Below are 64851 nucleotides of genomic sequence, written 5' to 3' on the forward strand. Positions count from 1 at the left end.
CCACTAGGCGGTCTACAGGATCCCCATTTGTTTAAAAATATATATCTACTATAAGACGTTCTTAAGTATCCCCTGTTGTTTATTTTTCATTTATATACTATAGGGCGTTCTACAGGATCCCCTGTTTTCTCAACATAATATATCTACTATAAGACGTTCTATAGGATCCCCTATTGTTTGTTAATCATGTATATACTAAAGGGCGTTCTACAGGATCCCTTGGGCGGTCTACAGGATGCCCTGTTGATTGTTTTGATGTTTATACTATAGGGCGTTCTACATGATCCCCATTTGTTTAAAAATATATATCTACTATAAGACGTTCTAAAGTATCCCCTATTGTTTGCTAATGCAATTATTTTGTATCAATGATTCTGATTGGATGACAGTTAGCGTAAAATTCTCTATCTCCTTGTCTGTAACTAAGGAAGCCGACATTGTGAATTGCTGAATGTATTGACATGTAATTTCTACAATAATAAGCCAAAAAACTCACATGTTGCACCTAAAAATCTTCTTTTTATCAAACTTTACTACATTCTGAAGCGGCACAGAAGCCAGAAAACGCCCGGTGTTTATGTTTGACGCCGTAAGCATACCTATGACGTCACCTAGTGAAGGGACCAAAGAAGATAAATCTTTTCGCGGAATTTTCTTTAATGAAGATTTTACACTGAAATAATGATTGAAATTTATCTATGAACTTGTTTTGCATTAGAATAGAGATAACTGTATTGTATTTGAAGCTTTTGCGGACGTCCATCGGTAGTTTTACTGTCGCAAATACCCGTTTACCTGTCTCCGCTCCGCGTCGCCAGGTAAACTAAATTTGCGACAGTAAAACTACCGATGGACGTCCTTAAAGCTTCAAATACAATACAGTTATCTCTTAAATATACTAAAGGGCGTTCTACAGGATCCCTTGGGCGGTCTACAGAATACCCTGTTGTCTTTACATTATATATGTACTATAGGACGTTCTATAAGACCCCCTGTTGATTGTTTTTCATGTTTATACTATAGGGCGTTCTAAAGGATCACCTGTTTTCTCAACATTATTTATCTACTATAAGACGTTATATAGGATCCCATGCTGTTTGTTTATCATTTATATACTAAAGGGCGTTCAATATGATCCCCATGGCAGTCTACAGGATCCCTTTTTGTCTGAACATTATATATCTACTATAGGACGTTCTATAGGATCCCCTTTATTGTTTTTTTTTTTATTATTTATATACTAAAGGGCGTTCTACCGGATCCCCTGGGCGGTCTACAGGATGCACTGTTGATTGGGTTTTTTTTTATGTTTATACTACTAGTATCGGGCGTTCTACAGGATACCCTGGGCGGTCTACAGAATCCCCTTTTGTTAAAAAGATATGCATCTGAGATAGGAAATTCAATAGGTTCCCCTGTTCTTTGTTTATTATGTATATATTATAGGGCGTTTATGATCCCTTGGGCGGTCGGCAGGATCCCCTGTTGTCCGGCTCAACATTATATATCTATCATAGGACGTTCTATAGGATCCCCTGTTGATTGTTTTTCATGTTTATACTATAGGGCGTTCTACAGGATCTCCTGTTGTCTGAGCATTATATATTCTTCAGGATCCCCTGTTTGATTTGTATGCATCTAGGATAGGACCTTCTATAGGTTCCTCTGGGTTTTTTTAAACATGTATCTACTTTACGTATATACTAGAGGGCGTTTTATAGGATCCCCTGTTGTTTAATAGTCGTGTATCTGCATGCTGGATCCCCTGTTGGTTGTTCATTATGTATCTATAATAGGGCGTTCTATAGGATTCCCTGGGTGGTCTATATTATCCCGTATTGTTTAATAATAGTGCATCTGCTATAGGGCGTTCTTTAAGATCCCCTGGTCGGTCCATAAAATCTCTAGGTCGGTCTATAGGAGCCCTGTTGTTTGTTCATAATGTATCTATTGGAGGGCATTCTACAGGATCCCCTGGGCGGTCTTAAGGATTCCCTGTGGTTTAATAATTGTGTATCTGCTATAGGGTGTTCTATAGGATCCCGTTGTTTGGTAATCACGTATCTACAAGGGAGCGTTCTATGGGATCCCCTGTTGGGTCTATAGGATCACCTGTTGTGTAATATTTGTGTATATGCTATAGGGCGTTCTATAGGATTCCCAGGGAGGTCTATATGATCCCCTGTTCGTTGTTCATGTATCTATAACAGGGTGTTCTATACGATACCCTGGGCGGTTTATAGGATCCCCGGGTCGGTCTTAGGATCCCCTCTTGTTTAATAATCGTGCATCTGCTATAGGACGTTCTTTGTTATCCCTTTCAAAGGGGGCATATTGTTATTGTTCGTTTCTTTTTTTTTTCATTTCGTTTATAATATATCTTCTTAAGTGTATAATATATCTTATTGAATTAATAAGATACCTTATAAAGTATATAAGCTATCTTTTAAAGTTGATAAGATATCTTATGTATTAAGAGTTAATTATATAAAATATCTTATATATTATATATTATATGAGATATCTTGTATAGTATATTAGATATCTCATATATTATATATGAGAGAGAGATTTTATATATCATTTGAAATATCTGATATATTATATGAGCTATCTTGAAGTTAGAATAAATAGTAAAACGGCTTGCCATATATACTCATTGAATCTATTATCATTTATAGACAGTACATCATCAATATATCGGAAAAGGATATTAAAAGACGGGTCAATTTCTTTTCTCCTGTCTGTACAAATCCATAAGAATACGAAAACAAATAGAATTGGCATTGCGAGCAAAGGCGGATGTCATACTGTTGTCAAGTTTCCAGAAGACCTTGCCATTGCTAGGTTACCGTCAGCAATTTTGAAATAAAATTTATACTAAAAAAACTACCTACTGCTAGGTACATGTATTTCTGAGGATCATACAAATTGTTGACACCTACTTTGTATATTGAATATCATGGTTCTATGCTCAAGAATACTATAATTATATACAAAAAACATTAAAAAAAAAACTGTTGACCAGTGTTTATAGTAATCGAGACCATCTTGGACCATCCCCTTATTAAAAAGCACAACTTTATATAATGGTTTACATTATGCCATAATTCCATAAAGATGAATGTGTCTATCCTTTTCCGAGAACTTGTCGGGACAATAAAATTATGGGGGAAAAGAAAAAAAAAGAAAAAAAAGACAACCAATAAAAATATGCCCCCTCGACCTTTGAAAGGGATAACATAGAACGCCCTATAGCAGATGCAAGGTTATTAAACAATAGGGGATCATATAGACAGACCAGGGGGTCTTATAGAACGCACTATAGAATATGCACGATTATTAAACAAAAGGGGATCATATAGACCGCCAAGGTATAAACAATAGGGGATCCTATAGACAGACCCGGAGATCCTATAGAACGCACTATAGAATATGCGCGATTATTAAACAAAAGGGGCTCCTATAGACCGCCCAGGGGATCGTATAGAACAACCTGTTATAGATACATGATGAACAACCAACAGGGGATCATATAGACCGCCCAGGGGATCGTATAGAACAACCTGTTATAGATACATTATGAACAAACAACAGGGGATCATATAGACCGCCCCGGGGATCCTTAAGAACACCCTATAGATAAAGGCAACAGTAGTATACCGCTGTTCAAAACTCATAAATCCATGGACAAAAAACAAAATCGGGGTAACAAACTAAAACCGAGGGAAACGCATTAAATATAAGAGGAGAACAACGACACAACACCGAAAAGCAACACACAAAACACCACGAGAATAACAAATATAACATCAAAACCAAATACAAGAATTTGGGATAGATAAGTACCGTGCCACGTCTTATCTAAAAAATAAGAGAAAACACAAACGACTCAACGTTAAAATGCAACACACAAAGAAACGAACAATATTATAACAATGGCCATCTTCTGTATAGCAGATACACAATTATTAAACCACAAGGGATCATAAAGAACGCATATAGGAGCATATATATAACGCCCTCTAATAGATACATGATGAAACTACAGTGCTCCTATAGACCGACCCTGGGCTTTTATGGAACACCCTCTAGAAGAAACATGTTGAACAAACAACAGGGATCATATTCACCGACCGTGGGATCCTATAGAACAACCTGTTATAGATACATGATGCACAACCAACAGGGGATCCTATAGACCGCCCCGGAGAACCTATAGAACGCCCTATAGCAGACACGATTATAACACAACAGGTGATTCTAAAGACCCAACAGGGGATTCCATAGAACGCTCTTTAGTAGATTAATCTAGTGAATACATGATAACCAAAACATGGGATCCTATAGAACGCCCTATACAGATAAACAACTATTAAACCACAGGGGATCATATCGACCGCCCATGGGAGCATATATATAACGCCCTCTAATATATGCATGAAAAACAAACAACAGTCTAACCTATAGAACGTCCCATAGTAGATATATAATATTCAAACAACAGGGGATCCTGTACAGCGTCCTTTAGTAGATATATATAGTCGAACTACAGGGGATCCTGTAGACCGCCCAGGGGATCCTGTAGAACGCCCCTTAGTATATACACGATAAACAAACAATAGGGGATCATAGAGAACGTTATACAGTAGATATATAATGTTCAGACTAAAGTGGATCCTGTAGAACGCCCTTTAGTATATACATAATAAACAAACAATATATGGGATTCTATAAAACGTTCTATAGTAGATATATAATGCTCAGACAAAAGATGATACTGTAGAACGCCCTTTAAAATAAACACTAACAACACCAACAGGGGACCCTATAGAACGTCCTATTTTAGATATATAACGTTGAGAAAACAGGAGATCCTGCAGACCGCCCAAGGGATCATAAAAGCCTTATAGTATATACATGAAAAACAAACTACAGGGAGACCTATAGAATTTCCTTTCTCAGATGCATAATTTTTAACAAAAAAGGATTCTGTACACCGCCCTGGGGATCCTGTAGAACGACCTATAGTATAAACATGAAAAACAATCAATTGAGGGTCTTATAGAATGTCCTTATAGTATATATATAATGTTCAGACAACAGGGGATCGTGTAGACCGCCCAGTGAATGAACAACAAACAACAGGGGATCCTATAGAACGTCTTATAGTAGATATATAATTTTGAGAAAACAGGGGATCCTGTAGACCGCCTAGGGGATCCTGTAGAACGCCCTACAGTATACACTTGAAAAACAATCAACATGGGGTCCTATTAACGTCTTATAGTAGATATATGATGTTAAGACAACAGGGGATCCTGTAGAACGCCCTATAGTATATACTTGAAAAATAAACAACAGGGGATCCTATAGAACGTCTTAAAGTAGATAAATAATGTTGAGAAAACAGGGGATCCTGCAGACCGCCCAGGGGATACTGTAGAACGCCCTATAATATAAACATGAACAACAAACAACAGGGGACCCTATAGAACGTCCTTAGTAGATATATCATGTTGAGAAAACAGGGATCCTGTAGAACGCCCTATAGTATACACTTGAAAAACAAACAACAGGGGATCCTGTAGAACGTCTTATAGTAAATAAATAATGTTGCGAAAACTGGGGATCCCGCGGACCGCTCAGGGGATACTGTAGAACGCCCTATAGTATAAACATGAAAAACAAACAACAGGGGGCCCTGTAGAACGCCCTATAGTATACACTTGAAAAACAAACAACAGGGGATTCTATAGAACGTCTTACAGTAGATAAATAATGTTGAGAAAACAGGGGATCCTGCAGACCGCCCAGGGGATACTGGAGAACGCCCTATAGTATAAACCTGAAAAACAAACAACAGGGGATCATTTAGAACGTCTTATAGTAGATATATAATGTTGAGAAAACAGGGGATCCTGCAGACCGCCCAGGGGATACTGTAGAACGCCCTATAGTATAAACCTGAAAAACAAACAACAGGGGATCATTTAGAACGTCTTATAGTAGATATATAATGTTGAGAAAACAGGGGATCCTGCAGACCGCCCAGGGGATACTGTAGAACGCCCTATAATATAAACATGAACAACAAACAACAGGGGACCCTATAGAACGTCCTTAGTAGATATATCATGTTGAGAAAACAGGGATCCTGTAGAACGCCCTATAGTATACACTTGAAAAACAAACAACAGGGGATCCTGTAGAACGTCTTATAGTAAATAAATAATGTTGAGAAAACTGGGGATCCCGCAGACTGCTCAGGGGATACTGTAGAACGCCCTATAGTATAAACATGAAAAACAAACAACAGGGGGCCCTGTAGAACGCCCTATAGTATACACTTGAAAAACAAACAACAGGGGATTCTATAGAACGTCTTACAGTAGATAAATAATGTTGAGAAAACAGGGGATCCTGTAGACCGCCCAGGGGATACTGTAGAACGCCCTATAGTATAAACCTGAAAAACAAACAACAGGGGATCATTTAGAACGTCTTTTAGTAGATATATAATGTTGAGAAAACAGGGGATCCTGCAGACCGCCCAGGGGATACTGTAGAACGCCCTATAGTATAAACCTGAACAACAAACAACAGGGGATCATATAGAACGTCTTATAGTAGATATATAATGTTGAGAAAACATGGGGATCCTGCAGACCGCCCAGGGGATACTGTAGAAAGACCTATAGTATAAACCTGAACAACAAACAACAGGGGATCATATAGAACGTCTTATAGTAGATATATAATGTTGAGAAAACAGGGGATCCTGCAGACCAACCAAGTGATCCTATAGAAAGCCTTATAGTATATACATGATAAATAAACAACAGGGAACATTTAGAAGGTCCTATCTTAAATGCATAATTTTCATAAACAACAGGGGACCCTGTAGACTGTCCAGGGGATCATGTAGAACGCCCTATAGTATAGACTTGAATAAAAATCAACTGGGGGTCATATGAACGTCCTATAGTAGATATATGATGTTAAGACAACAGGGGATCCTGTAGAACTCCCTATAGAATATACTTGAAAAATAAACAACAGGGGATCCTGTAGAACGTCATATAGTAGATAAATAATGTTGAGAAAACAGGGGATCCTGCAGACCACCCAGTGGGATACTGTAGAACGACCTATATAAAATAAACATGAACTACAAACGACAGAGGGCCCTAGAGAACGTCATATAGTAGATATATCATGTGGAGAAAACAGGGGATCCTGTAGAACGCCCTACAGTATACACTTGAAAAACAAACAACAGGGGATCCTGTAGAACGTCTTATAGTTAATAAATAATGTTGAGAAAACTGGGGATCCCGCAGACCGCTCAGGGGATACTGTAGAATGCCCTATAGTATAAACATGAACAACAAACAACAGGGGGCCTGTAGGACGCCCTATAGTATACACTTGAAAAACAAACAACAGGGGATCCTATAGAACGTCTTACAGTAGATAAATAATGTTGAGAAAACAGGGGATCCTGCAGACCGCCCAGGGGATAGTGTAGAACGCCCTATAGTATAAACCTGAACAACAAACAACAGGGGATCATATAGAACGTCTTATAGTAGATATATAATGTTGAGAAAACATGGGATCCTGCAGACAGCCCAGGGGATACTGTAGAACGCCCTTTAGTATAAACCTGAACAACAAACAACAGGGGATCATATAGAACGTCTTATAGTAGATATATAATGTTGAGAAAACAGGGGATCCTGCAGACCGCCGAAGGGGGATACTGTAGAACGACCTATATCATGTATATAGTATAAACATGAACAACAAACAACAGGGGGGCCCTATAGAACGTCATATAGTAGATATATAATGTTGAGAAAACATGGGATCCTGCAGAACGCCCAGGATAATGTAGAACGCCCTATAGTATAAACCTGAACAACAAACAACAGGGTATCATATAGAACGTCTTATAGTAGATATATAATGTTGAGAAAACAGGGGATCCTGCAGACCAACCAAGTGATCCTATAGAAAGCCTTATAGTATATACATGATAAATAAACAACAGGGGAACATTTAGAAGGTCTTATCTTAAATGCATAATTTTCATAAACAACAGGGCACCCTGTAGATCGTCCAGGGGATCATGTAGAACGCCCTATAGTATAGACTTGAAAAAAAATCAACTGGGGGTCATATGAACGTCCTATAGTAGATATATGATGTTAAGACAACAGAGGATCCTGTAGAACTCCCTATAGTATACACTTGAAAAATAAACAACAGGGGATCCTGTAGAACGTCATATAGTAGATAAATAATGTTGAGAAAACAGGGGATCCTGCAGACCGCCGAAGGGGGATACTGTAGAACGACCTATATAGTATAAACATGAACAACAAACAACAGGGGGCCCTATAGAACGACATATAGTATATATATATAATGTTGAGAAAACAGGTGATCCTGTAGACCGCCTAGGGGATCCTGTAGAACGCAATATTGTATGAACTTGAAAAAGAAACAACAGGGGATCCTATAGAACGTCTTACAGTAGATAAATAATGTTGAGAAAACAGGGGATCCTGCAGACCGCCCAGGGGATACTGTAGAACGCCCTATAGTATAAACATGAACAACAAACAACAGGGGGCCCTATAGCACGTCCTATAGTAGATATATAATGTTGAGAAAACACGGGATCCTGTAGACCGCCTAGGGGATCCTGTAGAACGCCCTATAGTATACACTTAAAAAACAAACAACAGGGGATCCTATAGAACGTCCTATAGTAGATATATAATGTTGAGAAAACAGGGGATCCTGCTGACCACCCAGGGGATACTGTAGAACGCCCTATAGTATAAAAATGAACAACAAACAACAGGGGGGCCCTATAGAACGTCATATAGTAGATATATAATGTTGAAAAAACAGGGGATCCTGTAGACCGCCTAGGGGATCCTGTAGAACGCCATACAGTATACACTTGAAAAAAAACTAACAGGAGATCCTATAGAACGTCCTATAGTAGATATATAATGTTGAGAAAACAGGGGATCCTGCAGATCGCCCAGGGGATCCTGCAGACCGCCCAGGGGGATACTGTAGAACGACCTATATAGTATAAACATGAACAACAAACAACAGGGGACCCTATAGAACGTCATATAGTAGATATATATTGTTGAGAAAACAGGGGATCCTGTAGACCGCCTAGGGGATCATGTAGAACGCCATATAGTATACACTTGAAAAACAAACAACAAGGGATCCTATAGAACGTCTTACAGTAGATAAATCATGTTGAGAAAACAGGGGATCCTGCAGAACGCCCTATAGTACTAGTATAAACCTGAACAACAAACAACAGGGGATCCTATAGAATGTCTTATAGTAGATATATAATGTTGAGAAAACAGGAGATCCTGTAGACCGCCTAGGTGATCCTGTAGAACGCCCTATAGTATACACTTGAAATACAAACAACAGGGGATCCTATAGAACGTCTTACAGTAGATAAATAATGTTGAGAAAACAGGGGATCCTGCAGACCGCCCAGGGGATACTGTAGAACGCCCTATATTATAAACCTGAACACCAAACAACAGGGGATCATATAGAACGTCTTATAAAATTGAAAATGAAAATGGGGAATGTGCCAAAGAGACAACAACCCGACCATAGAAAAAACAACAGCAGAAGGTCACCAACAGGTCTTCAATGTAGCGAGAAATTCCCGCACCGGGAGGCGTCCTTCAACTGGCCCCTAAACAAATATATACTAGTTCAGTGATAATGAACGCCATACTAATTTCCAAATTGTACATAAGAAACTAAAATTAAAATAATACAAGACTAACAAAGGCCAGATGCTCCTGACTTGGGACAGGCGCAAACATGCGGCGGGGTTAAACATGTTTGTGAGATCTCAACCCTCCCCTATACCTCTAGCCAATGTAGAAAAGTAAACGACGCATAACAATACGCACATTAAAATTCAGTTCAAGAGAAGTCCGAGTTTGATGTCAGAAGATGTAACCAAAGAAAATAAACAAAATGACAATAATACATAAATAACAACAGACTACTAGCAGTTAACTGACATGCCAGCTCCAGACTTCAATTAAACTGACTGAAAGATTATGATTTCATCATATGAACATCAGGCACAATCCTTCCCGTTAGGGGTTTAGTATCATACCATCATAAAATATATGAGAAGAACATAACCCGTGTCATGCCAACAACTGGTTTTTGAATAAATGTGTTTAGTTCCGATGCAAAGACCCTATAAGTGAATCAATATTAACGCCAAAATATGCAATCTTTAATGACCTGACAACAGTATCGTAACTATATCCTTCTTAATAAGTCTATTCAAAGGTTTTGTTTATAGTAGATATATAATGTTGAGAAAACAGGGGATTCTGCAGACCGCCCAGGGGATACTGTAGAACGCCCTATAGTATAAACATGAAAAACAAACACTAGGGTCCCTACAATCTAATTGAAAACCGATCTCTCATGCTCCCGTTTTCTGATATGTCGCGCGACATATCAGAAAACGGGAGCATGAGAGATCGGTTTTTAATTAGATTGGGGTCCCTATAGAACGTCATATAGTAGATATATAATGTTGAGAAAACAGGGGATCCTGCAGACCGCCCAGGGGATACTGTAGAACGCCTATAGTATAAACCTGAACAACAAATAAGAGGAGATCATATAGAACGTCTTATAGTCGATAAATAATGTTGAGAAAACAGGGGATCCTGCAGACCAACCAAGTGATCCTATAGAAAGCCTTATAGTATATACATGATAAATAAACAACAGGGGAACATTTAGAAGGTCCTATCTTAAATGCATAATTTTCATAAACAACAGGGGACCCTGTAGACCGTCCAGGGGATCATGTAGAACGCCCTATAGTAAAGACTTGAAAAACAATCAACTGGGAATCATATGAACGTCCTATAGTAGATATATGATGTTAAGACAACAGGGGATCCTATAGAACTCCCTATAGTATATACTTGAAAAATAAACAACAGGGGATCCTGTAGAACGTCTTATAGTAGATAAAAAATGTTGAGAAAACAGGGGATCCTGCAGACCGCCCAGGGGGATACTGTAGAACGACCTATATAGTATAATCATGAACAACAAACAACAGGGGCCCTATAGAACGTCATATAGTAGATATATAATGTTGAGAAAACAGGGGATCCTGTAGAACGCCATATAGTATACACTTGAAAAACAAACAACAGGGGATCCTATAGAACGTCTTATAGTAGATAAATAATGTTGAGAAAACAGGGGATCCTGCAGACCGCCCAGGGGATACTGTAGAACGACCTATATAGTATAATCATGAACAAAAAACAACAGGGGGCCCTATAGAACGTCATATAGTAGATATATTATGTTGAGAAAACAGGGGATCCTGTAGAACGCCATATAGTATACACTTGAAAAACAAACAACAGGGGATCCTATAGAACGTCTTATAGTAGATAAATAATGTTGAGAAAACAGGGGATCCTGCAGACCGCCCAGGGGATACTGTAGAACGCCCTTTAGTATAAACATGAACAACAAACAACAGGGGGCCCTATATAGAACGTCCTATAGTAGATATATAATGTTGAGATAACAGGGGATCCTGTAGACCGCCTAGGGGATCCTGTAGAACGTCCTATAGTATACACTTGAAAAACAAACAACAGGGGATCCTATAGAACGTCCTATAGTAGATGTAAGATTTGAAATATTCAAATTTTAAATATAAGTTTATTATTTATTCACTGTTTAACTAACGTATTCATTTATTTTTGTAAGAATACGAAACTCAGTTTTTACTATTTATTTATGAAAGCGCTAATGTAACGTTGCGCTCTTTTGAACAACACATTTTCCCGTTTCTGTTTTATGACGTTACGCCTTTGACGTGCGCTTCGTCGTCTATACTTTATTTGATTACATACGGATGCACATTGTTTTTTATTAGACAGATTATAGTTGGTAAGAAACTTTTTATGTATACTATCTTTTTATTACATCAAAACTTATTTAAAGAGAGAAAACATTGTATACTATTTATTAGAAATATGCGTAACTTTTAATTATTATTTTAAACGTGATTTAACTTATGAGAGAACTTATGATACATGAATGAAATGGTTTTTATTGTTTGTTTAGTTAATGTGAACACTTAAACATGTATCTGATTATAATTTATGTATTTTTACTTATGTGAAATTATTCTTTATTTGTAGAGAATCGATTGTTAGCGACCATATGATTTTATGAATATATAATGTTGAGAAAACAGGGGATCCTGATGACCGCCCAGGGGATACTGTAGAACGCCCTATAGTATAAACATGAACAACAAACAACAGGGGACCCTATAGAACGTCTTATAGTAGATAAATAATGTTGAGAAAAGAGAAGATCCTGTAGACCAACCAAGGGATCCTATAGAAAGCTTTATAGTATATACATGATAAACAAACAACAGGGGAACCTATTGAAAGTATTATCTTAAATGCATAATTTTTATAAACAGGGTATCCTGTAGATCGCTCAAGTATTCTGTAGAACGCCCTATAGTATATACTTGAAAAACAAACAACATGGGATCCTGTAGAACGTCTTATAGTAAACAATAATGTTGAGAAAACAGGGGATCCACCAGACCGACCAAGGGATCCCGTAGAAAGTCTTATTGTATTTACTTGATAAACAAACAACAGGGGAACCTATAGAACGTCTTATAGTAGATATATAATGTTGAGAAAACAGGGGATCCTGTAGACCGCCTAGGGGATCCTGTAGAACGCCCTATAGTATATACTTGAAAAACAAACAACAGGGGATACTGTAGACCGCCTATGGGATCCTGTAGAACGCCCTATAGTATACACTTGAAAAACAAACAACAGGGGATCCTGTAGAACGTTCTCTTAGCCTATTAGATACATCAAAAACAACCAATAGGGTATCCTATAGAACGTTCTATAGTTTATATATAATTTTGAGGAAACAGGGGATCCCACAGACCAACCAAGGGATCCAGTAGAGAGTCCTCTAGTATAAACATGATAAACAAACAACAGGGGATTCTATAGAACGTTCTCTTAGCCTAGTAGATACATCAGAAACAAACAATAGGGTATCCCAAAGAACGTTCTATAGTTAATATATTATGTTCAGACAACAGGGGATCTGGAGAACACGCCCTTTATTATATTCATGATAAACAAACAATATGGGACCCTAATATATTTTTTCCAAAAATTACAGGGCCCATAAAGGGCATAGAATCAGATACAATTGATTTACATAATTGGTAACAACAACAATAATAGAGGCATATACATATATATTTGGAATATAAGCATTGGTCAGAATCAAGCCAAAAACCACATATATATTGTGAATAAAAGAATAATAAAATTACATTATATATGTATTTATTTTCAAATTGTTTACTTGACTTAGTGTCAGTGTTCATATCTGATCTCCTTAATTAAAAAAAAGTCACCAATATAACAGCCCAGTTTTTCCATAAGAGTAACATTTTCTTGGGTCAAGAGCCATAAAATTTAGAAGATTTATTTAATTTTTTTAAAATTATAACAATTGTTAGAAATGTCTTGGAAACAATCGTCCCTTTGAATATCATAAAGAGGGCATTCTAATAAAAAATGAAGCTCATCTTCAACTTTACCGAGTGAGCAGTTAGATCAAAGACGCTCAGATCTTTCTACATGTTTTTTTGAATTTCTGTTTGTCTCAATTTTTAAAGAGTGAGCGCTTATTCTTAATTTACAAATTGACTGTCTTTTTTTAAGTCCTGTAATTCTAAATATTTTTCTTTTTTAAAACAATGTTTTCCCTTTTTCGGAGTTAATTGTTTGATACTTCATGCAGTTTATTCCAAAATGTGAAATAACTCTTACATAGTTTATTTTTAACATACTGACATAAAGAACCAATTGATTGGTCAAAATTTGGTAATTCAAACTCTCTGAATATAATCTATACTAGAATACCATGTATTTACATTAGAACTATGTAACTGTATGTTTACAACATATAAATGCATCAAATAATAATCCTTTTTTCAAACGTTCCAGTCTATGACAATATTTTAACATTGATAAAATTATAGTAAAATACATAGGAAATCTACCAATCTCTGACATAATTACAGCTATATTACTTGACTTTCTGTTTACACCAAGAATATATTTCATAAATTTGGTATGAGCTTTTTCAGAAGAATCCTGACCAAAAACTTGTTCCTATAGAACGTTCTATACTATATACTATATAGTAGATATATATATATAATATTCAGACAACAAGGAATCCTGTAGACTGCCCAGGGGGATCCTGTAGAACGTCCTTTAGTGTATACATGATAAACAAACAATATAAGGGATCCTATAGAACGTTTTGTAGTAGATATATAAGGTTCAGACAACAGGGGATCATGTAGAACGACCAGGGAATCCTGTAGAACGCCCTAACAGTAGCTTTATTGTAAACAAGTAAGAATGGTTCCTATAGAACGGCCAGCTATAGTAGAATGGTCAGACAACAGGGGGTCAAATTACAGATTCGTTTCTTTAAACGCAGACCAGTTTAAACACCCTCTCACACTCCTGTAAAGCCTTAGTACGTGTAACATGTTAAACATGTGTAAGCTACATCTTTTTTCAATTTGCCTACATAAAAATACTCTTTTAAACGGATAATAAAAATATTATTAACTCCATAGTATATCCAAAGCCATGGGACCACGTGCATGTGGCATTTGCAGGTCTTTACAACATAATTAAGGCACTAAGTACTACTGTTTATCATATCTATATGAAATGTATCATGTGTATTTTAAAAAGGAATCTGTCTATCTGTCTATATATTTGTACTATGATATATGCTACTGTAATGCGGTACATTTTCCTTTTTTTCATGTGATAAAAAAATAAATAAAGCAAATTCACCGTGTTACATGAAAGTTAATGATTTTGAATCGGGTTTTTTTTAATAGTTGTACATGTTGAGAATATTCTATTTTTAGAATCGTTTATAAATAGCCTATAAATAGAATATGCATAAGTTCATGAATCGTGACGTAGGGCGGTCTACGGGATCCCTTCTTCCGCTTACCCGTTAAAATCTACTAAACAGGCAAATAGTTTACTCCCCCGCCCCCCCCCCCCCTTTTTTTTACTAATATATTTATCAATAATGGTTTTTAAAACAAAAACATGATCAGATGGTCTACATTTTTTTGAAAATCCAATTTGACATGGATTAATCACTGATTCTTTTACTGACCAAAAAATTATCCCAGTATGTTGTTCAAAACAGAGTTAAACAATTTACCAACACAGAGGAGGATTTAGAGGAGGGCCCAGGGGGCCCGGGCCCCCCCCCCCCCCCTTTTTGGGAAAAAAATTGGTTGCTTATATAGGGAATCACTGAAGCGTGACTGGAGCGGGCCCCCTCTTAGCGTAGTCAGTGGGCCCCCACTTATAAAAATTTCTAGATCCGCCAGTGAGGCCACGATAATTATCTAAGTAAGTAAGTAAAACTTTATTTGGATTCGGCATATTGACAAACAATACAAACATAAGCTCTAATGAGCTTTTCACCGAATATCTGTTTTACTTGGACTTGTTTCACCAGACTTTAAAACAGCAGATGAATAAACTGATGACCACTGCATTGGATATATATATACCAGATGAAAATACATCATGGTTAACATGGTTAAACAGTTTCTGAATTAAAGAATTCAGAACTAAACTTCCTGCCTTCTAGTATCTCATTAGGTATACCATCCAGACCTGAGGCTTTACCGCTTTTGAGTTTAGATATTGATTCAAATATTTCTTTAGTAGAGAATCTATAATCTAATTCACAGTAAGTTTTATTTTTTTTCCATATTTTCTATTTTAGAATTAATTTCAATACTTTGTCTAGTGGCAAGACTGACCCATATCCATTCCGTAATTGTTTTTATAAACTTTCTATATTTAGATTAGGTACTTTTTATCTAACCCATACTATATTTCGAGTAGCAAGACGTGGAGACTTTGAGAGAAAAAAATAACTAGAGTGTGATTGAATGGTGTTTTTTTGGGCACTTTAGACAAATCGATAATTACACCTGACTTGTTCTTTTTGCAAGCTACAGGACTAGAATTTAGCAGTTTAGCAGAAATGTAGAAAAGGCATGTATATAAATCTTAATTTTTAGGGTAAAACTAGTCCAAATAATTATGACGTCTGGCAAGGCTATTTTTTTTTTTTTTTCTGGGACGCCTTCCAGACGTCCTAGGAAGGCGTCCCAGAAAAAAATTAAAAAAGCCTTGCCAGACATCATAATTATTTGGACTAGGGTAAAACTTGATATTCTTTTGTGGCTTAATCAGATAAATTGTTCCGGATACAAAATCTCAAAAGGGATTAATGCATTAATGTGTAAAGTCTCTTTGTTTTAATTATATATTTTTTTAAATCATGTTATATTACCTAAAAAGATTGGATGTGAAATACCTGAACATATAAGTCTATAGCTATATGTTGATTTATATTCACGAATGATGTTCTTGTAGCAATGATAAAATTTACTAGTTTGTTGTATCGAAATACCCTGGTGTAATAATTGTTCAGTAATGCTATTGTTAAAATCTAATATGTTGTTACAAACACGAGCGAATCAAACAAGTTGAGATATATAAACACCATAAGATGGTGACAAGGGAACGTTACCATCTAAAAATGAATTATTAACAATAGGAAATGAAAAGTATTCAAGTCCAAGCAGTAGCTACAAAATGTACATCTATATAAGTCATTTTTTTTTAAGTCTAAATATTAATTTCATTAACATTTTCATGATTTTGAAATCTGAATTGTTTTTTTATACAGGTAAAATGGATAAAAGAATACTCTGTCTTTTTAATTTTGTGGTCTTAATCTTTGCTAAAGGTAAGTTTGAAAATTTATGTATAAGGATATTTGTGAATTAATTGAAAACACTTCAATGACCAAAAAATTAAGATTGTTTTATGTTATTTAAAGAAAAGCCTGTGAATCAGTCATCAATTAAATAATCCACATGATTCAACCCTAAGGCTAATTGTTGATTTTTATACGTTTGTATAATGCTATGATGTCCTCCTCTTTTGTGTCGTCGTCATCAGAAGACACATTTGGCTCCTGGACAATAACTTAAGTGTAAAAGAATCGAAATTTTACTAAAAGTTCAATGCCACAAAAGGAAGTTAATTTGGGATTGATTTGGGGGTCATGGTACCAACAGTTTAGGAATATGGGGCCAAAAAGAAGCAAATTTGTAGGTTCTGGACCAAAAAATGTGTGAAAGTGTATTATATCTCTCTGAAATTGTATCAAAAGGTTCCAACTTCCATACCACAAAGGGAAGGCTGTTATTGAGTTTGGGGGTAATTACCTCCAACATGATCTTTGACCACATTTATTGAGTGTGAGAAACCTATATTAAGTCAAAGTTTGATCACAATCCAAATTCAGACAGTATCAAGCTTGAATATTGTGTCTTAATTTGCCCCAACTGTTCAGTGTTCGACCTCTTGTAACTATAATATTAGTCTGCGCTCAGCAAAGCATTTTTTTTTAATGATCTTTCCAAAAAAAGTTTGGTACTGCCAATCAGTCTCATTCTGTCTGTCAATAATTTTGTAACAAACATTAGGTTACAGTATGATTACTTGAGTATCATTTTCTTGATTGAACCATATGTAGGTAAACATTACAGGGAAGGAATAAAGCTTTTGAATTTTGGGTCAATAGGTCAATAGATCAAAAGTTCAAGGCTGTTTTTAAAAATAATTTTTTTTAGAAAAATATTTTTGAATTTGAGATTTAAGTTTTTTCCATTGATTTTGTCACTGTTTCATGTGTACTATATTAGATATATTTTATTTTGATGGTTTTGTGGGTGATGGTCACATTATTTATTAGCTCATAAATCTGGCCAAATCTTCATGTGAGGTTTGTTTAACAACATCGAAAAATGTGCTTCACATAGTTATATCATTATATAACTTCTTCCATTAAAAACAAACACACATATTTTTTGTAAATCCTGCCTTTCATGGCTTTTGACATTTTTTTATGCCCCCACCATAGCCGAGGGGGCATTGAGGGTTACCCTTGTCCGTCTGTACGTATGTCCCAAAGTTGGTTTCCATTCTCTAACTTTAGTTTGAGACTAAGACTCAACCAAATGTTATGAAACTTATACTCAATGCTAATTAACCCTTAATACAGATTATGTTTGGATTTTTGGGGTGTTTTTCGTTTCAGTTCTCTAACTTAAGTTTGCCTCAACCAAATTTTATGAAGCTTATTACCACAACATACAGATCAAGTTTAAATGTTGGTGCCGTCACAACTACTGTTCTAGAGTTATGCCCTTTTCAAATGGAAAAATTGCTGAAAAATTTCAAAAATATCAATCATTAAGTAATTTTTTTTTAAATTGGAGTTATCTTCCTTTGTCTATGATTATAGTTGAATCAACTACAATCAATGCTTTTTAAAATATTCTTTGAAAATTGGAGTTATCTTTTTTTGTCCAGAATGGTAGTTGAATCAACTAAAACCAATGCTTTATACAATGCCATATTCAATTTTACTACCAACTTATAGATTAAAGCAATCTTTACCATTCAGTGCTTACAAGCACTTTGATTACCATTCTGGGGTTATCAGCTGGTTATGCCTCTTAACAAATGAAAAAATTGCTGAATTTTTTTTTTTCTGTTCTCTTTACCTAAGTTTGTCTGAATTTGATTTAATGAAATGTATATATAACGCTTATTAAAAATGTACCGCTTAACTCAGTTGAAGTTCAAATTTTGTCAGCTTCACTTTTACAGTTCTTGAGTTATGTCCCTTTATATGCTATATGCTTTTATATGCTAGCGGGGGCATCATCTGTATCCCTATGGACACATTCCCCATTCATTTTATATATGTTTTGTTTTCTTAATACATGTACATGTGAATTCATGACAAGCCCTGGCAATTTGCTTATTTTAGTGGAATGGAAAGTTGATAAAAGAATATCAGCATACGGAGAAAACTTAAGACTGTTTTGTACCACTGAAGAGTATTCAATTGATGGAGGAAAGATTAAAAGATGGGAAGGAGGACCTAAGCAGAAAATGCTGACATTAAATGGTGCTCCTGATCAAGAGGATGTTATGAAATATAAGATGTCCATGCTAGAAAATGGCTTTGATTTGGTCATTAATAAGGTGACAATAGCTGATTTGAATGTGACTTATGAATGTACTTATGGATTTCAAACATCAGGAAAAGTTCTATTGAAAAAAGAAGATGCTTTTGAAGGTTTGTTGAAATCATTTAGTTGTATTGCCTCTCAATCAATTGGAAAAAAAATGTGTATTCATTGCAGCCATTTTCCTTGACATTGTATTTTAAGTAAAAGATTTAATAAACACAAATTGTAATAAAGCTCATTGGTTGTAAAGTAACATGAATTCAATCTACTTAACAAAAAATATTTATAACAAACTGGTAAACTGTAACTGCATGTTAAAGTACCATTCTGACAGCATCTAGATCTTTCTGATTTTGTTTACAAGAATATTTTAACAGGTCATCAATACAGCCATTAATGGTATTTCCCAAGATGTTCAGAAATTATTTATTGCTATGTTTTTATTATTGCGAAAAATGCGACTGGGTTAAAATAGAAATCATTTTAACTCGCATATTGAAATTTTTTATATGAATTAGACAGGATTTTTCACAATATCGCAAAAAATAAATTCGCAATAATAGGTGAACACAATAATTTCTGAATTTACAGTAATATTTTCTAAGTCTCATCATAATTATACTGAAATACTGAAAGTGGTTGTAAAAGATTATTAAGGAGATGATCTAGGATAAGACTCTATTTCAGTACTTATATACAATGTACAAATATAACTTAAACTAGTGAATTTTCTGATTTACTTCTTTTTCTCAGTACTGGTAAGACAGACTGTGAAGCCTAGTAAAGGAGAAAGAGAGGGAACTAACACTTCAAAAGTGTAAGTCAAAATTAAGGGAAAACCTTTTTAATCATTTGTTGAAATACCTGAGTTTTTTGTAAATTAAAAAGTTAATTTTAAAATATCATAGTGCTGCAAATTAATTATTAGAGAAAAGATATCCCATCTATCATGTTATGTTGATATCTTTATAAAATATAAGATACAAAGTTACCCAATTCATTACTTAGATTGTTTTTTAAAGATTATGATAGTGTTATGAGAGATCAACTGATTGATGACCATTCAACACAATAAAATACAAAAACGCAAACAGAATTTTTTTAAAGATATATATGATATATATGTTATTGTATTGTGTACAAATGTTGCTACATGAATTTCCTTTATTTTTTTTCAGTTATGTTATCCCATTATCAGTGTTGGCTGTTGTTGCTGTAATTGTCATCCTGTTAATAATTTTACACCGTAAAGGAAAACTTAAAGGACTGAAAGGCAAATTATGTGGTATCACGAGAAATACAGAAAACAGAAGTTTGTGTTTTAATGGATTTTTTTGTATTACTTATAAACAGCAATTAATGTTACATTAATCATATTTGCCATTATCATGATTATATACTTGTTATATGAATAACACATACTGTAAATTTAGACATTATTGTGGTGATTTTATTATTGCCAAAAATGCAATAGGGCTATCATCACATTAATTTAAACTCGCATTTTGATTATTTCTTTTATGAATTAAACAGGATTTTTCTCAATACCGGTATTGCAAAAATTAAAATCATATTTTAGTCTAAAATGACAAATTTGCAATAATAAATGCTTGCAATAATTTCTGAATTTACAGTAAGCTAAGAGGGGGATTGAGAACATTGTCAATTCCTATCAAAGCTAATTTGACAATTTTGTTGTTAGGAAAACAATTTATTCAATCACCATAGTATGGCACGCCGTTATTATATTTATTCAATTTCGAGATATCGTATTTAGTTAAATAAGATATCTTATAAACTAATTGAGATATCTTAATAACAAAATGAGATATCTTATATATTAATTGAGATATCTGATTTATTTAATAAGATATCTTATATATTAAATAAGATATCTTATTAAAATGTTTATAAAGATATCTCTATTAATTTATAAGATATCTTATTAACTATATAAGATATCTTTTATATAGTTTATAATAGAGATATCTTATTTACTTAATAAGATATCTCCATAAGTTAATAAGATATCTCTATTAGTTTATAAGATATCTCTATTAATTAATAAGATATCTCTATTAGTTTATAAGATATCTCTATTAATTAATAAGATATCTCTATTAGTTTATAAGATATCTCTATTAATTAATAAGATATCTTATAAAGTATGTATTTAAAAAATATCTTTATAAAGAAGTAAGATATCTTATATACTTTATAAGATATCTTATTAATTAATATAGATATCTTATTAACTTATAGATATATCTTATAAACTAATAGAGATATCTTATAAACTAATAGAGATATCTTATAAACTTTTAGAGATATCTTATTGACTTAAAGAGATATCTTATTTAATTGGTTATAAAGATATCTTATTTAATAAAGATAATTAATAGGATATCTTATTAACTTATAGAGATATCTTATAAACTAATAGAGATATCTTATTTACTTTCAAATTAGATAAGATATCTTATAAAAATTAAAGATATCTTAATACTTAATAAGATATCTTGTTAAATAAATAAGATATCTTATAAAAATTAAAGATATCTTAATACTTAATAAGATATCTTGTTAAATAAATAAGATATCTTCAAATTTGAATAAATATAAAAACGGCATGCCATACCATAGGGCCTAGCTCTCAGCTATGTGTTATTTAATTTATTGTTCGGTCATCATTTTAAATTAAAAGTTATTAATACACTACAACTCCATGTACATTAAACGTTACTGTCCATAAAAAGGGAAAAAAGTGAGACAAGATTTTTTTTAATTTTCATTTTTATACGACCGCAAAAAATTTTTTGGTCGTATATTGATATGATGTTGGCGTCGTTGTCGTCATCGTTGTTTTTGTACTCTAACTTTAGTATAACTAAATAGAAATCTATGAAATTTAAACACAAGGTTTATGACCATGAAAGGAAGGTTGGGATTGATTTTGGGAGTTTTGGAATTAGGGTCCAAAAGGGTCCAAAATTAAACTTTGTTTGATTTCATCAAAAATTGAACTATTGGGGTTCTTTGATATGCCGAATCTAACCGTGTATTTAGATTCTTAAATTTTTGGTCCCGTTTTCAAATTGGTCTACATTAAGGTCCAAAGGGTCCAAAATTAAACTTAGTTTTAACAAAAATTTAATTCTTCGGGTACTTTGATATGCTGAATCTAAACATGTTCTTAGTTTTTTTATTATAGGCCCAGTTTTCAAGTTGGTCCAAATCGAGGTCCAAAATTAAACTTTGTTTGATTTCAACAAAAGTTGAATATATGGGGTTCTTTGATATGCTGAATCTAACCATGTATTTAGATTTATGATATTTGGGCCAAGTTATCAAATTGGTCCACAGTGAGGTCTAAAGGGTCCAAAATTGAACTTTATTTGATTTCATCAAAAATTGAATTCTTGAGGTTCTTTGATATGCTGAATCTAACCATGTATTTAGATTTTGGATATTGGAATACCAAAAAGGGATGGTAAGAAGTGTCTTTGGGAGTTATGGCTCAAACTGGGAATAAGGTGCAAAAAAGAGGGGGAAAAGGGTTTCAAGGTTAATGGACAATTACTTAAGTACAAAATAAAACATAATTTAAAAGCAGTGTAAGGTTGGAAATTGAAACTCATTTGAATATCTCACCTAAACTGCTTTTAAAGTATATTGGAAATTTGCCAAAAACTTTATTATTAATAAATTCCATTGGAAATTTGCCAATAACTTAGTTTAATGAACTTCATTGGAAATTTGCCAATATAAAATGTTGCTGATGAAGCTTTTTTGTTTATCTCACCTAAACTGCTTTCAAATTATGTATATTGGAAATTTGCCAATGACTTTTAGTTTAATAAACTCACTGAAAATTTTCCAATATAAAATGTTGCTGATGAAGCATTTTTGTTTATTTTTAGCCATGATTGTTGTAGTTTCAAGACAATAAATTGGAGTTATCTTTATTTGTCCAGAATGGTTGTTGAATCACCTTAAACCAATGCTTTATGAAATATTCTTTGAAAATTGGAGCTATCTTTCTTTGTCCAGAATATTAGTTGAATCAACTCAAATCATTGCTTTATACAATATATACAATGTATGTTAACTTTTACTACGAACTAATAAATTAAAACAATCTTTACCATTCAGTGATTACAAGCACTTTTTTTACATTTTAATATTTTATGATGTATTTAAATGAGTAGTTATTGTTGCAAACTCCATTAGAAATTTGAATTGAGATCGGTTTTGGAGTAAGGGAAAGGGGGATGTGAAAAAAAAATTGGGGGGGGGGGGGGGGGTAGGGGTTCAATTTTTCTTATTTCAGATTTCAGAAATAAAAAGAAAATTTCTTCAAACATTTTTTTGAGAGGATTAATATTCAACAGCATAGTGAATTGCTCAAAGGCAAAAAAAAATTTAAGTTCATTAGACCACATTCATTCTGTGTCAAAAACCTATGCTGTGTCAACTATTTAATCACAATCCAAATTTAGAGCTGAATCTAGCTTGAATGTTGTGTCCATACTTGCCCCAACCGTTCAGGGTTCAACCTCTGCGGTCGTATGAAGCTGTGCCCTACGAAGCATCTGATTACGTATATTCCAAGGCATAAAAGTAGAACTTCAGCATTGTCCCTGTTTTCTTCAAATCATCATATAGAGTAAAAATCTCCCTTGTATAAATTTTTGCATCATAATTATAGAAAATTGGATGTCACAATTAAATAGTGATTGTTGCTTAAAGTTAGAAGGTTATTTAGAGCAGATATTAGGTCATTTAAAGACAAAAAACAGCTAAATACCAAAAGTGTTAATACATTTATAAAAAGAGTTATATTGTAAACATCTATGATACAGCAACCCAAAGACAAAAAATACCAAAAGACATCTTAAGGAAAACATACAGTCTTCAGAAAAAATCAGGTGTCTATACCTATTTATTTAGCTCTGAGTAATCCTGTGACTTGAATAATACAGGGGTATAGTTAGTTTATAGGTAAGTTTTATAGCACTGGTCACACCCAGTTTGTAAGAAGTTTTGTAACCACATTTCTTTTATAACACTTCATGGATTAAAACTGAAATTGTACTTCCACACCATTCACAGTGACCAAAAACCTAATAAATTATGACTTTTTTAGAGTTAGGATTAGAAGAAAAGAAAGAAACAGGCAGTTTTCTTCAACAGCCTAATGGATATGTTAGTCGTCATTCAAATGGAGGTTTGTAACTAGAAAGTTATTATCCTACAACTTTATATTTTGCTCTTTATAACGCCATTCTGAAGAAGAAGGAAAGTTCGTAAATTTAATGTTATTATCATATTATAAAAGAAACATGTTATTAACTCTAAGTATATGATAAATAAATTTATTCTGATACCTGAAATGATGATAATACTTTATAAATTTTGTGCATCCGAAATTCTTTTTTTAGGTTTACATACATTAAAACCCTTCAAGCCCATACATTTGAAAACAAAGGATATATAAACGTAGATTTGCGTGATAAAAGTTAAAAAAAAAACAACCCAGAAATACATTAAAAAAATAGCAATAAAGGTTGTAGTGTTCTATTTTTAGGAACATGTGTTGCTAGGGAAACTGAAGAAGATGCTTTATTAACTTCACAGCAAAATGATGGAAATTTAGGTATGTAATCTTTGCATGTATAAATGAAAAGTATTGTAATTGTCTCTCTTGCAATGGAGTTATGGAATTGGACTTAGACATACTGTTTCCAACATAGTTTTCAGGATTCAGTTGTTTTAAGGGGAACCGCTTTTGATAAGTCATTGATATTTGGTATGCACTTGTATTACCATTGACTTATGTCATTTCCTTGGAGATGAGATGGCCTTTTGAGTTTTGACTTCAGTTATGGAACATCAACCTTTCTGAATTTAATTCTGTTTTTTATTTTTTTTTAAACCAATCATTGCTTATTAGATAGTTCCTTATCAGTACAAACAACATTGGGGTTCTTATTCACATTATATATAAAGTATGCACTGAACCTATAATTGGGTGTCATCTTATATCTTGGATTGTAAAATAGCAGAACACATACAATAGTCTTAAGTTCTTTAATAATAATTGAACACAAAAGGAAGATTGGGATTGATTTTGGGAGTTGAGGTCCAACAATTTAGGAATTAAGGGCCCAAAGGGTCTATAATTAAACTTTGTTTGAATTCATCAAAAATTGAATAATTGGGGTTCTTTGATATGCCAAATCTAACTGTGTATGTAGATTCTTAATTTTTGGTCTCATTTTCAAATTAGTCTACATTAAGGTGAAAAGGGTCCAAAATAAAACTAAGTTTGATTTTAACAAAAATTGAATTCTTGGGGTTCTTTGATATGCTGAATCTAAACATGTACTTAGATTTTTTATTATTGGCCCAGTTTTCAAGTTGGTCCAAATTTGGGTCCACAATTAAACTTTGTTTGATTTCAACAAAAATTGTATATATGGGGTTCTTTGATATATGCTTAATCTGACCATGTATTTAGATTTTTGATGTTTGGGCCTGGTTATCAGATTGGTCAACATTGAGGTATAAAGGGTCCAAAATTGAACTTTATTTGATTTCATCAAAAATTTAATAATTGGGGTTCTTTGATATGCCAAATCTAAACATATATTTAGATTTTTGATTATTGACCCAGTTTTCAAGTTGGTCCAAATTGGGGTCCAAAATTAAACTTTGTTTGATTTCAACAAAAATTGAATTCTTGGGTTTATTTGATATGCTGAATCTAAACATGTACTAAGATTTTTTATTATGGGCCCAGTTTTTAAGTTGGTCCAAATCGTGGTCCACAATTAAACTTTGTTTGATTTCAACAAAAATTAAATTCTTGGGTTTTTTTGATATGCTGAATCTAAACATGTACTAAGATTTTTTATTATGGGCCCAGTTTTCAAGTTGGTCCAAATCGTGGTCCACAATTAAACTTTGTTTGATTTCAACAAAAACTGAATTTTGGGGTTCTTTGATATGCTGAATCTAAACATGTACTTATAATTTTTGTTATGGGCCCAGTTTTCAAGTTGGTCCAAATTGTGGTCTAAAATTAAACTTTGTTTGATTTCAACAAAAATTGTATATATGGGTTTCTTTGATATATTCTTAATCTAACCATGTATTTAGATTTTTGATATTGGACCATAATAGGTAATGTCCAATTTAAAATTTAAAGTTTTTAAGTTTAAGTTCTTAGACCACATTCATTATGTGTCAGAAACCTGTGTTGTGTCAACTATTTAATCACAATCCAAATTCAGAGCTGTATCAAGCTTGAATATTGTGTCCATACTTGCCCCAACTCTGCAATCGTATAAAGTTGGCCCTGCGGAGCATCTGGTTATAACTTCATGCACTTCCGGTGCTTGTTACTCAAAAACGTACATCAACCTAATTTTCGGCGGCAAAATAAGGTTGTTACTTCCTTTAAACGTGATAAAAGTTGTCTCCAGTAAATGTTTATTCCATTTATTGCATTAAAAACGTCATGTTTGTTTCCAAATAGCTTGTCAAAAATCGTTTATTTTTGTAAAATTTTCTTGCATTTGTCCACCATTGACCGTTTCTAACTACAGATCGGAACCGGACCAGCTATGAAAGAAATCCGTATTTTTACAATAATAACTATGGACGCATGGATGGAACAGTTGACAGAAGAATATTGATCCCGCATTCCACACACATTAATAGACTTTTTGTTACTTCTAATTGATTCCATATAATTTATTATATGGATTGTTTCAAAATATTGATTAAAGTTGCTTAACTGAGACTATTATACTAATTCAATTTATTATGGCCCAGCTTAACTTTGTATATATCTTTTGATGAGAAACACAGAATTTCATACACAAGATAGTTTTTAATTAAATTTTAATTGATATATATATATATATCATAATTTTTTACCTTTTTGACATAAAAAAAAAATCTTTTTAGTGCTAGATATTTTATTGGTAGTTTCTCACAAGAACCTAAACTTCACCAACTTTGAATTTGAACAGTTGCTTTAATTGTATACTCAGATATGAATTGAACAATATAAAAAGAACATTCTTTACATATGACCCTTTATACTATAGTAAAATCCAATCATTGTAGGGCAGCCTGCGAAGGAGCACTTCTCTTTCAAATCTCGGCACTTCTCCCTATCAGTTTCAGAAAGAGAAGTCACTTCTCCCTATGATTCTGAAGTAGTGTGAGCCCTGATCTATCTTATTATTTCACCAGTAATAAAAACTGTTTTGTATGATTCATTTTTATACGACCCCAAAATTTGAAAAATTTTTCGTCATATATTGCTATCACGTTGGCGTCGTCATCGTCGTCGTCATCGTCATCGTCGTCGTCGTCATCGTCCGAATACTTATAGTTTTCGCACTCTAACTTTAGTAAAAGTGAATAGAAATCTTTGAAATTTTAACACAAGGTTTATGACCACAAAAGGAAGGTTGGGATTGATTTTGGGAGTTTTGGTCCCAACATTTTAGGAATTAGGGGCCAAAAAGGGCCCAAATAAGCTTTTTCTTGGTTTTCGCACTATAACTTTAGTTTAAGTGGATAGAAATCTATGAAATTTTGACACAAGGTTTATGACCACAAAAGGAAGGTTGGGATTGATTTTGGGAGTTTTGGTTCCAACAGTTTAGGAATTAAAGGCCAAAAAAGGGCCCAAATAAGCATTATTCTTGGTTTTCGCACAATAACTTTAGTATAAGTAAATAGAAATCAATGAAATTTTAACACAAGGTTTATGACCACAAAAGGAAGGTTGGGATTGATTTTTGGAGTTGAGGTCACAACAGTTTATGAATTAGGGGCCAAAAAGGGCCCAAATAAGCATTATTTTTGGTTTTTGCACCATAACTTGAGTATAAGTAAATAGAAATCTATGAAATTTAAACACAAGGTTTATGACCATAAAAGAAAGGTTGGGTTTGATTTTGGGAGTTTTGGTCCCAACAGTTTAGGATTAAGGGGCCCAAAGGGTCCAAAATTGAACTTTGTGTGATTTCATCAAAAATTGAATAATTGGGGTTCTTTGATATGCCGAATCTAACTATGTATGTAGATTCTTAATTTTTGGTCCCGTTTTCAAATTAGTCTACATTAAGGTCCAAAGGGTCCAAAATTAAACTTAGTTAGATTTTAACAAAAATTGAATCCTTGGGTTTTTTGATATGCTGAATTTAAAAATGTACTTAGATTTTTAATTATTGGCCTAGTTTTCAAGTTGGTCCAAATGGGGGTCCAAAATTAAACTTTGTTTGATTTCATCAAAAATTGAATAAATGGGTTCTTTGATATGCCAAATCTAACTGTGTATGTAGATTCTTAATTTTTGGTCCAGTTTTCAAATTGGTCTACATTAAGGTCTAAAGGGTCCAAAATTAAACTAAGTTTGATTTTAACAAAAATTAAATTCTTGGGGTTCTTTGATATGCTTTATCTAAACATGTACTTTGATTTTTGATTATGGGCCCAGTTTTCAAGTTGGTCCAAATCAGGATTCCATATCAAGTATTGTGCAATAGCAAGAAATTTTCAATTGCACAGTATTGCACAATAGCAAGAAATATCTAATTGCACAATATTGTGCAATAGCAATTAATTTTCAATTGGAGTTATCTTTCTTTGTATAGAATATTTGCCAGACATGACTATGATGTCATTTTCTATTTTTATTTGCCAATAACTTTATGTAAATAACTTCATTGGAAATTTGCCAATATAAAATGTTGCTGATGAAGCTTTTTTTCCTTATCTTATCTAAAATGTTTTTAGATAATGTATGTTGGACATTTGCCAGACATGACTATGATGTCATTTTCTATTTTTATTTGCCAATAACTTTATGTAAATAACTTCATTGGAAATTTGCCAATATAAAATGTTGCTGATGAAGTTTTTTTTTATTGTTTTATACAATAAACAATGTATATTCACTTTTACTACCAACCAATCTTTACCATTCAGTGATAACAAGCACTTAATTTTACATTTTAATATTTTATGATGTATTTAAAAGAGTAGTTATTGTTGCAAACTCCATTAGAAAGTTGAATTGATATCAGTTTTGGAAAAAGGGAAATGGGGATGTGAAAAAAATTGGGGGGGGGGGGGGGGGGGTTAAATTTTTATCATTTCAGATTTCATAAATAAAAAGAAAATTTCTTCAAACATTTTTTTGAGAGGATTAATATTCAACAGCATAGTGAATTGCTCAAAGGCAAAAAAAAAATTTAAGTTCATTAGACCACATTCATTCTGTGTCAGAAACCTATGCTGTGTCAACTATTTAATTTTACATTTAAAGGGAAACTTCGCAAAAAAATCAAAAATTGATATTATGTCCATTCTGTATAAAAATGCTCAAATTTATAGATATTAAAGTTTTATTCCGCTAAATAAGAGATCACCATCGATTTTAAATTTTGAGTATCAGTTCTCTACTCTCCGCCATCTTGTCACCTTCTCCGATGAAAAATCCCGATATGTCAATAAACCACAAAGGAACAAAACTACAGTAAACGATGTAGTCGTAATTGCGTGTCGATATCTTGTCAATCGTACGGTTGTTTTATCTGACTGACTAACTTGATACGGAAAATGGTCTTATATTTTTAAATAACCATATAGTCTGTTATTTTTAAACTGATAATATTGTAATTAGTTAAAAAGTCAAAGTTCAAATCATAAAATGATAAATAAGTATTCCGTGGAAATTGTTTTCGAAAATCTAATTCGTTCATAATTCTTTCAAGTAATAAACTTTATTTAAATAAATTCGGATCTTCCCTTATCTGATCACCAGCATGGCTAAAGGTATTACTCCCAAAGGTATTGGAAGGGGTGTAAGGTGACACGTCCAGGTATTCAATCGATTTCCTGTCCGGCGGGCTTGCAAGTTCATGCATCGTTTCACTTCTGTAGGTATTGATCAGTGTACACGACCGTTACTTATAACTTTCCATTTTGAACTATCAGGTGCATGTATAATATACATTTTTGTCTTGCGTGTCCGAAAGTGATATAATATACTAGTCATTACTGAACTCATACGCTTGTTTATAAATAACATTTCTGGTGTAAAGAATATTATTTATAAAAAAAAAATAATACAAAAAAAAATAATTGAAGAAATACAAATCTATTTACATATTTTTCCAAGGGTTAATTTGGGAAAATGTAATATATACTCGTTGTCAATAGTTTAGGACAGATTGGAACATACCAGAATTATTGATCTAAAAAAATGTGCGCACTTGTCGACGATTCGTGTATACATACGCCTGGTAGAAAGTTACGGAACTATAGTCAATAGCGCAATTTAAAATATGTATACATGTATACATTGAACATAAGAAAGAAACATACATTTTGTGTAAATTGTGGTAAAAGTTTTGTAAATAGACTATTCCATGTATGCCAACAGTATGTAATCAACGAATTCGATAGACTATTGTATACCAAAAGAAGAAGAAGAAAAAAAGAAACAATTTGATTTAAATACAGGTCAATTTATAACTTGCTTTGGTTCATCGAAGTTAAGAACATAGTAAACTCACAGATTTATATATCAATTAAATTGTTCTCGAATAAAGGACGAAATTCGTCATCATCACAATTGTTCCAACATTCATGTAAAATATATGCAACTGGACGTACACTAATAATCCCCAAGGAATGTGAATATTTTCTAGGAAAACTATTGAGTATCAATTTCGGGATTTATTTTCTTTCTTGATATTCAATGACAGCAATTTAAAGAATAAACTGCTTGTCGGATATTTGTCCGCTTTAGGGGTATTCTTGCAAGTTGAACAGACTTATAATAACATTCAAAAATAGGGAAAGATAACATTAAATTCGTTGTCTTTTAATTTTAAACATCGTTGATCAAATAGTTATTTAAGTATATATATACGTTGGGAGACGACGATTATTATAGTTGTCTCAGATTTTAATAAGGACGTTCCCCATTATGAATAAATTTGGTTGACATTTATCACACTTGAAAAGAATATCTATTCGCAATTTTTCGATTCCATTACAAAAATATTTTTTTCTTTATTCGCACATATTATATTCCGCTTCGGTAGAGTTATCTTCAGATAGTTTCATATATTAATTAATACATGGCTTTCAAAAGTCTAAATGTAAGTGTTCTCGTACATACCCCTGTGAGATGATAATGAATAATTCATGAATATGCATGAACATTTCATGAACTGTTCATGAACAGATTTCATGAACAGTTCATCATATCTTCATGAACATTTCATGAACAATTCATGAACTGAAAATCGACAGTAATGTTCATGAACTTTAATGTTCATGAACAATTCATGAACAAGAAAGGGTTCATGATCATTTAAATGTTCATGAACCTTTCTTGTTCATGAATTGTTCATGAACATTAAAGTTCATGAACATTACTGTCGATTTTCAGCTCATGAATTGCTCATCAAATGTTCATGAAGATATGATGAACTGTTCATGAAATCTGTTCATGAACAGTTCATGAAATGTTCATGCATATTCATGAATTATTCATTATCATCTCACAGGGGTAAATTACTGTCAAGGAGAGGATTCTGGGGGGGATTGGAACCCACCCTTTTTTAGCAAGATCAATGCATATGAAAGGGTTTATAGTACATAGTTTGAACCCCACACCTTTTTTAAAATGGCTGGATCTGCACCTGTACCCACCCAATATTAAAACTAAAGTAACTATGCGTCAGATATAATAATATAAAAGGATACATGTAAAGTTTCTGCTTCTTTCTGTAATATTTTGTTGTCTCTGTTCTTCCAAGTAGAATCGCTGAATAAATGTAACTAAAATCTCCACGGAATCTGTTTTACTATCAAAACTAGCAGCTCCAGTTTGATATTTAATCATTCAATCCCCTAAAAGTATAAAAAAAAATCCACAAAGAATCAATTGTTCTAGATGTTTTAAAGCAATAAAATTCAATTGAAATGTTGTTGCCTGTTTATACACTACATCTGAAGCTGTTAATGAATCAAATTCATTTCAAAACCCTCCCCCTTTTTATCCCCTGAAGATTAAAAAAACTGGCTACTTATTATTTTCACAAAAGAACAATTCAAACAATTCAAAAACTATAAATTTTAGGTAACTACCAATAATCATATGTGGAAACAATTATTCATTTTGTTTATATAATTAAAAATAAATTTTCAAATATGCTTTCAGACTTTCTGATGTTGCTTTGCTCAAAGAAACCATAAAAAAATTATATTTCCTCAACAAATTATATTTTATAATAATATACACATGTCTGTCATGTTAAATTAAATTTGTAATGCACTTATCTGAAATCTTTCTGACTGGAAATGTCTTTTCCGTGTTTCCATCAGCGTAATCTCCATTTTGGTGACGTATTACCCAAGAGTGCACTTACGCTGACGTTGAGACTGTGACAATCTCGCCCCAGATAATATCGGCCAGAAGTTGATCTGTGCCGTAACGGAAGTATGAAAATAAATCAAGGGTGTCGCAAACAAATATTTATTAATATGCAGTTTTATTAAGTATAATAAAAAAAAATCTTTAGTTTAAACGGCACATGGTGCATGTGAATAAACAAGTGGACTCACTTGGAAGGTATTTTTAGGGCCGAACTGTTCAGTACGATTAAAACCACGAGGTCAAGGTTTGTTTACATTGTACATACGTTGAGAAACGTCTGTCGTTGGGCCTATCTATCATTGATCTGATATTTTTCTAAGTTATTTATATGCCGGACGACAATTAATAGAAAGGCACATATGTGAACTTGGAGAAAATCAGAATTTACATCTTTAGCAGTTTAGGGAAAGGAAGAGTAAAAAAACCTTCTTGCAGCAAACCAGTAACAGCAGTGACAGTCCCACACGCAGTGTTACCAGTTACTAAATCATCTATTATTCATAACACATGCATATGACAGATGAACATTTCAAGAATTTCAATGATCAGCTCGTGATTCATCAAAACTTCATGAACATTCATAAAATACTTTTAATGAACATTTCATGAATTTTTATGAGCAGCTACTGATTCATCAAAACTTCATGAACATTCATAAAATACTTTTAATGAACATTTCATGAATTTTTATGAACATCTAGTGATTCATCAAAACTTCATGAACATTCATAAATACTTTTAATGAACATTTCATGAATTTTTATGAGCAGCTAGTGATTCATCAAAACTTCATGAACATTCATAAAATACTTTTAATGAACAGTTCATGAATTAAATTCATGAACCTTCATTTATGAATTATTTATGAATTTTCATGTACCATTCATGAACATTCACGAACCATTCATGATAGTTCATGAAGTCATGAATTTCTTCTCGCCGGGGATTTTTTCGCCTAATAAAGACAAATAAAAATGATTTAGTAAAGCTATTTCTAATTTCTAAGTCCCCCTTTTTTATGAGACATAAATCAAGGACAAGACTTGTATATCATTTCATTCTGACATATGAATTAAGTTTCCCGTCTTTAACCGAAAATTGTGTATTTCTTAGTAAATTAACTTATTTGAATTCAAATAAATAATAGCACCAAATATAATTAAATAATTCCACGGCGACCAATTTTTATTTGTCACCAACTTGAATATGTATTTTTAATGTGTGTATTAAATGCTACCACTGATCCGAATAGACAGTCACACCTGGCAAGGTGTGCCCTAGAGGCGTGGTTAAATACCGAAGTGCAAATAACAATTTACCTTTCAACAAGCCATCTACGAGTATTGCCACAGAACCGTGAATACACACATCGTATAAACCTAGCCATAGCAGAGATAGTAAAAGGTCAATAATAGTACACCAACATATTGTCTTTACAGATTATTGTACTTTAATTTGTTCACCTTATCAGTCCGAAAATGCATTTATTAAAAACAAATTTATAACTTTTTGTGTTGTCTACAAAAATAATTCGAATATATACGTTTAACATAGATAATTTATCTCACGAATGAGTACAATTGAACGTCTGTGCGTTTTATCTTCTTATTATCGGATGGTTATTAGATAAAGCATAAGTCATTGGCGCGCTTACGATTACGTTAAAATATGATTAAAAACCAAGACTTTTAATGATTGTATTTTAAATCCCGGCATGCAAAAATCAGGAGAAAACGTCACAACCTACAGGAAGTAGTTGATATTTTTTCATTAATTATTGAATTTCTCCTTTATTACTGCACATATAGCGATAAAACTTTGTGAATATATATATTATGTCATAATGAACATATTTAAACCATAAGTAAAAAATCGTGAATTTTCCCTTTAAATAAGTTTGAAGAAGAAATCTTTAAATGATTTGTAAAATCTTGACATTTGTTTTGTGTAAAAAAACCCATGTAATGTCAAAAATTTGATCACAATCCAAATTCAGAGCTGTATCACGCTTGAAGGTTTTGTCCATACTTGCCCCAACTGTTCAGGGTTCGACCTCTGCGGTCGTATAAAGCTGCGCCCTGCGGAGCACCTGGTTCAACTTTGCCATATAAGGGGAGATAACTAAGAAAACTTTACTTTTTAGAAAGAAAACCTTATTTGTTTTTGATATAAAAAACAAGTCCCTTGACCCCAAGTTTTCTTTTAATATCAAGGAGCACAACATTGTAAGAGTTATCGTCTCATATTTTATCTTACAATATAGTTTAGATTCTTTTTCTCTCTGACAAAATTGGTTGTTCTATGTATAATCTATACAAAATTTGACCATTTTGCACATACTATAGCTCTCACCTATACTTTGTATTATATTTATAAACAAGCATAAATAAACCACATTTTTGCAAGTTATTACAGAGTACTATCAATTGCCCGGTCTTTACTATCATAAACTATTATTGAAAAAACAAAATATCTAGTGGAACCTGCTTTAAAGGCCACCTCTATTGAGCAAAAACCTTTCTGCTAATGCAACCCTCTTCTTGACAAGCTGTAGTATGACTTATGCATGCTGGTCTAATTGGAAAGGATGCTATTGAATAAAAATTTAGAAAATCAGAAATCTTGGTTCTGTTGTCATGGTGGTGTACATTTTTTGATGATTTTGCATGATTTTATTTTGCCTAAAGATATGCCATACTCTACATGCTAAGTTAAGTATTTTAATACACATCTGGTCCTTATAAATCCTGTACATAAGGGCCAGTCTAAAATATTTTCTGAGAAATTATTTAAAATTATAAATAATATATATCAAAGCTCCTCTTAACTGAGTAGCCTAACTGACTACCAGTAGACAAATACCAGTACACTGGTCAGAGTACATAGATATTTTAATTATATTTCTAAATCCAGAAAAACTGAAAAGAACAAGATTTTAACTAATTTCATTATATATATTAATATAAAAAAGATGTGGTATGATTGCCAATGAGACAACTCTCAACAAGAGACCAAATGACACAGAAATTAACAACTATAGATTGCTGTACAACCTTCAACAATGAGCAATAGTCAGCTATAAAAGGCCCCGGAATGACAAATGTAAAACAATTCAAACGAGAAAACTAATGGCCTAATTTATGTACAAAAAATGAACGAAAAACAAACATGTAACACATCGACAAACGACAAACATGTTAATAAATGATAACAGGAATTACCAAATATTTTCGATAGTGCTGCAAATCTGACCAACAACTGTTTCTGTAAGAAAATAAAACAAATAAACACACCAGTTATGAACAACACACAGCTGAGATAGTCTTAAAATGTGTTAAATCAGTTTTACTTCCTAAATAGATGTCGTTGTTTAATAAAAAAATGTTTTTTTTTTTCTTTTTATAGAAAGCATAATAGAAGTTCCATTTGAGTCGTATCAAAGAAGCCTGACAGAATTAAATACAAGAACTTCTACAGTAGAGCCATGTAACACAGATCATGATACAATCAATTATACTTCAGTTAAAAGTGTTATTACTCCCAAAGACACTGCATCATGTTCTTTAACAGAAGTTAATGAATGTGACTCATTACCTCAACAACAAATTGGCAGACCTGAAGGTATTTGCTTCATGCATGTATGATATAATGGATAAAACATAGTATTGTAATTTTTGTCTTTCCAGTCCAAAGATGACTATATATTTGATTTAAAAGTAAAGAATAGGAAGGTTATTTTAGCAAAATTATTTGCGAGTATGAGTTGCCCACGTTTAATTTGTCAGTAACCTGTCATACATTTTGCAAATTTTTGAAATATCAAATTTAAACAAAATTTACATACATTTATGATGTAACAAATACATCAATAATGAAGCAATCCCTGGAATAAATGGAAATTTATAGTATACTGTTTTCATCAAATATTCAGAGCATTGTAATAGAAAAATCTGATTTTTTTGGGACAAAATTTTGATACTAAATCAAGGGTCCGGAAACGGTCATATATGCCAGTCTTGACCTAAACTGAAAGTAGTTTGTCCTAAATGAGTAATTGGGATTTAGGACAAATTTTATTTTTTTACAGAAATAATTTCGGTCATTCAATGATGTCATTTCGTTGAGATCGAGTTTCTAACATTGTCTAAATCGCCATTTTGAACTTATTTTTTGTTGTTATCCTTTTCCTGTAATAAAACTGCCACTCCAGTAAAGTGTTATAATCCTGAGGGCCCTCCTAATAACTATAGTAATGCCTCCGGGAAATATTGGCTAATGATCGCTAATCTCTTTACCTGTGTTTTTAATTAAATTTTTTATTGATCACGAGCTCAGAACTAATATTTTAAAGAAATTAAAAGTTCATAACAACTGTCTGCATTATTTAATTACTTTTCTCAGCTTAGACAATTGTCTATTCTGATTTAAAATTAAATTAAAATTAAATTCATTTACGTAGAACAAAATATTGTTTCACTACAAACACACATGCTTTGTTTACTAATACGCATGCTTGAAATTCTCTTCCGCAAATTAGACACTAAATCGTAAATTAAAAATGATTTCATGCTAAATTAAACAAGTCCAACTATTATAATTAATATTCAAACACTATTAAAGGACTTAAAGGTAAAACAGTTAAAAAGCCGACGATTTCCTGTGAATTTGATAAACAAAACTAATCCCGGAAATAAGTCCGGAATTGGTCGTTTTACTATTGTCGTAAAACATCCGGTTATAATTTTGTCTTGAAAATCGAAAGAAACGTAAGCGAAGTTTGAGAAATTTATCGTTTTGAGTCATTAAAATCATTTCATTTTTAAACTGGTGCCTTCCTTTTATTGCTCAAGATCGATTTTAAGGAACATGGTAGGGAAATTTCTGAAGTAAATGCGATGCAACAGTTAAACAAGTTTGTTGATGCTACGAGTATGACTGTATGAGCATACACACAATCTTTGTTTAAAAAGGGCACCAACTTTTAAGTTATCCCAAAATGACCGAAATTAGGTGAAAAAATTTCCGGATCCTTGTACTAAATCATTCAAAAAAGTTTATAAACTACTACAATGATTTGAATCAAATTTATTAGAAAAAGTCCATAAGTTACTCTGAATTTTTAGTTGTTGTTTTATATAGGGTTATGTTGTATTGCTGTTATATAAGTCTTTTGTATGGAAACTTTATCTATTTGTTCAACGTTATATGGCATAGAATTTATGTCTTTCAAATACACAAATAACTTCACATAATATTGTCTTAAACCAAACCAGAAAGCTAACAATCAGAATCAAGTGTATTTTATGAATTCTGAAAAAAATGATTTGCTTATCTAATATAATATTAAATATCTATCTTAAAATCCCAAATCCTTAAATAAAAAAACATTTTGTTGCAAGAAGCAATTTTTTAAGCCCTTGATGAAGCAGAGGGGGCATAAAATTTCACCCTTGTCCGTCTGTATGTACGTCCTAAGTTGGTTTCTATTCTTTTTAACTTCAGTTTGCCTCAACCAAATGCAATGAAACTGATACACAATGCTTATTACCACAAAATACAAATCAAGTTTGAGTGTTGGGGGCGTTACTGTAACCATTCTAGAGTTACCGTATGTCCCTTTACAAATGGAAAATTTGCTGAATTTTTTTTTGTTTCTGTTCCCTATAAACTTTAGTTTGATTTTTTTGGGTGTTTTAATGCCACTTTTAAGCCCCGCATTTGGGCTATTTCGTGGCGGTCAGTTTTTATTGGTGGAGGAAGCCAGAGTGCCCGTAGAAAACCACTGACCTTTGATAGGAAAACTGACAAATCTAGTCAATTAAGATTGGAGTTGAGTGCACCTGCACAAGCAGGGTTCAAACTCACAACCACAGTGTTGACTGGCTAGTGATTACAGAAGTAACTACTTATAAAAAAGAAAATGTGGTATGATTGCCGATGAGACAACTGTCCACAAGAGACCAAAATGACACAGACATTAACAACTATTAATAACAAACTTAACCACTCGACCACCGAGGCCCCTTACTTTTATTTGCCTCAACCAAATGCTATGAAACTTGTACACAATGCTCATTATCACAAAATATAGAACACGTTTGAATTTTGGTGTTGTCACTAAATTGTCTAGAGTTATGCCCCTTTACAAACGGAAAAATTGCTGTATTTTTCGTTTCCGTTCCCCAAGTTATGTTTGCATCAACCAAATCTATGAAACTTATACACAATACTTATTACATTCCCCATTTATTTCCTTATTCAAAAAGACCATGTCTTTTAGTTGAACATGACTGTATATATACACATGGAAAAAAGTATTGCAACACCTTGATTTTTTAAAATTTGAAAAATCAGCCTCTTTTTTTGGATGGAATATAATAAAATATTTGTATAATATTATTGAAACATAGTTTATGATAACATTGGCATTGAAACGAACAAAAAATGTTTGAAAAAAAAATGATTTATATAACCACAATTTTAATAACAAAATGAAGTGTTTTTTGTACAAAAAAATGCATTTTACAACTTTTACTGTAGTCGAACCTTACAATGTCAGACATTTCAAAATTAATCTTAAGATGACTGTTCACATCATGGTTGATCGTTATACGCCAAAGAATTAGTACTTTGTGCGCAGCCTCCATTCAAACGGATAACTGCATCTAAATGTCTTCTGATTCCTGCCAAAAATCGACTTATTTGTTGCTAAGGTAGCAGCAACCATTTCTGATGAAGAGCATTGTTTATTTCATGATGCGTTTGAACTGGGGTGTCTTTTCGCGCACGTTCCACCCAATAGTGTTCCATATATGCTCGATATGGTTCAAATCCGGGCTACGATCCGTCCAAGGAAGATGAACAGAGTTCCATTTGAACATGGATCTTCCTCCACGATGTTAATTTTCAACTTAAGCGAGCTCTGCACTACATTGGATACGGAAAACTGTGTGTCTGTTTGTAAGCAAAGGTCTCTGAAATGGTCTTATCGCACGATAACCAGTAGCGATGAGTCGATCACGAACAGTTCTTGTTAAAAAGCTCATGTATGCCCACCACTCTCTTTTTAGGATTGTATTGTATGCAATGGGTTTCCTTCTGACCAACCTTCATTATGCTTGATTTTCCCTAGCAAATGGTATAGGGGGTCTTCTTTATCTCGGAAGGTCTTGAACATCGTTTTGTGCCTTATTTTTAACTCAAAACGACTTATAGTGGAATGGTGATGACTAACAATACGTGCAGTTGTTACAGCGACATCCCTGCTTCTCTCATGCTGATAATATGCCATCTTGCTGCAGTTTAGAGTTGTCGAGGACCCATTACAAGGTGTCAATCACAAAACTTTAAAAACTTGGTTATTTAAAGTGTTGAAAACAATGAGGATGAAAACATCTGTTTTGCTGTTTACGGGTACAGTAGCTGCATGTGCAGATAAAAACTTATCGATTCGATATTTATTGATTAAGCTCAGGTGATACTTAAATAATGTTTAAGTTGTTCTATTTTACCAAATTATATCACAAAAAAATAAAAGTGGTTTTTTTTATTTCAATTTCAATTTGGTGTTGCAATACTTTTTTCCATGTGTATATATAATTGTTTATTCTATTTTTTTATAGAGTGTAAAGATGTTCCAGTTGTACCTAAGACAGGTCATCAATCAGAATTATTGACAAGTGTATCAGAAAGTAAAACATTAGAGCAATGCAATATTGACCGTGATGGAGAATCTGCAGATGAAACTCCACTTAAAGGTGTCACTGCTGTTGGAGACCCTGCATCACCTCTGACAGCAAGTGTTCCTGGTAGTGACTTCCAATTTAGTATATCAAATGAGCAAGAGAATAAAAAGTGTACACCTCATTCTAAATATAATCCAGCATATAAACATTTAAATACAAGAGAGAAAAGCTTCAAGTCACCACATTGCCATTGGACTCTATCGGAACCATCCATACGTCAAATGGCCAAAGCTGGATTCTTCTGCAATGGTATTATTTATTAAATGGATTATAAATTTTTAATATTGCTCACAGGGATCACTGATTTTTTAACAGTCAAATGTTGAACAAAGCAAGGTACCAAACATTGCAAACAAATAGGGAAACATTTAATGGGTAAAATAATTTCAATAACATAATGCCATCATTGTTTGATATGTATAAAAACATACTCACTAACCTTTTATTTCAGTAAGATAATATTATAAAAATGAATTCATTTGGTAATAGAATAAGTGTGACCTATAGTTTATTAAAATAATGTTAATTTTTGTGTCATTTGGTCTCTTGTGGAGAGTTGTCTCATTGGCAATCTGTCATACCAAATCTTTTTATTTTTATATTTGCTTGCACAATTCTTTGTAATTTTGTATTGTTGGATAAAGGGAAAGTAATTTTTCAGTTAGCTTACATCAGGATATTTTAGATTTTTTTTGTCAGCTAGGTTCTTTGTTTGAAGGAGTACAGCATACTCCTCAAAAACTAGCATACTCTGCCACTTTATAAAGAAGGTAATCTTTCTTGACTTAATAATTATAATTTTAATATACATGTTTTAGGATATGAATCAAAAGTGCAGTGCTATTCCTGTGGTAAAAAGAGTGATTGGCAAGAAGGAGATGATCCATTTGATGAAATCTTCCATGAAAAGTGTCGACATTTGAAATACATAAAGGAAAAACAGGTTTGTTTTAAAAATAAAATAATCAGAGATATATGATGTAATTCCTTTACGAAATGTAATGCCTGTAAATGACACAGAAACCAAACTTTATTTTGGCGTCTGCAGTATTTGGAATGCATGACCAGCTGAAACCAGACATAAACCATAAAGTTGGGTATAATATTTTTAAAATGAGTATGCCTGGTCAACAAAAAACAGGCATATTATGCAAAAGAGTACTTCTGATCAATAAATAAACAAGACATAAAATCCTTATATTATACTACACTTAATCTAAATCAGTGTATTACCCTAGCTCTGTACTTTGTGTATTTGATACAAACTTGTACTGTTGCTTAAATTTCTCATTCGCCGCGATATAGCCTTTTTGTGCTAATGCGGCGTAAAGCAACCAACACTCACTAAATTTCTCATTGTGTGACATAAAACTTGAAATATCAACCATTGATCAGAAGAACCTAAATAAATAAATACATATTAGACAGACACTCAAATAAGTTTAAGTTTAAATAAGAATTATGACAATTAATTTCTCTTGAAATCAAACTAGCATTTTGACTAAGTTGTTCAGAAAATTAATGTCATTTGAACTAAAAAAAAAACAAGAGGCTCTCAAGAGCCTGAATCGCACACCTGGTAAACAATGCCTTCGGCCATGTTTTTTGACGAAATAGAAAATAAAACACAAACTTTATTTTATACACCCTATTGATCATTCAAATGAAGTTTGGTTGAATTTGGTTGAGTAGTTTTAGAGGAGAAGATTTTTTAAAGTTAGCAAATATGATGAACAAATTGTGAAAAATTGTCATTAACTCATTCGCCCCTAAGAGATTTCTGGAAAATCAGGCATTTCCGAAAATTTGCAATCATATGCAAATTATATGCAAATTAGCAGACTCTTGATGCTGTAACTACTGCTCATCTATTAAACTATGTATTGCAATTTGGGGGCGGATGGCATGGTTGGGGGGTGGGGTTGGAGGTGGAAGATTTTCTCGTGGGTTTGAACCAACCCCCACTGAAAAATGGTCATTTCCCGTGTATTTTCCGATTTTAAAACGACCTTGAGAGGTGAACATTAACCAGACTGTGTTTCTTTGTCATTCAAGTATTACCCTATAGTTACAGCAGTCCATGCATGCTAACTGGGAGTATATGGGACTTACGTGTCTTGCTGGCGAATTATTATCGTCAAGTCAGGTCTGCCTAAATGTCCGTTTTTACGGATTTTTGACAAAACGGTGACCTAGATTTTACAGACTAGATTCCTATTGACCATATTATACCTCTTTGTGTTCCTATACCACCTATGCATGCATTTACGATAATAGTTTATACCTACAATGACTACCAGTTAAGTAGTGGCCATCAAAAGATGCCTACCCCCACCTGATTTTGGCTACTTTTCACGTTTTTCCGATTTTGAACTCTTAAACGGCTTTCAACGTGCCATATTTTCATAAACAGACGTCTGAGAAGAGTTTATGGACCATGAACTGCTTGGTTGAAGTCCCTGCTAGCATGACAGTTCAGGTGGGGCAGTTCAAAAAAGGTATGGAGGATCATACGGGCCATCAAAGAATGGTTGTCGCCATGACGCATATAGGCGTCATTGGGGGTTAATGGGTTGTGACGCAACGTCAGATATTGCTACCATTTAGTGTAACAGAAAAATGACGTTAAATTGGAAACGCGCTTTATCTAATTCTTCCTGCTTTCCTTTTTTGGTAAACATTGGTATATGCAAAGTATAACACACAAGTATAAATGCCGTGGGAATCCAATCCAATATGATTTTATGATTAACATAGGATATTCAATTTTACTGCTAGTGTTTTTGGAGGAATATTGCTGCATTATACATTGTATATTCAACCCGAGTATGATTTTATTCAAGCAGTGACATACAATAGCTTATACTTATGATACTGAAGTTTTCTTACTTTTTGATCGTCTTATAGATGTGTATTTTTGTAATGTGTACATCATTTCGTTTTGTTGAAAGCAGGACATCTATATTTAGTGGAGGAAGGAACACGCGAATGCAGTTCATGCCGTCCCTAGCGTATTACGCTTGTGGCGACGTCAAATTATGATAACGGACAAACTTGCAAGACATTTTCATTAATCCGTATTTTTTATAGATAACCTTGTAATCTTAATGCTATTTGGTGTACCAACTTCAACTTTAAAAGTACTTTTTATTGGTATAGTTATCAAAGCCGAAAAATAATCTTAACGAAATCAAATCTCTGTTTTTTTGGCCGTAAAAGTTTTGTGAAGGCATGAAAGTTTAACTCGGACATTTCCGCAAGACATTGCAAATCTATTGTTTTGAATTGAATATGTAGCTCAATTTATTTTTCAACTCGAATTTTGGGAGCTAACACTTAGTACAAAACGATCGCGCTTACAATTTGATGAATTATCTGTCAAAATTTTATTTTTGAACTGAAATGTTTCAAGTTTCCAAATTAAATTTCCGATGGGACATTTCTGTACATCATATTCTTTTGAAAATATGTACGCAAATTTTAAATGGAGACAGCCATGTTAACCAATACTGAAATATATCACGTCATAGAATGTTCATGCAAAATTTCGAAGAGTTGCGTGAACATTTCGCGAATTGTTCGAGTTTTATGTTTCGAGTTTGTTACATGGGACAACGCTAAGTAAACGTTTTTCGGATATTCTGTGTCTTCCTATGCCTATGAATAACATATTTTTTATTCTTTCTCTATCATAATGTGAAAATTTAAGAATCAATCTTTATTTTCATGTATAATTTAAAATATACATTTCAGCATTTCTATAAAAATTTTCCCGTCAAATATTTACTTAACGCTATTTTTCATGGTAGTAGCAATATCTAACGTTGCGTCTTAAACGATTATGGTCAAATTTTTTAGATTTGACTTCTGTTGGGTTTGAGGGTCGTTTTGGGGGTGTAAAACTGACCAAAACACTCTTTAGAGGTTGAAAATCGGGAAAAAAATATTTTTAGTTTAACTCATTCGCCCCTAAGAGATTTCTGGAAAATCAGGCATTTCCGAAAATTTGCAATCATATGCAAATTATATGCAAATTAGCAGACTCTTGATGCTGTAACTACTGCTCATCTATTAAACTATGTATTGCAATTTGGGGGCGGATGGCATGGGTGGGGGGGTGGGGTGGGAGGTGGAAGATTTTCTCGTGGGTTTGAACCAACCCCCACTGAAAAATGGTCATTTCCCGTGTATTTTCCGATTTTAAAACGACCTTGAGAGGTGAACATTAACCAGACTGTGTTTCTTTGTCATTCAAGTATTACCCTATAGTTACAGCAGTCCATGCATGCTAACTGGGAGTATATGGGACTTACGTGTCTTGCTGGCGAATTATTATCGTCAAGTCAGGTCTGCCTAAATGTCCGTTTTTACGGATTTTTGACAAAACGGTGACCTAGATTTTACAGACTAGATTCTTATTGGCCATAGTATACCTCTTTGTGTTCCTATACCACCTATGCATGCATTTACGATAATAGTTTATACCTACAATGACTACCAGTTAAGTAGTGGCCATCAAAAGATGCCCACCCCCACCTGATTTTGGCTACTTTTCACGTTTTTCCGATTTTGAACTCTTAAACGGCTTTCAACGTGCCATATTTTCATAAACAGACGTCTGAGAAGAGTTTATGGACCATGAACTGCTTGGTTGAAGTCCCTGCTAGCATGACAGTTCAGGTGGGGCAGTTCAAAAAAGGTATGGAGGGTCATACGGGCCATCAAAGAATGGTTGTCGCCATGACGCATATAGGCGTCATTGGGGGTTCATGGGTTAAAGGACAATAACCCCTTAAGGGGTCAATTGACAATTTTGGTCATATTAACTTATTTGTAGATCTTACTTTGCTGATCATTTTTGCTGTTTACAGTTTATCTTTATCTATAATAATATTCAAGATAATGACCAAAAACTGCAAAATTTCCTTAAAATTACCAATTAAGTGGCAGCAACCCAACAATGGGTTGTTTGATTCATCTGAAAATTTCAGGGCTGATAGATCTTGACCTAATGAACATTTTTACCCCATGTCAGATTTGCTTTAAATGCTTTCGTTTTTGAGATATAAGCCAAAAACTGCATTTGACCCCTATGTTCTATTTAAAGTAAGGGCGGCCGTGTTTTTTGACGGATCAAAAATCGAAGCACACACTTTGTGCAGGATAATCTAAGGAACTATCATGCTAAGTTTCATCCAAATCCATTCAGTAGTTTCAGAGGAGAAGATTTTTTAAAGTTAGCAAATATGATGAACAAATTGTGAAAAATTGTCATTAAAGGACATTTACCCCTTAAGGGGTCAATTGACAATTTTGTTCATATTAACCTATTTGTAGATCTTACTTTGCTGATCATTTTTGCTGTTTACAGTTTATCTTCATCTATAATAATATTCAAGATAATGACCAAAAACTGCAAAATTTCCTTAAAATTACCAATTAAGTGGCAGCAACCCAACAATGGTTTGTTTGATTCATCTGAAAATTTCTGGGCTGATAGATCTTGACCTAATGAACATTTTATCTATGTCCGATTTGCTCTAAATGCTTCCGTTTTTGAGATATAAGCCAAAAACTGCATTTGACCCCTATGTTCTATTTTAAGTAACGGCGGCCATGTTTTTTGACGGATCAAAAATCGAAGCACACACTTTGTGCAGGATAATCAAAGGAACAATCATTTTAAGTTTCATTCAAATCTATTCAGTAGTTTCAGAGGAGAAGATGTTTGAAAAATTGTTAACGACGACAGACGACGACGACGACGACGACGACGACGACGACGTCGACGACGACGACGACGGACGCCAAGTGATGAGAAAAGCTCACATGGCCTTTTAGGCCAGGTGAGCTAAAAATCAATGATTATACTGCAAATTAAGTTAATGTGAAAGATTTAAATGTTATTATTCAAGAATGAAGGTTCAGAATACTGATAAAAAATAAGAACTTAAAATAAATTTAACTCACATAATTATTTACCATGGATACTTTCCTTTCATTTCATACTTTCCATTTATCAATTTGATTCCATAATTCCAATTTCAAATTCTTCCAAAAATCACAAAAAAATGCTAATTATCCCTGAATATATCAAGTTGCCATATGTCCAACTCTTGCAAACTAATACCAGCTAGAGAGCCGAATTTTGAAAAATGTTCCCATGATCATTTAAACGAAGCATTAAGGGTATTATGATATAGGCCCTATCAACTGTTATGTCTGTATAGTATGAAAATTAACGTCTTGATTATTACAATTAACGCCAGGTTCACCAATTTTTTCTACACCTGTAAGTGCTACAAATTTACTTGTCCTGCTCCATTATACCTGGATCTTGTAACATAACTACCACTTACGCCTGATTTATCCAGATTTCTGAGCATAATAATTGTAACGTTTACCATATACCCCATAATTTATCTCATTCAGTTCGTCTTCACAACAGCCTATATTGAAAATTTATGATTGAAATTCTTCTCTCATGATTTTTCAACAAAAAATTCCAAATCTGTTATATTCATATTACTGAATAGTTCATGTCATATGTTGGAATAGATATTATTTAGCTATAAATAGAACGCATGTATAAATCAAATGAAGATCAAACAAACATGCTAATGTTTTGCTGAAAGTGAAAATATTGTAAGGTCCAACTTGATGTTTTATTCTTGTCTTTCATATTTTTTCAGGCTTCAGGTGAAAACTCTTAGCAGGAACAAACCACTAACTGAACTGCAGCTGAAATGTTAAAATGGAGTGTAATTAATAAAATAGACTGCATAATTTCAAATTATCCTGTTTGAAAATAATCCTCCTTATACATTAGACAATTGTTCCAAGGACAGCTAGATGCTGATCTGATGAAAACATTTTATGTTTTTTTTTAAACAAGAATTGACTTAATGGCTTGCAGGATAGAGTTCTGTTTTATAAAGAAGGCAGAAATATGTCCAACTTAGCATCAACTTCAAATACAACTATTTTATAGAGGAAGTTATATTGAATTGCATCAAATGCATTTTTACCAGTCAATCATAATATTTTTTTTTTTCAATTTAACATTTGACATTATTTATTTTTTGTTAAGTTACAAATCATTGATCTGTTGTTATTTGATTTTTAAAGTCAAAATTAGGTTTTTTTACTACTGGTATATGCAGAATAATATTTGACTGTCTATTTATCCAATATGCTGAATCACTTGTGCACAAGTCTAAATATGCAGTTCTATATGTACCTGTAATGTAGAAATATAATTTTAAATAGTAAATAAGTGAAATTGATAAAATATTACTCTTTCAAATCTAAGTCTTTCAAATAATTTCCATGTCTTTCATTTTGATATATTGTGTGATATAATTTTGTGATATTTTTGTGTTTCATGTAGCTATAGTGCATTGCTTGTAGAACAGCTAGATTTATAGATTATCATTGGTTATCTCAACAAGATTTATTTTCTTGCTTGAGCCAGTACAGCAAAAGCCAGAAAAGTAATCAAGTTGAGATGAACAATGATAATCTGTTTATTTCTAGTTTACCTATGATGAAGTTGTTAATTTCATTGACAACCAGCACATGTGCCCTTAGTTTCTAGCGATAATTTTTCATATCACTGGACTCCACTGAGAAAGGAAATTATCAGTAAGCAAGGTAAAAAAAATTGTAAAATAGCGATAATAATGTTTTATCAAACAATTTTATATTCGAAACTTCTTAAGCATCTGTCAATATTGTACATGTTGTATGATGTTACATTATTTTTAGAAAAACAATGAGAATTCCAAAAAAAAATTAAATGAAGAAAACAATTATATTGTTACAATGACAAAAAGGATAAAGCAAATCCAACATAGTTTCAAAAGGCTGATTGTCATAACTTATATAGTCTTATATAAACCATGAAAATAAAAAAATAAAGTTTTGGAATTTCTGGGTTTTAGTGTTTTTTGATAGCTAAGTGCACTTATGGTTTTGAAAATTATCAAATAGATGTATCTTTACTTGTCCAATATGTGAAAAATTCATATATCTCAAGTTTCTTTTGCCATATTAATTAGTTAATGTACACAGCATGAATACTTAATAATACTTAATAATAGGTTTTTATGCAGACAATATACATTTTGATGACTCTAAACTACATGCCATGGTAAATATTCATAAATTCCTAAAGCTGCTCTTTATTATAAGGTTGTACTCATTATGTTGTAATAAAATGAATGAAAATATTCATCAGCCTTATATATGCCTTGATGCAAGATTTTCAATAATATAAAAATTTGCCAATAAATGTTAATGTCATTTGTATATATCATATTATTTATAGTGCCAACTTGTTAGCTCTCACCAAAAATATTTTGAAAATATTCTTGTATATTGTATATATATGTGAAACAGAAATCTTGCATTTGTCGTCACAAAAAAATGTTTCTGCGAACAATGGTAACATTGAAACAAAACTTTAACATGTGATTTGTAACTAAGCTTTTTGTGTTTTTTCTTCTTTATAGGTTTATAGAATATCTCAATATGTAATGTACATAAATCTGTTAAAATATAGTATGGTGGCCGTTGTAAATTGTTTCACATTTTTTCTTCTTCTGGAATCTAGAAATACTATATCCTCATTGTTGGAATAAGTAATATTCAGAAAATTATACCAGTATTAATTGGGCATTTGTAGAATATTCAAACAATAGATTAAGTAAGGTTGTGACAATACATTTAGATTAGGGTTGGTTATGATATTAGGGTTGTAATATGAAGGCAATTACAGTTTTCTACAAAGGACTGGTACAATATATTAAAGGGCTTCATTTGGCTAAATTTCTATACTATTATTTGAACTGGGTTTTTTTAAATTGCCATTTATGATTACTTAAAGTTGAGAAAAGGCAAAATTAAGAACCGATATCATTTAACCCTATAAGTAACAAGAAATGCAGTTGTGTCATCAAAATAGGGCTCTTTCTTCACTGGTTTCCATGAAAAATATGATTATACTCTTGGATTTTTATCATTTTTCAGAAAGTTTTGGACACCCAAATAATTGTTTGATAAGAGAGCATGCAAGTACCAACCAAATAGTTAACCACATTGTATGTCTATTAATTATAAGTTGTGCATTTTATGCTTTAATCATACTGTAAAAATTATAAGTTGTGCATTTAATGCTTAAATAATACTGTAAAAATTATAAGTTGTGCATTTTATGCTTTAAGCATACTGTAAACATTATAAGTTGTTTACCCTAAATATTAATGAAATGTTTATAATAATGAATGTAGATTCTTTATATTGGTGATTCATTATTAAAACTTATGTTCTTTTTTTGTATTGATTTATAAAAAATATCCTATACCTAAACTGAATATGAATTTTTCATGATAAAAGTACTCCTAACTTTCTAATAGTTCAGTGGCAGCTACTCCAAACACTTTAAATGATCTTTCTGGTAATTTCTTTCAAATAATTGTTTATTTTTGAAACACTGTCTAGTCATTCAAAATGTATATATGTTAAATGCAGCTGTAACTGTAGGGCAATTTTGTGTATTTTCATACTTTATAATTAATTAACCTCTATATTTTGTTTCTTGAACTTTTAATTTGTAGAAAAGATGCCTATCTATTCATTTAAACTATTTACATAAATTCAAGCATAAGAGAGATAGACTATGTTAAAATTTGGACACTTTGTATACCTTCAGTATCTGTCTCATGTTGTCTGATGTACATTCATTACCCAGGCATTTGTTCTAATGTTTCAGTTAACTTAAATATGAATGTCAAAAAAAATTATTTAGGATATGTCAACATTCAGTTTTGGTTATAATTCAGAAATAACAATTTCTTCAAAATTTGGAGAAAACTGTGCTTACATCTTAAAAAATTTGTATGTATAAACCCACAAAATATTCTAGCATACCTTCGAAAAATTAAAGTAAATCTACCAAAAATTATAATTTTATACTCAAGAGTGTGTATTGTTCATTGTTGTTCATATTATAGAATTGTTGTTATTGCATATGTTGAAGTTGTTCAGTTATTGGATTATGATTGTTGATGTTTTATGACTTATATAAAAAGATGTATTAAATTAAAAGAGTATAAACATTTAATAAAATAAAAAAGGTTGTGTTGATTCCCTTTAAAAAATCATAACTGTAAACCAACTAATTTTTGCGAGAGATTTATTTTCTCAAATTTCGCAAAAAGGGTAAAAAAAAGAAATAAAGTATCCGCGGAAATAAGTTGGTTTACAGTATCAGGTTCTTAGATGAAGAACATTAAACTATTTCATCAATATTAATTTTAAATTGACTAATAATAAAATATTTCAGCATGATGCCATAGGATTGAAAATCACCATTTGGTACGCAGAAAAAGAAATCTATTTTGTAAATTTGATTTTGAGACATTTTGAAAAGTATTTATTATTTTTTTCAGATTTAATTTTTTTTTAAATAGGCACTAAGTATTAAGAAAATGTAATTCATCCTGAGCTTTGATAAAAATATTATATAAAAGTCCTTTGAATAAGATTTGTGGTAAAAAAAAATGTATAGTTTCATAACGTAATTGTCATTTAGAAGCAGGTATTTTTTTTTACCTATTTTCAGCAGATTAAGGTATGAAGTCAAAATGTATATGGTTCAAATGTGATTTATAAATGTTTTTTAAGTTTTATATTAAACTTAATACAGAAACTTTGCCACTTAGTTCCTGCATGTTTAGTATAAAAGGAATTGTTATGCTTGATTTTTGAATAAATTCAAATTTATTTATTTTTGTTATAATTGTTACATGTATAAGATAGTTATCAAAGATCCCAGGATTAAAATTAGTACGTCAGATGCGCGTTTTGTCTACATGAGACTCATCAGTGACGCTCAGATCAAAAGAGTTATAAAGCCAACAAGTACAACATTGAAGAGCATTGGGGACCCAAATTTCCAAAAAAATTGTGCCAATTACGGCTAAGATATCTATTCCTTGGATAAGAAAATCGTTAGTTTTTCAAAAATTCGAAGTTATGAAACAAAAAATTTATAAAAATTACCATATAATTGATATTCATGTCAACACCTTAATGCTGACTACTGGGACGATCTGTGAAAGTAATATGTTTGGAAATAAATAATTTGGCTATCCATCATCATTGATGATAATTATTTTTAGCTCACCTGGCCCACAGGGCCAAGTGAGCTTTTCTCATCACTTGGCGTCCATCGTTCTGCGTAGTCTGTTAACTTTTACAAAAATCTTCTCCTTTGAAACTACTGGGCCAAATTTAACCAAACTTAGCCACAATAATCATTGGGGTATCTAGTTTAAAAATGTGTCTGGTGACCCGGCCAGCCAAACAAGATGGCCGCCATGGCTCAAAATAAAACATAGGGGTAAAATGTAGATTTTGACTTATAACTCTGAAACCAAAGCATTTAGAGAAAATCTGACATGGGGGTATAATTATTTATCAAGTCAAGATATATCTGCCCTGAAATTTTCAGATGAATCGGACAACTCGTTGTTAGGTTGCTGCCCCGGAATTGGTAATTTTAAGGAAAGTTTGCTGTTTTGGGTTATTATCTTGAATACTATTATAGATAGAGAGAAACTGTACACAGCAATAATGTTATCTACAAATAAGTTTTACAATGACCAAAATGGTCAGTTGACCCCTTAAGGAGTTATTGCTCTTAATAGTCAAGTTTTAACAATTTTTCTTAAATTTTGGCATCTTTTACAAGAATCTTCTCCTCTGAAACTTCGAAGACAAATTTAACCAAACTTGTCCTCAACCATCATAAGGGTATCTATTTTTAAAATTGTGTCCGATGACACTGTCTGCGAACAAAGATGGCTGACATAGCTAAAAATAGTACATAGGGTAAAATGCAGTTTTTGGCTCATATCTCTAAAACAGAAGCATTTAGAGCAAATCTAACAGAATATAATTGTTCATTAGGTCAAGATCTATCTGCCCTGAAATTTTCAGACCATTCAGGTAACCTGTTGTTGGGTTGCTGCCCCTGAATTGGTAATTTTAAGAAAATTTTGCAGCTCTTGGTTTTTATCTTGAATATTATTATAGATAGAGATAAACTGTTAGCAGCAAAAATGTACAGCAAAGTTGGGCTTAAAATAAGTCAACATGTGCAAAATGGTCAGTTGACCCCCTAGGGAGTTATTGTCCTTTATAGTCAATTTTTAACAATTTTCATCAAATTTGCTAATCAGTTTTACAAACATTTCCCACTGTAACTACTGGGCCAAGTTCATTGTAGATAGAGATAATTGTAAGCAGCAAGAATGTTCAGTAAAGTTAGATCTACAAACATATGACCATCACCAAAACACAAGTTTGTCATGAATTCATCTGTGTCCTTTGTTTAATAAGCACATAGACCAAGGTGAGCGACACAGGCTCTTTAGAGCCTCTAGTTAGTTAAGTAGTGAAAGAGAGGCGGAAAATACCAAAGGGATGATCAAACTCATAGGTAGAAGACAAACTGACAACCCCATGGCAAATAATGAAAAGACAAACCCCATGGCAAATAATGAAAAGACCAACAGCATATACAAACCAAGACTGAGCAATCTCATGTGTGACTTAGTCAAACTCAGCTTATACTTTGGAGAATGTTGTCAAGTCATCCTTTCTGTAACTAGGCAAAATCTATTAAACTATAGGCTACATCTTTCACAAATGGTGGTTTAATAATGCCCCGATTCATGAAGATTGGTGACGAAGGTGGATTTTAAAGACATTGACTACACCTGTAGATTTAAAGGTCATGGTCACAACAGTCATTGGTTGGTAGAACTTTTGGTTTCCTAATTATATCTTTTGAACCATGTGTTTAAGTCATACCCAACTTTGTTTTATTATGGTCTACAGGACGACGACCATTTTATTTTGAAGGAATTGCAATGGGCATACTAAAATTTGGTCTACATTTGATTTTCCAGGAGATATCTCTTAAATCATATGTCCAACTTTCACCAAACCGGACTTGAATATGTTCCTTGGCAAATAAAATTACTCCTATCGATATTTGGCAAAGGCTTAGTCACTATATCTTAAGAAGACTTTAAGGAAAAGATTAGTTCATATCAATATCTTCTCAGTTTCAATCTTTGAGAATTTGTGGTGGCTACTATGCATTGATGTGAAACATCTTTGTTGGTTTCTCTTTTTTCTCTGAAACAACTGGAGCTAATTTTTTCTGTGAACCCCATCCATGCCTCTTTTGTACCCAATTGTCAATAAGTTTCTCCAAACAGAAGAATCCTTTACTATATCTTGTACATGGTAGCATTCTGGAAATAAGCTTTCACATCATATGAAATTTTGCACCGAATTTTACTTTGAGAGTCAAAGAGTCAAAGTTTAAGCTTAAAAATTATCGTTTAAAATAAAAAGAACCAGAAGGCCTTAATATACAATATGCTTACAGTCAAAGATCTTTGTTTAAACCTACAAAGGCAATTGAATGCTATTAATATTTTTATATTATTCTTTTACTATCTTGCTTTATATTTATATACTATTAACCTCTGTAACAACAATGGAAAAAGCCAAACAGGAAACAAGCTCTTGGTAAAAAAAAAGTACACAAAACACTACACAAAATACTAAAGGTTAAACAATATGAAAGCTCCTAGAATGAAGGGTGCTAGGGAAAAGTCAAGTGTTCCTTCCTGTTCTACTTGCAACACTTGTACTGTTGGTCTCATTTCATGAATATTAACGCCGACTAGTCTCACATTATCTCGTTTAATGTAAAAATTTGTCCAGGTATAATCCTGCTTTACATTTACATACCGACAAAACACAGCTGTGAAAACTCTATAGGGGATCACTATAGAACCACCCTCTTCTAAAATCACAATTTGACGAGAGAAAAAAAATCCAAAACGACAGGGTTTTTAAATTTTCTCAAGCTTTCAAAATCAAATTTCGACTATTACCCTAATAAGAAAATGATATCCGTATGTATTTGGTTGTTTACTAGTAGTTTCCTCGCGTGTTGGTGTTCGTGTGTGCAATCAACGAAAAGCTTGTATTTGCTGCTTCTCCGCTCAGCACAACTAAGCCTTAAGTAGGAAGAGCAAGACGTAAAGCTCGGAGTCAGAATCATGTGTCTGGTAGGGGGACATATTTTGCAGACTGTAAGCTTGTGAACTGCACGCTTAATTTTCGTGTTGCTTTTCAGTCTTGTTCACACCAGATTCATATCAATAACACATTTACATGTTTTTGTTCTCATATGTTTGTGATATTTGCCACTGCAAATAAAACATCAATTCGTCATCATCTTTGAAATGTTTCAGTGAATACATTTCTGTGAAATTTATGAATATGTTTCTTTACAGCAGCTGTCATGTTCTGTCTAATTAGTCTTTATTGTTACGGTGTACTTGATTCCTTTTTTATGGAGAAAGTGCGATTACAACAGTATGATTTTCTTACTAAGCAGAGTCTCGGCAAATTACAAAGCTTTTCAAATTAAGATGACGTACAATTAGAATAAGCAATTGAATCATAAATATTTGCGTAAAAAGATGGTAGGGCCAAATTAAACTGATTTAATTTCACACGAGGACCTTATTCAAAAAGTATATAAATTTGTATATAAATTCATAGTTTTACAGAACCCAATGTGTGCATGTAACGTTTTTTACATTATGGCTTATTTCTAAGAATGTAGGAAAAAAAGTCACAGGAAAAATTCACGAAAAAAAAGTCATGGAAAAAAAGTCACAGGAAAAAAGGTCACAGGAAAAAAAGTCACAGGAAAAAAAGTCACAATATATATTTTTTGTATGAAATAGTCATACATGTATCAATAGGAGAAACTTTCCAAATATATTTTTTTTTTATGGAAATGGTCATATATTGGAAAACATTCCCAATAAATATTTTGTATGGAAATGGACATTTTTGAATTCATTTTATACGACTAGCTTTGGAAATTTAGATATAAATCGCAAAACATTGAAATGAAACGTGTACATGCTGGTGTACTGGTGTAATATTTATTGATACATGCATGTTTTCAAGGATTTGTTGTAATTATTTTTGTTTTATATCTCTTATGAAATGAAAGAGATGTGAGTTAAACAGCACCAATTTCCTTCAATTTGAATTCAAGTTAGAAGTTCAGTATATGACTTGATCACAAGTTATTTTGATTTTTGAAGATAAAGTATTATTCCTTCAATTCAGTGTTAAACAAACAACTCATTGCCATTAATACTAACAGGGACTGTTGATATTGATGTGTGGCTTCTTGTGACACTTTCCCCATTTTGTAGACCTGCCACTTCCTGTCTTCGTAGGAAGTCATACCAATGAAATACAACTTAAGCTCAATATTAAATGAAAGGAAACAATCAGCTTTCCCTGTTTGATAAAAAGTCAATTTTGAAAAAAAGAGCATATTATATTATGTTTTTATTAGTTTATATATACTTCCTTTAAAGATTTAACTTTACCACTAAGAGTAAGTAATCTGATACAAGTATATTATGGCTTTTTTTCTATGCATTCATAAACTCCAGTTGAATCATTCATTGCATACATGTACATAGTTACCTTTTCATGTGCATTCCAACATACTTCTGATAAATAATTTTACTAAAAAATATTGTGACTTTTTTCCTGTGACTTTTTTTCTTGTGACTTTTTTTCCTGTAACTTTTTTTCCTAGTGATTTTGTGACATTTTTTCCCGTGACTTTTTTTCCTGTGACTTTTTTTCCGTTTACCATTTCTTAACGGGTCATCAAATTACAAACACCTGAAGATTGCCCAAATCCTTCATTTTGAGAGATTGTGACACATTTTTGGTATTTACCCCTTAATGTACACGAAATTGCGAAACAATGTTTTAAATATAAATGAAAAAAAGTTAAACTATTTAATATTTAATTTGCAGAATATGATTGACAACGTTTTAAATTTTACTGTTTGCCCTGTGAGTGAAACAACGAAATAGAAAATTGGCCAAATATTTTAGATTTATTTCTGTTTTTATATTTTTAACCACGAACAAAACTTGTTTTCGACATTTAAACCGTCAAAAAACTAAGTTGTATCTCAGTAAATTGAAAAATTCGCGAAAACTTGTTGTCGATAAAACAAGTCATATACAGTCTAATTGGGAATTTTTAAGGATTTGTATGCCAACAGTACGACTATAAAATCATTACCGGATGCCTGAGATTACTAACATAAAGGACACATATTTCGGTTAATTTGCTTTTATTTCTTTAATCGTGCCAGTGACAAAACATTGAATTTCAGACACCATTTAAAGAATACTATTTATACATTTAAAAAAAATGAAAGGTCTCTTGGTCTCAATCCCATTTTTGCATAATAATTTGATACTGAAAAGGGAGATAATTTATTTTTTTTTAAATGTCGAAAACTATTTCCGTTATATCAATAAAATTCTTGATTTTATTATTGATCATCTAAAATAAGCATTATGAGTTTTAAACAACGTATAAAACCTTAAATTCATTTGTTAATTATTTCAAATATTTATTATTTTATAAATCATTGATGATTTGAATCTAATTATTTATTTTACTAAATTTATGATTATAATTTTTTCGAAATAATCAATAATTATTTTAAATTCATTTTCCATACTTAAAATATTTAATTGTAGTCAAAACACATTGTCATTCATAAAAACCCTTTCACCTTGACTTGTCACACCTGTATAATGAAACCCTTAATTACTGGGACCCTACTTTACTAATACACAAATATACAATATAATATCCTGTACCTGACACGGAATATCCGACGGTTTGGCTGTAAAATATTAAAAGGTGTGGCTTCCCCATGGTTGATGACACGGAGATAGACCATATAAACAGAATCAACCAAATTTGAGATCATTTCAATTCTAAAGACTTAAAGACTGATAAAGAAATATGTAAGTACTGCATTTTATTATTTTGATGTTGATATTTATCATTTACACTCAGTTCCTATGTGGGTTGGTTTTACTATTGAGATTAGTTTTCTGTGAACATATTTATTTGAACCATCTAAGAATACTATGTTTAATAGGTACCTTGTAATCCTATTGTTGATGTATTTACTTGAGAAGACAATACAAAGATAAATTTTCTCATTTTTTTTTTTTAAATTGGTGCGAGCATACACAGTAAAACAATAAACTTATTTAGCATTGCCTTATTATTCTTAATCTGCAATACGATCTGAAGACAACAAATTAAAACGTACCGAGCGTTAATTGTTTTTCAAAATGTAAGTAAGTATTTTTTTCGTCCTGAAACATCTATTTTTAAAAAGTAAGGTGTTACGATAAATTAACATTTGACTATACAGCGCTATGTTTTAATATATAAACTAAGATTCATCTAAATTATTTTTATCTTTTATCAGTACTTTTATCATCAAATTTCATATGAAATAAGTCAAATGGTACAAAAATTCCTATTTTAATGCAAACAGTAGATTTGAGTCAAATACATATTCAGTAAATATAAGGAGTTCTCCTACTAAATAATATCAGAGATATGTTCACCTTTATATTGTATAATATTAGATATCTGGTATTATATATCTCTGTTAATATTATGTGAACCACTTACTTTTCGTTTGTTTATCTGGGACTAAAACTCACGACTCTCTTGGTCCAAATTGTACTTTTTTTCCATTGTCAGATAAACGGATATACAAAATTATTAAGAGATTTTTATTTTCTTATTGTTTTTTAATTTTACAAGTTTTCATAATGTCTTTCATTATCCTAAAAAGTAACGTCTGAAGCATATAGTTCTCTAGACTCTAATGTCAGATAAACGGATATACAAAATTATTAAGAGATTTTTATTTTCTTATTGTTTTTTAATTTTACAAGTTTTCATAATGTCTTTCATTATCCTAAAAAGTAACGTCTGAAGCATATAGTTCTCTAGACTCTAATGTAGTATAAATCAATCCTTATAGTACAGTATTAGATGAGATAAAAAAAATCAACTGAAGGGCCTGTGAAGTTTTTATTTTTTGAATTAAATATATTCATTTTACACTGGATATCGTTCATAAGCCTTAAGATTTTTCAAATTCTAACCATTCCATCTGGGACTGCTAATATATAATAAAACTCCAAGATTGAAAAAAACATTATTCTTGACACCAAGTCACAATGACATGATTATTTTTTACAAAGTTGCTCTATATATATTGATTCAAAATGAAAACATAATATATTTGAAAATTATTGTTTTGCTTAATCAAAGAACAATTATAATCTCAAAACTGAATAGCGATTTTTTTTGTCCTGAGACTTTCTGTTCCACATTCAATCAACAAAATCAAACGTGCATTTTATGTAATACTATATATCTTCCTATATTTTTTTATTATTTTGTATCGATTAGATTTATTAAAGGGGGTTTGCATTTATTCTGATCTTGCATAGGTTTATATTTCGTAATTTCAAAAATATTTTTCTGTATACTTGAATGATACGCTTAGTTCATTCTTTAAAAAAAATAATACTAGAAAATCAGGCAGAAATATTTTTTACATGTAACTCTAAATCAAATATAGGCAATTATAGTAAAACATCATTAATGTCTTCAAAACCTTAGTACAAGCATATTATAACATAGCCTATACAATTGAAAAATAATATAGTAAATCTTCCTAATTCAGACAAAACAGCATACTTTCTGTTAATCCCGCAACTTTGTTTCATAAATTTTGTAATTATTTCTTCAATAAAATGTAATGTTGGTGGACATCCCGTTTGCATGGTTTTACATAACTATTTTTTTTTTTTTTTTTTGGGGGGGGGGGGCCTTTATAGCTTGCTGTTCGGTGTGAGCCAAGGCTCCATGTTAAAGGCCGTACCTTGACCAATACTGATTTACTTTTATAAATTGTTATTTGGATGGAAAGTTGTCTCATTGGCAATCATACAACATCTTCCTATATCTAATTAGCAGGGATAATTGTTTAGTAAGGTCAAGGATTTGTCTAACTATACAAATCCTTGGTAAGGTACTTCATTTAATAATATTCTACATTTGGATTTTGTATTAGCAGAAACATATAATATCTATTGTATTATATGTCTCGGGTTTCAGTCTGTAATACAATAAAACAGTCTTATTCTTGTTTGTTATATAATCTAAGGTAGTTGAGACATGTGTGGCATCTAAATTCCATTTAAAATTCCGACATATCAATACTCTGTTCTTGGTGTGTATTTTGTATTTATGATAGATAATGTAGAATTTGGGGTATCCCTATATGACGCAAATCAGTACATGCACAGCGAAGGAACTGCACTTTATTGCTGACAGTCGATTAAAACAACTCCAACTAAGTCTTAAAAGTTATTTGTAAATACAATTTTATTCATTTCAAGATAAGTCTTTATCAGTATAGTGTAATTTTAGTTTGTAAAATGTTATGATGAAACTTCACTAAATAAATATTAGATCTTGCTTAATTTGTGTTTCCGTGTACACACATGCATGTATTTGCAAAATTTCAAATGTATTATTTAGTCAATAAATCCCATTTGTCAATTCCTTTGATTTAGCTATAATTGTTTGCACTGTTTCAGTTTAGGCTGCGTCCCATTTTGTGATTTTAAAGTTTTATTAGACAATAGAGTAGAAAGCGCCAATTTTTCGACTCACCTATTTTTATTTCTATTTCCGGAAAATAGTGAATGTGAAGCTGAAAAATGACATTTTCAATCCTTTTTTTTTTTTATTTTTGGTAAAATATAGGTCCTTTAAGATTGTGTGAAAAATGTCTTGGGGATATGCATCTTTATTTACAATGTAGTTGATAAAATTAACGAACAGAAGTGGACTAATAGAATTCCGTTGTTAAAAATTGTCAAAAATTATATTTGAAATTCACAAATAATAATTCAAAATTGGCATTTTCGAATGATACATAGTGAAATAATAATCGCATTAAAACTTTTAAAACTAAGTCGAGTGCAAAAAATATACCGGCGAATTGAAATTGTGTAAATATTTAACTGGTTGAAAATATATATTCGTGGTGAATATATTTGCGCAAATTTGAATTTACTTTGTTTTGCGCTAATAAACAGTATAGCATTTGCGCGAATTTACATCGGTTAAATACCTAATGTGTTATATTTGTTTTTTACCTGTAAAAAAATTGCGGCGCAAATGAAAGAAAAATCGGCGCAAATGAAAGAAAAAATCGGCGCAAATGAAAGAAAAAATCGGCGCAAATGAAATGCAGATCGGTGCAAATGCAAAACGCCGGTTTTGACCATATGTATTAGTTAACAATATGAATCAATTATATTGATAGGTTATTTATACAAGTCTAAGCTCGTTTGTATAGACATTTAAAAAAAAGCACTACCAACAATATTAAGTATGATTATAGCCAACGTTTTGTTTAAGATACAGCTTACTTAATCGCACATACATAGTCAAATAGTCATTTGCCAATTACCGATTTGATTCTGTTATTACACGCTTTTTAAACAAATTACTATAGAATAATTACTGTATGGAAAACTGACAAAATTTCATGAAATAAATCGAACATACTATTATTTCTGTCAAAATCAACACAAAAAGGCATTTCAAAAGCACACCTCCGGCACAAAATGCATAGTAATATTTAACTTATAGTTGCTTTTAAATTGAATTCAAAAATAATAGTATATTTTCGGGTATTTTAATGATGTTATCTAAAGAGAAATCGGTTCGCATAAAGAATGTATCTTCGTGCAGTATTACAACTCATATGTGCCCACATATTGTTTGCGCCAGTAAAGTAAACGAATCCCCAAAAAGAGACATCTTCGGCCTAGGTTACCCTTTGTATAATTGAAATGTTGTTAGCATAACATCCACTTTTCTTGTTTTCTCATTACAGGCCCATAAATTTTGCATTTTACTGAAACATGCCCCACCAAAGTAAAGACATTTAATAAAATATTTTAGGACGACATGCGTTTTTTCTTCGAAATACATCTTACTAGTAATAGTGGCAAACTTCATTATTGATTCATTCATGTTCCATGCGACTGTGTATTCATATTTTTCGACAATAACATTCCCCTTTTTTTCATTAATTATTCTTTTTAAGGTACTGACACGAAAAGGGGATTATTATACACGATATCTAGCTTATCCAAAATGAACTCGAATTATGTATTCCGAAAATAGAATTTGGCGCGATGACATATTTTGAAAATCTTCGAACAAAATTCTAAGCAGAAGCCTGCTTACTTGATTTATGACTCTAACCTAATCCACAGACTGATATGTTGACATTCCCCTTGGTTGGAAAAAGATTTGATTTATATTTAGTATACTTTGTTCAAGTCCTTAATATCATGTAATATTTGTTGCTGGTCATGAGTCAATTAACACTTAGGTTTCGTTAGTATATTAAGTTTAAATATCAAAAACTTCACAGTCTAAATAAATATTTATATTGCTTAATTTATTACGAAGGTTAAATATTTAATAGATAGCATCAGATACGTGTAAATCGAGTTTTATATTTTGTCATATTTGAGCCAATTCAGGTCAAAAGGGAAGGACACCTTTGAATCGAACACACTTCACAAAATAGTAATTTGACACATTCTCCTTATCAACTTGAAATGAAATTCACAATATATCACAGCTTTATGGCGCAAGTTCAGTTATAAAAAGTTTACTCTGAACCTACACATACATTCTACAGTACTAAAAGAAATTGTTATGTGTCTTTATAAAAATGATAGATGTGGAGCGATAGAAAACTTGCCTCTCGTAACTAAATGACGAACATGTACTAGTTTGCACTAACATTATTGTCCAATTACGAATTTTAACCATGAACAAAACATATACCTTAGATTCAGCTCTAAACGGCCTTGAAAAGTGAGTAAATACAAACGTACATGTGATCAAATTTAACCCTAAAACTATTAATCCCTTATATGAATGCTAAAAGGATACAATGATCATACATGTATATATATATACGTATGTACGTGTTCTTGGATGGTGAAGCGACGAAGTATCTAACCTTTTAGCCGAATCCAAATTAAACATGATTATTTGTGATCCACATTGAACCCTGTTGCCGAGTTGTATTTCAAAACTCCGACACAACTAATCGTTGGACATTATCTCTGTTAAGAAAAAGAAAAAGACAAATATGGGTTCACGACAGACACGTTTTATTGCTACACATTCTAAATTTAAAGTTACTTTATCTGAGTTATTTCCCCTAATGTAACAAAGTAGGGAAAAAATGAATAAAACAAAATTATTTTTTTTTTTTTTTGTTGCTGTAAAAGTTATCAAAGGTACCAGGATTATAATTTAGTACGCCAGACGCGCGTTTCGTCTAGATAAGACTCATCAGTGACGCTCATATCAAAATATTTATAAAGTCAAACAAGTAAAAAGTTGGAGAGCATTGAGGATCCAAAATTCAAGAAAGTTGTGCCAAATACGGCTAAGGTAATCTATGCCTGGGCTGTAAAATACAGCCCTAAATTTATATGACAAACACACAATCTTCTGTACTACCATGAAAAGTGTTACACTAGAATTACATTAGTATGACATTTAATACTAGTTTGTTGGTTAATTTATAGTGTACATTTGTTAATCACATAAAGTGTATATCGAAAAAAAAAATCTTCATCCTCTTGATAATTTTATTTTGGCATGGCAAAAGGTCATTGTTTTTTCTGGAATAGATTCTAACGTCTTTGCCCTAGACCATTGAATGTGTATTATTTTATTTTTTGATGCGGGCCCCATGTGAGCTTTTGCCATCACTTGGCGTCCGTCGTCGTCCTTCGTCTGTCGTGGTCGACTATCGTCGTAAACTAGTTAAAAAATCTTCTCCTCTGAATCTACTGGGCCAAATACCTTTAAGATTTAACTAAATGTTTCTTAGGGTATCTAGATTATAAATTGTATCAGAAGTTTTGATCCATTGACAAGTATGGACGCAATGGCTAAAAATAGAACCTATGGGTCAAATACAATTTTTGGCTTATATCTCAAAAACTAAAGCTATAAGAGCAAATCTGACACGGGTTAAAATTGTTCAATTGGTCAAGATCTATCAGCCCTCAAATTTCCAGACGAATCGAACAATCCATTGTTGTGTTGCTGCCATTAAATTGTTCGTTTTAACGAAATTTCGCAGTTTTTTGTTATTATTTTGAATATCATTATAGATAGATATAAACTGTTAACACCAATAATGTTCAGCAAGATCTACAAAAAAGTTAATACGACCAAAATTGTCAATAATTTTAAGGAGTTATTGCTCTTGAAAGACAATTTTACACAATTTGTTCATCAAGTTTGGCAACATTTAAAAATCTTCTCGTTTGAAATGCAGGTGATCGATTTATAACAGGGGTTTTCGTTGTTCCTGTTATATTTAGAATTCGGGGGGAAAGTCGCTTGATACTGATGAAACAAAATTAAGTTTACTAGCTTTACGATGGTTTATATATAAGTTCTTCAATAGTGCAATGCATTAATTACAATAAAAGTTCAGCGGTATATATTTCGAAAAGACAAAACAAATGGTAATTCCAATAAATGTTCTATACTAAACACAATGAATGTAAATGTAAATGCACGGCGTCCGTACAGCTCGACCACTGTATCCAACTGCTCATTAACATAGAAACAATATAAAATGAATTACGTAATCTTACTTATCATAACCATGTAATTATGAAATTTGTCACGTAATGCTATAAACGAATAATACAATTAAAACATAATATACGATAACAAGAAATAGACAATGCTAGGATTAAAATTGATAAACTTCTTGACGTGAAGGCTAACAATTTTGAGAACAATAGTCGCTTACTGTTAGATAAAGTTTGAATTGATACAAAATAAAACAAAAAAGAAATTATCCCTGTCACAGATTTAGGCTCTTGATAGCCTCTTGTTTTAAATCTCTGCTCTATGGTCGGTTTGTTGTCGCTTTGACACATTCCCCATTTCCTTTCTCAATTTTACTTTTAGATTAGAACCGGTTCTTTGTCCCTTATTAAATTTAGTCTTTTTTGTTAATTGTTTTTTCGTCTTTTTGCCGGTCTGATTGGTCATTATTACATTTTGTTTTTATAATATGCTGCCCTTTGTAACGGGGGAGGGTTGAACAACCGCAAACATGTCAAACACTGCCACACTCTGTTCTTGTCCAAGTCAGGAGCCAGTAATAAAGTGGTTGTCGTGTGTCGCTGTATATCCATACCGTTAGTCTTCC

General features: G+C 32.2%; 1 protein-coding gene across 1 annotated transcript; it reads left to right on the forward strand.

Moving 5' to 3' along the window:
- The first annotated feature begins 16067 nt into the window (after nt 1-16067).
- On the forward strand, nt 16068-50666 carry LOC139523524 (uncharacterized). Its single transcript, XM_071317593.1, has 11 exons — nt 16068-16247; nt 16948-17007; nt 19105-19416; nt 20063-20126; nt 20488-20621; nt 24456-24536; nt 24897-24965; nt 36192-36407; nt 40409-40780; nt 41350-41474; nt 47224-50666. The coding sequence occupies exons 2-11, from the start codon at nt 16953-16955 to the stop codon at nt 47242-47244; spliced, it is 1449 nt and encodes a 482-aa protein (XP_071173694.1). The 5' UTR covers nt 16068-16247; nt 16948-16952; the 3' UTR covers nt 47245-50666.
- Nucleotides 50667-64851: the final 14185 nt, after the last annotated feature.

The sequence above is a fragment of the Mytilus edulis genome, chromosome 5 (assembly GCF_963676685.1).
Source record: "Mytilus edulis chromosome 5, xbMytEdul2.2, whole genome shotgun sequence".
Taxonomy (NCBI): domain Eukaryota; kingdom Metazoa; phylum Mollusca; class Bivalvia; order Mytilida; family Mytilidae; genus Mytilus; species Mytilus edulis.

Excerpts from the sequence above, each read along its gene's own strand:
- LOC139523524 (XM_071317593.1), top strand. The coding sequence starts at position 16,953 with ATGGATAAAAGAATACTCTGTCTTTTTAATTTTGTGGTCTTAATCTTT. Across the intron at positions 20,127-20,487 it reads GGAACTAACACTTCAAAAGT|TTATGTTATCCCATTATCAG; the intron begins GTAAGTCAAAAT and ends ATTTTTTTTCAG. Across the intron at positions 40,781-41,349 it reads AGCTGGATTCTTCTGCAATG|GATATGAATCAAAAGTGCAG; the intron begins GTATTATTTATT and ends TACATGTTTTAG.